Genomic DNA, 72,089 nt, shown 5'->3' with positions numbered 1-72,089 from the left:
ATCTTTTAATTACCAAATTAGAGATGATAATTAACCGGCCATCTCGGATTTGCTAGTTGTTTTGATACCCCCTAATTTTGTTCAGGGATTTGATCAACCCGTGTTCCGAAATTGGGGAATATCATAGTTGGTATCAGAGTACTCCAGGTTCAAGTGTCCCTAGGGTGTCTTTCGTTGTGTGACTTCCGCATTGTGTGCTCTTTTACTTAGAGCTTAAGTTTAGGATTCATTATATTCTATCTACGGTCCTTAGGATGTCAAATATATTCTGTAATTACAGAATGATTGACACTAGGAAAATGAGAAGGTCCGAGGCAAAATCAATGGAGGACCTAAGGAAGTAAGAGAATAAGTACTTGATTCGTATTCGAATTGTATTCGATTTCTCTGCTAAGAAAGAGCTCAGAATTTAGAATTAGGGATCAAAGATCCTAATAGATGAGATTATGTAGTATCCAAGAAAGAGGGTACCAAGTCTTGAAGATGAGTGGTCATGTGAAAGAGATATTATTTACTAGAAGTATAACGAATAATATTAGAAGAATGAGAGCTTTTCAACTTACCCATAGGTAGTTTGGTGATTATCTAAAAGAGATATGTGGGGAGTGCTCATCAGAAATTTGAAAATTTGATGAAGTTCTAATTAGAATGAACCCTTGGATTATATATATCTATAGTACTCACGAGAACAATGGTATTATAATGTAAAGTTTCCATTGTTGGCTTTATAAAGTCATGTTAGATAATTTACAATGCGAGTATAAAGAGGTTTAGGGATGAGATTTCATGTTTAATATGAGATAAGACTGTAGATCTTGATATTTTACTGGATCAATAAATTAACAACATGTGTATATTTCTGATATGTGTTGAAATATTTGGTTAAAGGATAAAATAACTTATAAGTTATTCTTGAGATGTATTAAATGATTAATTGCTGTAATAAATGCAATATTTCATATTATGATTATAATCATATTCATGAGTAGTATTATATGATCTTATACATAATCTGTTATTTATTTGATTGATTGGGGACCATTGTCAGGATATGGTTCCATTATACTCCATTGTCAGGATATTGTTATATATTAAGGATGAGCTAACTAATAAGTTTAGACTCATTCTATGTCATACCATTGCCAGAATATAGATGACATGCCATTGTTAGGATATGGCTTTGTTTTGTATTATGTGGATGAGCTGGCTAATAAGTTATGACTCAGTCTATGTCATGCCATTGTCAGGATATGGATGACATACCATTGTCAGGATATGGATGACATACCATTGTCAGGATATAGCTAATTTTTGTATTATGTGGATGAGCTGGCTAATAAGTTTATACTTATTCTATGTCAGGCCATTGTTAGGATATGGATGACATGTCGTTATTGGGATATGGCTATTTTCTATTTTTATAACTTCCATCCTATTGTCAGAATATGGGTATGGTTGTTATCAGTTAATTATTGTTAAGATATGGTTAATTATATTTATAATGATATTAGGTGTACCATGGTACGAGCTTGAGCTCTTGTGATCAGTGGTTAGGATGGAAGCGTATATTGCCGACTGAGATAGGTAACTGAATTTAAGGACGTGTGGGCCCTGGTAGAAGGAGGACTTGTGACTACCTTTGTGTGCATTTTTCATGAGATACGCACTATCTGGTTGAGATTGTCTTAGTCCAGTGAGAGTCTCTAGTGTGTACTTATATTTATCAAATATATAATTATGGAATGAGCTAACTAGAGATATACAAATATTGAGATATGTCGACTACAGGGTAAGGCGTACCAGAATATAGAATGTTGAGATGGAAAACAATAATGATACTGGCAATAGCCATCATTACTTCCGAAGTATCGGGTATGTTCGTTATTAGGTATAATCAATAGAATTCATTAGTGTTGGGTAGTCACTTTCCATATTAAAGTGGCTGAGCGGAGATACTTTTACGAATAATATTATAGGAGTACCCATGTGTGAGGGAAGTTTATTTCCATTGTGGTCGTCATTAGTTAGATGACAAGGTGGTTTATTCGTTATAGCAAGTACCTGTAGGGATGGAAAATTCCCCATCCCCACCGGGCCCCGCCACGCCCCGCCCCGTTTATAGCGGGGATGGGAATCCTTTTAGGTAAATGGGGATGGGGATGGGGATAAATAATGAAAACCCGTCGGGGTAGGGGCAGGAGGCGGGGGCGGGGGCGAGAATGGGGTAAACCCGCCCCGATTAAATATAAAATTACTAATTTACCCTTATATATAATAAATTATTACTAAATTAGATTTAGTATATATATGAACATTTTGTCTAACCCTAACCCTAGCCACTTTGTTTCATTCTCTCTAGTCTTAGAGAGAGAAACTGAGCAAACGACCACAGCGGCATAGCTTGACACCCACTCCGTCAATTTGTCATCCTCCCTCAAACACTGGCGTCATCAGATCATCACTCAAGTCACCGATTCACTTGCGTCTAATAAGTTATTTCGGTTGCTCTGTTAAGTGTTGAGATCTCCTTGTTTCTCGGATTTACTGGGTCTTATGTGCTTCTGCTATTGCTAATCTATATTTAACTGGTTATCTCCTACTTCCTCTTTAAGCCATAAGCTTTCTTTTTGGAGTTCCTAAGATTGGATTCATCGCGTGACTCGCGTCAATGATTTGCTCTCTACGGGATCTTCTGATTCTTCTTCTTGGATTTTCGCTGTAAGTACTTGCAATTTATTAATTTTTGTTTGTTTTGAACCTTTTGGACCTCAATTTTGTGGGGTTTTCTTTTTTGTTTTCAGTTGGTAATTACTTGTGTTGACTGTTGTTCTATAATATTATTGAAAGTTTTTCTGTACCCGCTGTTTGGTTGTTGAGAAAAATAGAGGAAGGAAAAAGTAAAAGGAAAATTTTAAGGGTCAACATCTATTATGGTTTGTTTTCTGAAAAAAAAAAAAAAACCCCTACTTAGCAAAATTTTTGTGTCAAATTTAATCGTTTTGATCACTTAAGTGAACCCAACCTAGCAAAATTGTTGTCTTTTACAAGTATTTTCTCATGATTTTCATTACTTAAAAACTTGGGTCATTTGCTCTTTCAAAAGTGTTTGTTAGCTTCATCTTTGGAATAAAAAAGTTAGATTGATTGTTGTTGTTGTTCCTTTTTTTATTTTTATTTTTATTTTTTATTTTTATTTTTTATCATCTTCAGCATAGTAACTTTAAAGATGTCAGTGGAGAATCCCAACCTCAAAATAATGTTGTAGATCTTACAGTTCCTACTTCACTAGGAACCCTTGATGAGACAATTATTTCTTCAGCGAGAAAAAGAAAAGTGACATCAGTAGTTTGGAATGATTTTTCAAAGAAAACAATTAATGGTGTGCAATATGGTATTTGCAACCATTGCAGGGCAAGGTTGAAAGCACCAAGTAATTATGGAACCAAGAGCTTGCATGACGATATGAAAATTTGCAAGAAATGGAAGAAAAATGGTGACATGAGACAATTTGTTTTGCAATCCAATATTATAAAGAATCAAGGCACTAGTGAAGCACAAGTGGAATATCGTAATTTTGTATTTGATCAAAATGTCTCACGACACGACCTTGCTTGCATGATCATAGTACATGACTATCCACTTTCCATGGTTAACCATTCTCGTTTTCGAAAGTTTGTTAATAGTCTTCAACCTTTGTTTAATATGGTTTCCCGAAACACAATCAAGTGTGACATTTTAAAGATATATGATTCTGAGAAGGCTAAAACAAACAAATTTATGGAGGAGCTTAACGGTAGAGTTTCCATTACTTCAGATATGTGGACTTGTAATCACTCAAAGAAAGGTTTTATGGAAGTAACAGCTCACTTTATTGACGAGTCATGGAAATTGCAACGAAGAATTTTGAGGTAAATTTACTGTATGCATTATTTCTATCTATTAGAAATATATTGTATACTTAGTTTATGTGCAAACAAATGCGAGTATGTATTATTTGTTTATTTTTTATTTTACTATGTTTAGGTTTACATATGTGCCTGCTCCACATAATAAGGAAATTCTTACTGAAGTGCTTATTAATACCATGTTAGATTGGAATATTGAGATAAAGTTGAGTACTATTACCTTGGAAATTGCACCACAAATGATGCCATGATTGGTAGTCTCTTAGACAAGATTGATTCAAGTACACTCTTACTTAAGAGGAAGGTTCTTCACATGAGATGTTGTGCACACATCTTGAATTTAATTGTGAAAATGGGTTAGAAGTAATGGGGGATGGGATTGAAAGAATCTGTGATAGTGTGTATTTTTGGACAACAACTCTGGGCAGGATTGAAAAAAATTTAGAATCGGCTCGCCAATTAAAGATTCCATGTAATAAAAAGCGATGCTTGGATTGTAAAACTCGTTGGAACTCTACATATCTTATGCGTCAAGTCATTTTAGTATATAAAGATGTGTTCCCAAGGTTGGAAATACGTGAGAGGCTTTATACTAAAGTGACAACTAATGAAGATTGGGAAAGCGGGAAATAAATTTATGCAAAGCTGAAATTATTTTATTCTACTACGGAGTTGTTTTCTGGATCTAATTATCCTACTTCAAATTGCTATTTTCAAAAAATTTGTGAAATTAGAGTTGCATTGTCTAGTTGGTTTGAAAGCCCACTTGAGATCATTAGAATGATGGCAGCAAAAATGATGGTGAAATTTTTGAAATATTGGGATGTTTGCCATGAGGTGATGGCAATGGCGGTGGTTTTAGATCCATGATACAAAATGAAATTGGTTGAATATTATTTTCCTAAAATTTATAGTGGTGAAGCATTAGATAAAATTGAAAAGGTTCGACAAAGTTGTTATGATTTAGTTTGTGAGTACCAAAGCAAGGCAAGCTCAAATGTAAATAGTGCAGGGAGTTCATATTCTAATATTCCTTCTTCAGCTGAAGATGTGAATTTTGAGGAAGATGATGATCTCTCAAAGTTTGATTTGTTTGTGAACATGAGTTCAAGTAATGTGCCAGCAAAGAGTGAGCTGGATTTTTACTTGGATGAAAATGTGTTGCCTAGAACAGCTACTTTTGTTGTCTTATGCTGGTGGAAGACAAATGGAATTAAGTTTCCTACTTTGCAAAAGATTGCTAGGGACATTTTAGCTATCGCCGTGTCTACAGTATCATCCGAGGCTACTTTTAGCACTAGTGGTAGATTGGTTAGTCCACATCGTAGCAGACTGCATTCTACTACTTTGGAGGCTTTGATGTGTGCCCAAAGTTGGTTATTGAGTGAAGAAGATGGTAATTAATTCTAAAAATTATGTTATTAATTTTTTTTTATTATTTAATAGCTATCTAAAATATTTTGCTTTGTTTTTTAGGAGCTCGTGCAGACTTAAACCCATCAAATGCCAATATATTTTGCGATTGTGATGATGAATGATGATTCTTCAAAATATGATATTTTGAACTAATGTATTACTTTATTTTTAAAATTTTTTTTTGTTAGCAATATATTTTATTCTTGCTGCTGGAACAATCAGTGCTTTAAACAAAAAAAAATTTATTTTTTGCATCTCAAGTAAATAACTGACAATAGACCTTGACTCTTTAGCTCTTAACAACTCAGGCCTGCAAACTTGCTTTTTTGAAGTGACTCTCTCCAGCTCTCAACAACTTAGGACATGCAAACTTGCTTTTTTGAAGTGACTCTCCAGCTCTTAAGAACTGAGGACATGCAAACTTGCTTTTTTGAAGTGACTATCCAGCTCTAACAACTCAGGTCATGCAAACTTGTTTTTTTGAAGTGATGCATGGATGGCTTAATATATTTGGAACTTTTTTTGTTTTAGCTCCTTTTGTTCCATTTAGTCAAGGTTAATGTTTGTTTGGAAAGATATATTTTTGTTTTTTTTGAAATTTGTAATTCTATTTAGCATCTTTAACCTTATTTAAACTCTAGTAATTTTGTTGCATTTAGTATCAGTTTATGCTTCCAGAATCTAGAGAAAAATGTGTAAAATGTTAACTTGGATGAATTGGATCAGTGTGAGTGCCTGCCATCTTAAGCTCATTTAAAAATGTATTGCTTGGTTTAGTTTTCTGGAACAACTTTCAAATAGAACTATAAAAATTGTTCTTTAAATTTTGTTCTTTTTCTAACTTAATGTTTTAGAAACATTAAATTTTGTGCAATAGCAACGGGTCCGGGGGCGGGACGGGGATAAGGTGTCGAGGGCGGGGGCGGGTATGGGGATTCTTGCAAAATTTTAAGCGGGGATCGGGGCGGGAATAGGGAATGAAAAATTCATCGGGGATAGGGATGGGGAATGGAATCCCCACCCTACCCCACCCCGCCCCATTGACATTCCTAAATACATGCAGTAAAAAGGAGTCCTGGATAATATAGACAATTGAGTCTTTACTCAAATTGTCTCCCATAAGGGGAGTAATGTTGATTAGAAAAGAAAGAAGGTTATTACATCACCATGTAAAGATTTATATTTATTTATTAGGCAATAACTTATAGTTGGCAATGATATAAATATGTATTTTACGCCATGTGTAAAAAAAGGGGGGTTTTGTGTATTTTGCTGCAAGAAAATACACAATAGGGACGTTGACCAACGCCTGTAAATTAGTGAGATTAAGTTGCAAAAAAATACGAGTATAGATTAGCTCAATATATTCTTAATAAATTACAAGATATGCCTGCTAATTATGAGTATTTGTGGATGGGTTAATTTCCACACGGATAAAGGGAACATGAAAATTTGAAATTAAATGATCAAAGTTTTCATTTCATGAATTCGTGAATTCTGAGGGCGGAATTCCATTTGTTAGGGTGGAAAAATGTAATATCCCAATATTTTAAAGGATTTATTAATTGAGATTAATTACTTTGATTTTATTTTAAAATGATTTGTTTTATTTAATTGGGATTAATTGCTTTTATTTTATTTTTAAATGATTTGTTTTATTTAATTGGGATTAATTACTTTTATTTTATTTTTAAATGATTTGTTTTATTTAATTGAGTGCTTAGATTAATTGTCTTATTTTAATTAAATTATATTTCGTAATTATATTTGTTGAATCGATATGGTGTTTGCTTTGTGAAATGCTTTGATTGAATTGTTTATTTGATAAATGTGTATTTATGCTTGTGTGAATTGGTTGTTAATTATTTATAATTATTAGATTTAATTTAATTATTTTATTTTAATTGGATTGGGCTTAAGAGGAGTGGGACCAATGGATGTGGTCTTGGGCTTGGATGAAGCCTTATTGGGTTAATTAATAACGGCTCAGGGTTATAAAGATATTTAAACAATTATCTTTGCATAATTATATATATATATTTAATTATATGTATATAAATATAATTAATTAATAATTATTATGGAAGGAAATACATATATATATATATATATATATGTATATATAATTTAATTAGTTAAGGATTAGTTTGGAAGGAAATATACATATATATATTACATAATATATGTGTATATATATTATTTAAGATAATTATTATTTTTATTATTTTATTTGGTAGTAACAGTAGGAATAGGATTAGGGTAATGTGTATAAATATACAGATAAGTTTTTATTGTTAAAATTTTACACGTTAAAAAAATAAAAGAGACAGAGAGAGAGAGAGAAGAGGAGAAGGCTGACAAAGAAAAGGCCAGATCAGAGAAAAAGGGCGTCGAATTTGGAAGAGACGATCAAAGCTTCGATTTTATTTCGAAACCTTCAGGCGAGTTTTCTCTATTTTTCCTCTTAGAACTAGTAAGGATTTCACCTTGAGTATCAGGCTTTAGATTTAATTTATTAATTTAAATCATAGTTAGAATTAATCAAAATCATTAAGTTAATTTTATTTGATTAAATCAGGATTAAATTGAAGTATTAAAAGCATGTTTTATTATTATTTTATTTTTGGAATTGTTGGATTTTAATTATATATATATAGGTTGTATATATTTAAAATCATCTGTTGTACTTGATCTGTGACCCAAGAGGATTATCTAGGGTTTATAGAATTTTCTAGAAATTTCTGTATTTTTTTGGATCTGTTTTATATTTTTATGTAATTTTTAGAAATTGTTTTATAATTGTTTTGGGCAAATATTACTACATTATAACTATTTGCATACATTAAAAGGCTTCTGTTTTTTGGCGTCAGCAAAGAGCGTTGGATTCGGTGTGGGCATGTACATGGGAAGATGGTGCACACGCCAATCAAGGCCATTAGATTTGTTAAGCTTATATGGATTAATATGGTGCATCGCGGCGCATGAAAGTATGGTGCGCGTGTGCATCTAGGCCATAGAAGTGGTTTGGTCAACTGTGGGTTAATCTGGTGTAGCGTAGACCATGAGAAGATGGTGCACTCGTTGATCTGGACTTTAGATTTATTTTGGTCAATAGAATAATGATCTAGTGCTTCGCGGCTTACAAAGACAGAGAGAAGAAGCCAACCAAAAGCTGTCACCTCACGTTGAGAGTGAATCAGGCGCGTGGACACACCTGCCAGGGCTGGGTGGCGCTTGGAAGCGCGTGTAGAAGGCTTGGGTGCATGTGGAAGTGCGTGGAGTTGCGTGCGGGGTCCCGAAAAGTTCCTAGTGGGTCCACTGAAGTCCCAGATTTGTTTTTAATCTTCTTAGGGTTGAAATCAACCATTAGAGAATGTATTCTTAGGGTTTTGAGAGCCATAGAGTGTTACTATAATATTTAGTAGCATTTAATTAGCATAAATATAATTAATTAACAATTGGTTATGGAATGAAATATGTATACCATATATATATATATATATATATATATATATATATTTGTGTGTGTATATGTGGGTTAATTAATTTATGATTTGTACAGAATGATGTATATTTATTAATTATTGATATATATGAATATATGATTTTAATTAATCAAGGATTATTAAGGAAGGAGTTATACATATATATTAAATAATATATATGTATAAGTATATGTATATGTTATTTAAGATGATTAATCTTATTATTTTTATTTAGTAAATCATAATAGGCTGATTATTAAATTAATGATATGCTTATAGTATGCATGGAATGCCTATGTATGATTTGTTTTATTGTTAAATTAGTTTTAAGATTTGGTACATGATTGAATTTTAGGCATGGATGAGATGCCAAAGGCTTAAATATATTGCCTTATTATTTGTATGAATAAAATACATACATGAAAAGTATGAATGAGTTGCTAATTAAAAATATAAATATATATACACTTAAGGAGGCATGATTGAATTGCCAATATATAAATAAATATATTTATAATGGCATGGTTAATTTACCAAAGCGTAATTAAATTGCCATATATATGTTAGATGATTAAAATTCCATCTATGGTTATTGCATGGATAGGTTGGATTATGATTAGATATTTTTCAATTAGAATAATCTAGTACTTACAGGTTAATGTATTATTTTATACATATTAATAAAATAATATTGGTGGAGACAAGGATGATTTGTCAAAGCTTAGATTTTGGATTTGATTTAAATAATTAAAATCATATTGGGTTTTGGGATTAAATATAATATTCCTTTATTATAATTTATTGTTCAAATAATTAAACAACTGACTAAGATGGGATTAAGGTTAAATGAGTTTCTTTTTAAAAGAAATGGTGGATTGGTCTATGTATGATTATTATTTTAATCATTGTTTAATAGGTTTAAAATTTTAATAAACCTATTAATGGATGTGATTAGTGTAGTATATATAATTATTTATATATATGTATATCATGCTATATTAAAGTTAAAAATTTATTAGTTTTGATTTTTATCAGAGATGGTCTGCTTACTGGTTTTCAGGGACTTGGTAGAGAAAACTTGCTCGTAGGTTTGACCCTCTTATTTTTATCTTTCAGGTTATTAGAGGTTCAAGTCTCAAGGTTGAGGATCCACAGATGGAGGACTTATCTATTCTTTCGGTTTATTCCAAAGTAGAATGAAAGACTTATTTTATTTATAGTTGACTGGATTATTGGACAATGTTTTTAGAGGTCCTTGCATTACGGGATCCCCAAGTTGTAATTTTGGAGAAGTATTATTAAAATTATTATTTATTAGTTTTCTTCAGCGAATTATTTATTCTTTTTAATTCTTTTTGTAATCTGTACTTATTTGAAATACTTTAATTGTTTTGATATATAATTTTGTGCATGAATTTGATCAACTCGTGTTTCAAAATTGGGGGATATCATAATGCCCACGTCCAAAACCGCCAATAACCGCCCCAAGAAAAATCTGTATAAACATATAAATAAGAGATCAATGATAGGGGAAAGGGATCAATTCCAATTGTCTGATTTTCTTCTGCTTAGTTGGTTTCAATTCAGTGATATCTTCTTGTTTACAATTTTTTTCGTATTTTCTTAAGTGTTGTAAAATCTACACCTACAGATGTATTGATTATTGGTTCTCTGATCGGGTCGTAGTAAAGGGAACTTGTTTGTGGGTCTGACCTACTATTTATTTTTTAGGTCCCAGCAGTACTAGTCTTAGAGTTGTTCGTGCAGATAAGAGATTACTCACCTTCACTCTTCCGTATCATCAATGATGTAGGATATTATTTCAAATATTCTGTTATTAGTAGTTATTTATTATTTCAGTAGACGTTATTTCTTTTATAGGATTTTATTAGGTATCCTTAATATATGGATTCCCGATGTGTATTTTGGAGATTTATAATCTATTGGATTGATTTGGAGTAGTGGTATCAGAGGATTTATTAATTATTTATTATTTAGTTTCGCTTTTAGCTTTATTATTTATTTTATTATATTACTATTATATTCTGTGTTCGTTTATTATCGGATTGTTTTGATATCCTAGAATCTTCAAACATGAGCCTAACCAACTCACAAATACTTATCGAATTCAGATCGAATTAGGCCTGATTCGGTCCAAATTCAATTTCTACTTGGTGGCTTCCTTTGTATCAAATTAGTCATTTATTTAGTGGAGAAATGACCAAACATTCCACTAAAACTATTGGCCCAATACCACTCACATTGTTCATTTGGCGGAGAAATTATTACATTTTAAGCGGGTCATTCACTCTATGACTGTTCCACATAGAAAAGTCACGCGTTAATTAATTGTGGAGGGAGGCATACGTTACCTGTTCTAGTTTTGCTGATTATGGTATTCTTAAACTTTGTAAGTCAACTCACTGTTAATGTGGTCTTCCGAGATGCATTTTAATTTCGTCACTTTTTCTCTTTTTAATTGCACAAAAATTAATTTTATATTAGATCAAGTTAAAGAGTACAAATTCTTGAACGGAGAAACTCCAATATAACCATGGGTATTGCATAATTTTAGTAAAATATTTTCCTTGAAATTCATTTTACATAAATTTGTTTTTATTAAATTATTTTCTGGTGTTTGGTTAGAATTAAAAAAGAAGAAAAAAAAAAAAAATTATTTGTTCCAAACAGTGTTTGGTACGGGTGTAAAATTGGGCATGTATTAGGAGAACCTGCCACGTATTCCCCAAAGACAAGTGTTACAAGTGAAACTTGTCCCACATCGGATTTGGATGGGGGTTGAAGTGTGTATAAATGAGTGGGTATGCAGCATTACTCAGTAGTTTGAGTTTTTGGGTAAATGGGCAAGCGCCCACCCGTTACAGTTGGTATCATACCAGACTCAGTCCTTAATCCGGTGTCACGCCAAGCGCCCGGCCCGGAAGGCGTCCGGGTCTGCCTCCGGGTAGGCAGGGTGGTCCGACCACAACGAGGGGGTTGCGTGGGTTCGGGTGGGGGAGAATGTTACAAGTGAAACTTGTCTCATATTGGATTTGGATGGGGGTTGAAGTGTGTATAAATGGGTGGGTATGCAGCATTATCCAATAGTTCAAGCTTTTGAGTAAATGGGCAAACGCCCACCCATTACAATATGCCACTACCATATAGACCCTAAACTAATCACTGTATATATTCATCTTCAAACCGGTCCGAACCGTTCATATCACCACTGCAAATCAAACCATGTCGAAGCAATTCAAATGCTATATTGTCGCAAGCCCCATTCCTCAAGCCATCTGTTCATTTTGCGCGTCTTGCGGAAGCTGAGGAAAATGACTTATGTAGAATATTTTACTTGGAAAAATATTTTCCTACTTTAAAGTGTTGCCAAACACGTACTCTACCAACTATGCTGCTACTAAGTAACGTCCAAAGTGATTTATTTTAAAATTTTATTTTATAATTGTTGAATTAAATAAAATAATTATATATACATTGACAATCATTGTTCTATGTACAAAATGCTCTCCAAATTTTTATTTCAAAATGCCAAATTATTTTTCTAAAAGCAAGTAACTCCGGCAATCTTTTATAACTACTCATCTTGAAGCATCTACAAAATGTAATGTACGTCCTCTAGATAAAGATATGCAACAGTGCTTAATTTATATTGGGAAGAGCAATTAATTAAGCACCAAACTTTTGATTGATTTTCCAAATTATTGCCAGAGAGACTTTAGCATTGTTGTGTGAAATCTTGACTTGAGACATTCATCATAAAGCAAACGGTGAGTGGTGCAAATTGAAAGAGAAAGGAGTTGAAATCAGGACACATTCCACAATTTCCACAAGAAACAAAATTTTCCAATATAATGGAAATATGCGAAGACTTAGAATGAAGGCAAGGCCCCATGATCACTAAAACAGAGTTAGATGATTAATCAGTGATTAATGAATTTGGGGATGAGCAATGAAGCACGAAATTTTTGATTGATTTTCCAAACGTACTATTGTGTGGAATCTTGACTTGGAGACATTCATTATACAGAAATTAAAAGGTGGGTGTCCAAATTGAAAGAGAAAAGGATAGAAGTGAACTAATCTTCTTGTCCAAAAGCGAAGACTGAATTTAAGGCATAAAACAAAATGCATGAATGATCACTATGGAGTCATTTTGCGTGAACCCGGGGATAGCTTTCGATTGTGGAAATATGCGAAGACTTAAAAGACTTGAGGCAAGGCCACATATATCACATCAGAATTGCTAATCAAAGCGAAAGAGACAACTATACTAAATTCATCATATTAATACAACACTTGCCCTTCCTCTTCTGATTCACCTCGACCAGCTGTGTCACCTTTTCATGATGGATAAAACTAGCTCCCTTGTTTCTGTTACATTTCTAATATTGTTGGTGCACTACTACAACTACTCTCTCATGGCTTGCTTGGCTGTGACGGTGAGTACTAGTAGGAGGACTGCAACCAATATCACCACTGATCAATCGGCTCTTCTTGCCCTGAAATCCCACATCACTAGCGACCCTCAAAACATTTTGGCCAACAATTGGACCACCTCAACCTCCCATTGCAACTGGATTGGTGTCCATTGCAGCACTCGCCACCACAGAGTTGCTGTCTTGAACCTTTCTTACATGGGCCTAAGGGGCACCATCCCTCCACACATTGGAAACCTCTCCTTTCTAGCCTTACTAGACATCAGAAACAACAGTTTCTATGGTAATATCCCTACAGAGATTGGTCATTTGCGTAGACTAGAATCCATCAATTTCTTTTCCAATGACTTTACAGGAAACCTTCCTAAAGAAATCGGCAAGCTTGCTAGTCTAGAGTTTCTGGGTATGTCGTTGAACCAACTTTCGGGCTCCATGCCTGCCCCCATCTTCAACATCTCCAAACTTCAAATCTTGTTATTGGCATATAACAAATTTAGTGGAGCAATACCAAGAGAAATTGGAAACCTGACCTTCCTGAAAGAGTTATATCTTGGTGCAAACATTTTAAAAGGTACCATAAATTCTGCTTTTGTTCTCCTTAATTACTATATCCATATGTGCTTTCATATGGGCAACGACTTTCTTATACAGTGACAATTTTGCATGACAGGATGGTTTGGGAATTTGTGCTTTATTAATGATGTATATTAATTAATTACTAGGATGAATATTAAATACATAACCTCTCCATCCTGCTATTCCTCAACATTAAAAAGTTAATTAGAAACAATAATTTCTATTATGATATCCCTAAGGAGATATAGGTAATTTGTGTTGACTAGAAGTCGATCATGATTTTCATTCTCAATGACTTTACAGGAAACATTCCTACAGAAATTGGCAAGCTTGCTAATCTGAAGGTTTTGGAAATGGGGTGGAACCAGCTTTCGGGCCCCATACCAGCCTCCATCTTCAACATCTCCTCACTCGAAAGTATTCGTTTGTCCAATAATAGCCTGTCGGGTAGTCTTTCAACAGATATGTGCTACAGTCTTCCAAAACTCTACCGGCTTAGTTTGTCCTATAACCAATTCAATGGCCAAATTCCAAGAGAGATTGGGAACTTAACTTCCCTAAAAGTGTTACTTCTTAGCGGAAACAACTGGAAAGGTAAGATAAATTCTGTTTTCGTTCTCACTTACTATGCCCATGCTTGCTTTCATATTCACAAAGACTTTATGTTATAAAATGATTATGAGCAAAGTTTTGCATACCAGTAAAGTTTGGAAATTTGTGCTATATTAATGTTGTAAATTATTTACTTAGAGGAATATATGTATGAAATATACATTCAAATATATAAATAAATAATTTGCCAGCAATTTTTTTTCTTTATACTAAAAAATTATTTTGTTCCAGAAATATATTTTAATTAATTATTTGCAAAACCAGATAGATTAATTTAGAACTTATGTGGACTCACTCTCCCGAAGGGCATTCTGATTGAGTTTTGGTTTAGAGTATAAAAGCAACGAGAACATGACATGACATGATGAAGTTAGATTAAAAAATGGACATCTGTGACCAAAATATTAAAGATTAATTAATCTTATGGCTTCCAGAAAATGTGAACAATAAGCGAAAGAAAGTTACTTTTTTAAAACTTTGATCGAAAGGCCTATCTCAGATTAAAATAATTCTATACATATAGTGACCATGATTTACTTACCAAAAAAACACAAACCACAAGGTAGGTTTTGCGAAGAGATTAGCTATGTTTCATTGCAATCTTTTAGTTTTAAATAAAATGTACAAATTAGCTGTGTTTAAGTTTCACATACTTGGTTGTAGACATTTCAATTAAATCACAACCTTAAGTTGCTCAATAAAGGATGATAATGGTTCTTCGCTGTAATATATGTGTGTAACCGTACCAGCGTGGTGTGGCCTCAAGTTACATGCTATTTGGGAAATCAGCTTTGTTTAAATAGAAAGCCTATAATATACTTGAAAAAGAGGTTAATTTGTTGGTAATTTTGTAATACCCGTGTAGGTAAAATTCCACAACAACTGGGAAATCTTCATAATTTGGAGATACTAGCAATTGAGGAAGCTGGCCTCACTGGTACCATACCATCTTTTGTCTTTAACATTTCTTCTTTGATAGGGATTTCTTTCTCTAGAAATCACTTTACTGGTAGTCTCCCACATGGTATGAGCTGGCATCTTCCTATGCTCGAGAAAGTTTATCTTCATAGAAATGAACTGTATGGAAGCATTCCAAGAGAAATTGGAAACTCTACTTCATTGATTCAAATATATCTCGATGAGAACAGTTTCACAGGTACCCTCTTAACTATCAAGCATATCCAACTTTCTTTAAAATAACTTCTTCCTTCCCTTTTTTTATTTTTTATTTTTTATTTTTTTTTCTCAATGGATGGGAGCTTATTAGAACATCTTCTCATAAACTTTACTGTGTAAGATCACCAACACAAAGAAAGATGTAGTACTTCCTAAAATGTACATAAGAGAACAGGTAATCATTGCATTCAGCATATGCCAACAATTTACTTGTTTTTGTGTTATAATATATACATTTTAATTTGCAGGTGCAATACCAAAAGAGATTGGAAACCTTCACGATCTGGAGTTTTTAGGTTTAAGTTTGAATAGGTTAAAAGACCCGATTCCGGAAACAATTTTCAACATGTCGAAACTACAAAGCCTTTCATCTATTAACAATTATCATCTTTCAGGCAAACTTCCGTCAAATATTAGGTTACCCAATCTTGAAGGATTATACCTTGGTGGAAATAGCCTCAACGGAATCATCCCTCACTCTATCTCAAATCTTTCCAAACTCACTGATTTAGTCCTTTCCAGCAACAATTTCAGTCATTCAATTCCCAACTCACTTGGTAACTTGAGACAACTTGAATTTCTAGAACTATCAGGGAACAATTTCAACAGCGAATCTCCAAACCAAGAATTAAGCTTCATCACTGCCTTGACAAAATGCAAACACTTGAGAACATTGTGGATAAATAACAATCCTTTGAATGGAATCCTTCCAGTTTCCATTGGGAATTTTTCCACTTCGCTCCAAGATATCTGGGCAAGTTATTGTGAAATTAAGGGCAGCATTCCCAACCATATTGGTAACTTGACCAATTTAGCTTTCTTAAGGCTAAGTGGCAATGGCTTCACTGGATCTATTCCAACGACAATGAAAGGGTTGCAAAAGCTTCAAGTTTTACATCTTGAAATTAACAGGATACAAGGTCCCATTCCAAATAATCTTTGCCACTTACACAACTTAGGTTTATTAGCTCTGAATGAAAATGAACTTTTTGGTCCGATTCCAACTTGTTTAGGGAATATTACATCTCTAAGACGACTCTTTCTAGGTTCCAACAAATTAACCTCCACGTTACCCATTAATTTGTTCAGACTCAAAGATATTTTGCATTTGGACTTGCACTCAAATTCTTTAAGTGGCAATCTTCCCTCAGAGATTGGAGCTCTAAAGGTTGCAATAAATATAGATCTGTCACTGAATAGATTCTCTGGTGATATCCCTAGCACAATTGGAGGTTTGCAAAGCTTACTCATTCTTTCTTTGGCACACAATGAACTACAGGGACCTATCCCTCAGTCATTTGGCAACTTGATAAGCTTGCAATCCTTGGATCTATCTTACAACAATCTCTCAGGCGAAATTCCAAAGTCAATGGAATCACTGCTGCTTCTTCAGTATTTCAATGCATCCTTCAATAGGCTAAGAGGAGAAATTCCCAGTGGAGGACCATTTGTAAACTTCACAAATCAATCCTTTAAGTCAAATGAAGCACTCTGTGGTGCCCCACAGTTCCGAGTCCCACCATGTCGCTCAAGCTCTCTTCACGGATCAAGTACAAAAAAAGTTCTTCTAGTTGTTTACATTTTGTTGCCAATTGTTCTAATTGCCTTGACCTTCGCGTTTGTCTCAATAAAATGTCGAAAGAGAAACAAAACTCCAACTGAAACAGAGTTGTCACCCACTTTAGCACACGGGAGAATTTCATACCTAGAACTTCTACGTGCTACTAATGGTTTTAGTGACAGCAATTTGCTTGGAACAGGAAGTTTTGGTTCTGTTTACAGAGGGATAATTGCAGATGGGACCATTCTAGCAATCAAGGTATTCAATTTGCAACTAGAAGCTGCATCCAAGAGTTTTGACACAGAATGTGAAATATTGCGCAACATTCGTCACAGAAATCTCACCAAAGTTATCAGCAGTTGCTCCAACCTAGATTTTAGAGCCTTGGTACTCCAATACATGCCTAATGGGAGTCTTGAAAAGTGGTTGTATTCTCATAACTATTTTTTGAATTTCGTTCAGAGATTAGATATAATGATAGATGTGGCATGTGCGTTGAGTTATCTCCACCATGGTTATTCAATACCATTGGTTCACTGTGATTTGAAGCCTAGTAATGTCCTGCTAGATGAAGATATGGTCGCACATGTCAGTGACTTCGGAATTTCAAAGCTCTTGGATGAAGGGGAAAGTATTGCGCACACCAAAACTCTCGCTACTTTGGGATATATAGCACCAGGTAAAGCTTTTAACTTCATTTTTCATTCAAATCTTACTTTAAATTTTCTTTCTTTTTTTCCTATAAGTATTTTAAGTTTTCCTTTTATTGTAACATAATTTTTAATTGGTGTTTTAATATCCTTCTACATGTGAATTCTTTTGATTAATTCTGATGTTGGACATAGAGTATGGATTGGAAGGGCTAGTATCCATAAGGTCCGATGTTTATAGTTATGGTATTATGTTAATGGAGACGTTTACAAGGATTAAGCCCAGTGATGATATGTTTGCTGGAGATTTAAGCTTGAAGCTATGGGTAAGTGAGTCACTACCTAATGCGATAATTCAGGTTATAGATCCCAACTTGCTCATGCCAGAAGAAGGACAAATCAGTGCAAAGGTGTTGTGTATATCATCCATCATGCAATTGGCTCTGAATTGTTGCACAGAACAACCACGGGAGAGAAACAATATGGAAGAAGCCCTGGTAACACTAAAGAGGATCAAACATAAGTTTCTTGCAGACAGGAAAAGGCGAGAAACATGAAGGTATTTATTTTATATTACTTATAATTGTGAATATAATTTAGTAAGGCTTTTTTAGAACTTAACCTGGCATTTCTTTTCAAATATTTCTTTAATAAATTAATTTATACAATTAACTTCCAAACCATAGGAAGATATTGTAATTTTGCCTTAGTATGTGCCACTTGTACTAAGTTTCTAACTTCTATTTGTCCAAGAATGCATATATCAAGGATAATAAGTAAAACAAAACCAAAAATCAGATATAACATGCTGATAGCGTAATTTTATGGCAACAGATTGCATTACTTTGAGAGGGAAAATTGTTGGTAGCTCCTCTCCTCCAAGATATGAGAACTAGTCACAAAGGAAGTTTCCTCAAATTGAAATCAAGGTGGATTGCTTGTCACCTATAGAGACACTTATATGTTGTTTATTTTTCATTTCCAAAAAAATAAAAAATAAAAATGGATATATATGGTGTTGTCTTTCAAATTGTTTTTTGTTTTGTTTTCTTTTTTTTTTTTAATCTTTTCTACCTAGCAAGGGGGGATGGATTGAGTTGAATCTGGCTCCCACACAACACGGGAAGTGCTTCTACCAACTGGACTACCTAACTCATCCCAATTTTCAATTAGATTGTAAAGTTCATTCAATAATTATCTTTGGGATCTAGTGATATTGTTTCGCCGTTTATATTCTATATTTTCTAGAATCATGTATGCTCTTAAGTTTCTTGGTACCTATAAATAATATTTTTTTTATTTATTATGACTTGCTTATCTTTTGTAAGTTGTAACTACATCAAAAAGTAAAATAAAATATGTGAAAACGGATTAAATAAAATACTGATTAATGCGGTGTCGAATCACATATCATGTTTGTAATAACCCTTGTAGTTTTATGTTAACTCATAAATACACATTATTATAGCTGCTCGAAGTTTTATTGTGTGATTTAGTTCTTATTATAATTTAAAAACTTTGACTGAATTTCCAAAGGAAAACAAAATCTAGTGGCCTAAATTTTATAGAAAAATTTCATTTGTTGCCACTTTACTGACAAAAATGTTGCAATGCATCTCATTGGAAATGCGTCCAGTGGACAATTCTCTTTTTGCACAAATCAATGGATTTGAAATTATGGGCATTGGGCTTGATCGAAAACATGATAATTGACATTGGAATATTAAAAACAAAAGTCATATGATATTTTGTTTATGAATATGGAACTAATATATTTTTTTGACTTTTTTGTTTTTTTTAAAGAGATTTAAATTTTCAACCTTGTACTTTAAAAGTCGAGAAAGTATTACTAGATTACATACTATGGTGATTAGAATCACATTTAAAGTCCATGCATATAATCCTCTCAAGTCAAATGTATAACATGAAAACTTAAATCTTAATCATTAAATCTAATTTCAAGGTATATTACTCAAATAATTGAACTTAAAATTCATTCATTTCATGTACTTTATTTAAAATGGAGCGTAGCTGATCCATAGATTTGTCCTGTTCAGTGTACAATTATAAGGGGCATTTAGGAAATTTAAATTGGAATGCGAAATTATGTGCACATGCATCGAGGGAATCTGAGTAAGATTATTATTATATTTTTAATTCCAATGTCAAAGCCTTCTCAATTTTGTTTTTTTTTTTTTAGTAAATTACTCTGACTTCCTTTGAAATTCAATCAGGTTACACTGTCATCTCCTTTTGTTTGTTAAATAATAATAAACTCTGTCGAGATTTATATACGTATAACAAATACCTCTCGTTACTAGCCAAAAATGATAATGATGTGATCAAATTTTTATTTTCAAATTTCCATTCTACCCCTAAAATATATGTAATTAATTAACGAAAATGTCTAAAATCTCCTTTTCTCTCTCAGCAAACCCCTTTCTCTCTCAAAACTCTCCCTTTCTCTCACCGAAAACCCATTTCCCTTGACCAAACCATTAATTTTCTCTTCCAGAACTCTAATTTTCCACCACACAAAGCCACACACATACAGATCTATATATATAACAAATAATTTTAAGGAAATAAAAAATAATAATCTCAAGTTCTCAACAACTTACCCACAAATACACATATACATATTACATACGTATTCCCCCTCCTCTCCATTTCCTCCGGACACCACCACCTCCACCATCCTCAACCACCATCTTTTCCGGCGAGCAACCATCACCACATAAAGCCACACACACACATATACATACATATATATATATATATAACAAAAAAACGGGGTTCAAATAGTGATTTGCAAAAAGAAAATTATTTTGGCAGCCACCACTACCGCCCTTAACCACCATCATTTCCCTGTCTAACCTTTCTTCTGTCTACCCAACACCACCGACGGCCGCCACCGCTCACCCCATCTTTCTTTCTCTCTCTTCACTCACCACCGCAACCACCACCCCCACAACCACCACCCTTTCTCTTAATATGGGTTGCTATATATATATATATATTATTTATCCATATACATACATACATATATATATATATATATAAACATATATAAACCTCTTCTCTCAATCTGGGTGTATACGAATTAGAATTTTCTGTTTAACGATGTGGGATCTATTCCCCAATTCACACTCAATCTGATCTAATTCGTCAATTTCACTGGCATCAATTCGAATATTCACGATGATTACCATCAAATTGGTGGGAATTCTGAGTTCGATTTTGTGGACGAGCTTGTTCGAGCCTCCGATTGCATCGAAGATCAAGGCCTGGAAAAATCCCCAGTCCGATCAAGCCCTCACTCGAATCTGTCGCCATCACCACTGGAAAATCAGTGCTCCGTCCGCCTTCTGTGCCGCCGCCGTCGCTTATAAACCATAGAAGTTATAGAACCCTTATTTTGGGTCTGCTTAGGTGAAGGATGAGAATTGATTTGAGAGATGGGCTTTTTTGTCTTTTTAAAATTTGTCATTTTTGTAATAAAATACCAATAAATATAATGTGGGCAATTTCGGAATTTCATTCCATTAGTTAACCCCGTGTGCGCGCATTCAACCCCTTTAACAGGTCATTGTTATTTGACAAACAAAAACGAATGTCTTCATATATTGAAGAAATCTCAAGAGAGGTTAGTGTAATTTACCTTTTTTTTTTTTTCCAGATAATTAAGTGATGCATCGATAACTCAGAATAATTACATATATATATACAAGGGGCATACCCCACGAGCCCCGATCCAGATAAGCAAGAAAATTAAAACCTTAAGGGTCCGTTTACTAACGCTTTCACTTTTTTACTTTTACTTTTTTTCAAAAATAAAATCATAATTTTCATTTCTAAAGATGAAATATAAAGTAATATTATGTTTACTAACTTTTTATGCTTTTAATATTTTCTGAGTAAAAAATTAGAAAGTAAGTTTAATAATTATAATTTTGATTTTGCTTTCTATTTCACAAAGTCTTTTATATACTATATATATATATATATATATATATCATCAGTCTCCTCATCGCTCCACCCATCACCCGTCACAGACCCACCTCACCCCAACCACATCTCAGTCTCTCTCATCGCCCTCCACTTCGTCTCTCTCTCTCTCACCTCACCCCACCCCACCCCACAAGACACCAAAATTCGGTTCTCTCTCTCTCTCACCTCCCCCTTAATTTTAATTTTGCTTTCCCTGCTATTTCTCTCTCATTTTATTTTATTTTTTCCCGGATCTCTACAACTTTCGGCGAGTTTCTGCAGATTTCGGCGAGCCCTCCGATCACCACTTCCGGCCACGGTTTAGCTGAAATTCTCTGGAGTTCATCCCAAAGTCTCTCTCTCTCATTTTATTTTATTTTTTTTCCCCGGATCTCTGCAACTTCCGGCGAGTTTCTGCAGATTCTGGCGAGCCCTCCGATCACCACTTCCGGCCACGGTTTAGCTGGAATTCTCTGGAGTTCATCCCAAAGTCTCTCTCTCTCATTTTATTTTATTTATTTATTTATTTTTTCCGGATCTCTGCAACTTTCGGCGAGTTTCTGCAGATTTCGGCGAGCCCTCCGATCACCACTTCCGACCACGGTTTAGCTGGAATTCTCTGGAGTTCATCCCAAAGTCTCTCTCACTTCATTCCGGGGTTTCAAGATGTGACCTCGCAAAACTTATGAAAGAGGAGAGAGATTGTTGTGACGGTGGCTATGGTGGGGAGGAGGTGAACAGTAGAGAAAACACTTCTTGTGAACAGTGTCAAAGGTAGGAAAAGTAACAAATTCTCACTTTCTCTTTCCTTCGTTAAATATTGGGGTTTCAAGATGTGAGCAAAACTTATGAGAGAGGAGAGAGATTGTTGTGACAGTGGCTGGTGGGGAGGAGGTGATGGTGGCGGCGATAGGCCGGCGGCCATGGTCGGGGGAGGTAGCGTGGACCGATTGGTGTTTTTTTTTTTTTTTTAACACTACAGTAGAGAAAACACTTCTTGTGAACAGTGTAGAAGGTAGGAAAAGTAACAAATTCTCACTTTCTCTTTCCTTCGTTAAATCTGAAAGTACTTTCTAACAGGTAAAAAGTAAAACTATATTACTAAACATAATTTTCACTTTTACTTCACAATTTTAGAAATTGGCAGTAGAAATCAGAAAGTAGAAGTGTTACTAAACATGCCCTAAAAAAAACCAAACATAAAGCCTAAAAGAAAATTACAATTATAATCCATATTGTCCAAAGTTTGACCCAATGTGGATATTAGTTAGTCCTCAAGCCCAATTCATAAACATAGACTGGATTCCATCAACAAACTCATAAAAATTCTTTATATTGGTGGTGGTGGTTTGGTTTGGTGGATGCAATTGAGGAGATGGTGGTGGTGGTGGTGGTGGTGGTGGTGGTGGTGATGAACTGATGATTCATTTGGAAAGGTGAAGAAAGAGTGTTTTTTTTTTTTTGAAAAAAAGAGTTAGCAAATTGAATTAAGAAATAGATTTAATAATGGACAACATAGGAATTTGGAGTTTATTATTTAAAAAAGTATTTCACTTGCAGGAGGGCTTCCAAATACTTATCATTATTGACAAAGAACTTTTTGAGCCTAAAAGAAGCCCATCCAAACAGGTAGTTTCCACGTTTCCAACATATGCATGGTTGCCTAAAGGGGTTGATGTCATCACCATCTATTACTATCAAATAAAGTTAAAATCAAGGTTCTGAAACCAATTGATGAACGAAAGAAATAAATGTTTAAAATTGGAAAGAAAACTTTGAATCCATAAAATATTAGGCAAAGAGAATTTTGAAACGTTATAGCTGATTGAATAAATGTTCTATCTTGTTATAAATAAATAAATACTCTACTACGAAATGTATTAATAATAAAGAAAACATAATCCCCCAGCCCCCAATAAAGGTTCTGATACCGGCTAAGGCTACGTTTGGTGTGCAGGAATGGATACTGCGATAGAAAAAAATAAAGAAAACCCTTAAAATAAAATAAAATATTATTTTTGACTCTAGACAATTGTTAATTTTTATTTTATATCATTGCTCCATATATAAATGTTCGAAGAGAAAAATCATACAAATGTTTCAACACAAAGATATATATAAAAAAAAAAAGAAAAAAAAAAGAAAAGAAAAAAATGATATACTCAGAAGATAAAGAGATTAATACTTGCAATTTGGTTGAAGGTCAGGCCTGCGTATATTTAAAAGAGAGGGAAGGTGAAAGACCTTTATCAGGCCTAACAAAGAAGCTCAAGAAACGTGAAAAATGGAATCTGAAAGATTTTTTTGTTTATGCGAAATATTTTTTCCTTATTAGAATATGGTAAAGAACTAATTGGGAATATTACAAAAATATTTAATCTTACTGCCAATTCCATAGGTTTAGTAATGGAATGATGATAGCATAAATGTTTAAAGTTAGAAAGAACAACTTTGAATCCATAAAATATTAGGCAAAGAGAATTCTAAAACATTATTGTTCGTAAGGTATGCAACAAAGTTAAAGAAGAAAAATTGCAATTACTAAAAATATGACCAAAGCCCATTTCAGAAAGTTAAAGATGAATTATTTTCAATTAATAAAAGAAAATTCCATACAAAACCTTTGTGGAAAGAAATCTGAAAAATCAAACTAAGAGAAAGATACAGTTTTTTCTATGTCATGTGCTAAACTTTTTAGTCAACTATCAATGAGAGAGACCTACAATCTTTAACTTAAAATAATTGGTTCAGACTCAAGCCCAAGTCTTCACCCTAATGCATGTGCGGGAACTTAGGAGGCCTTGAAAAAATGAGCATTGACTAGACTACAGCCTTTGGTACAGAGTCTCTATTTATTGAGATGATATCAAATAAAATCATGATGACATTTTATGTTGTAGATTATGAAAAGATTTTACTCGTAATTCATCTTTCTTTCCTTCTTGAACTTGAAATAACATATCATCGTACTAAGCTGAATTTTATTGAAATTTCTCATCACGACAACAGCTATTATATATTTGGCAAGCCATTGCATTTCCTTTCTACCTCTATTAATTCATCCAAAACTGTGATTTCTCACTTCATATACCTCCGTCCAGCCACACACTGCATAATTAAGATCCAGTACTCATGAAGAAAACTTGCACATTCAATTCTTCATTTATTATGTTAAAAGCAGTGGTGTTTTGGTGCAGTACTACTCGCTCATTCCTTGCTTGACTATGAGTGCTTCTGTGCTACGACCCTCGCAACATCTTGGCCAGCTGGACCATCTCAACCTCCCCTTGAGCTGGATTGGTGTCCATTGCAGCACTTGCCACCACAGAGTAGTAGCCTTAAACCTTTCTTACATGGGCCAAAGAGGCACCATCCCTCCTCACATAGAAAACCTCTCCTTCCTACTATCCCTCGACATTACAAACAATAGTTTCCATGGCAATATCCCTAGAGAGATAGGTCTGTTGAGTAGAGTTGAGGCTATCATTTTCCTTTTCAACGACTTTACAGGAAACCTTCCTAAAGACATTAGAAAGCTTGCTAGTCTGGAGTTTTTGGATCTGAGGTGGAACCGACTTTCGGGCTCCATACCTGCCTCCATCTTCAACATCTCCTCGCTGGAGAGTATTAGACTCAACCATAATAGCCTATCGGGTAACCTTCCAATGGATATATGTTACCGTGTTCCAAAACTTTACAGACTTGGTCTGCCAAATAACCACTTCCATGGCCAAATTCCTTCCACTTTATATAAATGCTCCCAACTTCAATCTTGTCATTATCAAATAACAAATTCAATGGAGCAATTCCAAGAGAGATCAGGAATTTAACCATTCTAAAAGAGTTATATCTTGGCGGAAACAACTTGAAAGGTGTGTACTTAGATACTGCGCTTTTTTTTTTCTCCTTAATTACTATATCCATGCATGTGTGCTTCCATATATGCAATGACTTCATCTTTCTTACACAGTGATTCTGCCATGGAAGTTTGGAAAATTGTGGTATATTAATGTTGTATATTAATTGTGGTATATTTTTTGAATGGAATTGTGAAAGACCATGAAGCAGAGACTGCTCTTAAAAATAGACATGACAGTACCTCCGCTTGTGTTTCATTGCATTCTTTTAGTAATTGTGTTCCAGTTTTGTTGGCCTCAAGTTACATGCTAGAATATTTTCTAACGGTTTAATCTTATTATTACCCCGTATATGCTTGAAATAGAGATTTGCTGGTAATTTTGTATTAATGTGTAGGTAAAATTCCACAAGAGTTGGGAAATTTTCATATTTTGGAGATGCTAGCAATTGATGATGCTGGCCTCACTGGTACCATCCCATCTTCTGTCTTTAACATTTCTTCTTTGAAAAAGCTTTATATGGATAGGAATAAATTAACTGGTACTCTGCCGCGGGGTATGAGCTGGCATCTTCCTATGCTTGAAGTAGTTTATCTTGGCAGCAATGAACTGTATGGAAGCATTCCAAGAGAAATTGGAAACTCTACTTCACTCATCGAATTACATCTTCGATATAATAGTTTGACTGGTATATATCCTCTTCATTACCTATTTTTTATATGTTCGATTTTCAGAAGTGGGTTAGTCTTTGTTGAATAGCAAGCATTTCTAACTTTCTTTAGGTTGTGTCTGATTGCATGGGATTGGAGCTTTGAAATTGAAATTAGTGGAATTGGAGAAAATTTCAGTTTAATTTTCTGAGTTCCTTTTCTCTAATTCCAATTCCAAGACTCCAATTTCAGGCAATTGAACACAGTAGAACATGCTGTCATAAACTTCACATTTTTAATTGCAGGTTGATGAGTGCTCAAATGTGACACATTTTAGCACCTAAGCGATGGTATTTTAGTCCATTATTCTACCTTATTTTTCCATTTTAGTCTAATTTCATGTTTTTGTCTATTTCAGGTCAATAAGATTAAAACGGACTAATTTTGGTCCATTAGGCCTTTTTGGAGTCAAACTAAGTCTTGGTGAGAATCTGGAGCAAAGGGAGGTTGATCTGGAGCAAAAAAGAGGCTGATGCTGAAAACTGTCAAGTTAGATCGATCGAAGAAAAGTTGGATCGATCGAGCCCTGATCGATCATACCATACCTCTGATCGATCACATTGTTGGTTGGATCGATCGAACTGTTCGCAGAAGTTATTAAAAAGTAGATCTAAAGCTCATTTAGAACCAACTCGGGCTGTGCTTGAAAGGGGAAATCCTAAGGCCGAGTTCTCACATTTTTGGGCTCTAAAAGCCTTGTATATAAGAGGGATAGAACCATTTTTGTAGGGAGATCTATATTTTTACATTGTAATTTCTATATTTTTATTAGTTTCTCTCTCTAGAAAGTTAGAGATTAGGGTTAGAAGAAAAAAGGGAAGTGGAGGCATATTTCAAGAACACATCTTCATATCCACATACTCTCTATCTCTAGAGCTTCAATGAAGAAGAAGAAAAAGAGGAAGAAGAAAATGGAGCCATGTTTGGAACTTGCTCTTCAGGGTTCATGACCACATCCACCTCCTCCATGATTGGTTAGATCTACACTTAGGGCTTGGATGAGCCCTAAGTCTTGTGTAATCTAAACCCTTATATTTCTATTTTTGGGGATTTATATATATATTGTTGTGATTAGTGGTTAACCTTGTGATTGTTGATTAATTCTTCGTTATGATTCTCTATTTTAATTACATATTGTCTTATGTGTGATTATTTGGGAATTGATCTCTACACTAGATTCTCTATGTTGGTTGCATGTCTATGTGTGATTAATTAAAGATTTAGTGATGGTTAAACATGATTTTCATTGAATGGGTTTGTAAATTAATTTGATGGATTATTCTTATGCTTGATGGGTTGTTCTACAATTTAATTCATGTTTGTAGGTAAGTAGACAATCTATTCTTGATTTGATACTTCACACTTATTATTGCAAATTCCATGATTCTCTAGATTGATGTGTACCCTCATTAGACCCATTTGTTAACTAATTGATGGATTATGTCTTTGTCTTGGTGGGTTGTTGTACACTTAGTTTACTTGTAGGTTAGGTAGGCAATTCACTTTTGCATTAGATAGTTCACACTTTTACATACAAATTGTGTTTATGTTTGTGGCCACATCTTGATTGCAATAATGTATTCCCCATTAATGGAAAGCAAGTGGTTAATTACATGAGCTTAGTGGTGATTCCAACACCCTAAAACCTCTCTTCATATCTCTTAAATCCCTATCTTTCACTAGTTTACTTTACTTGCATTTTAATTTTATTGCACCTTAGTGTAATCAACCAAACAAACCCTCCTTTGCAATCTTTTGATAAGCTAGAGTCAAAGTTAAATTCTAACACGTATAATATCTGCGGACGATCCCTACTCGCTATACTTCATTAGTTGTAGTAGTGGTTTTTATAAATGTAAATTTGACTAGAAAGGCTTCCGAAACCACAATCATATTTTGACCTTGCGAAGCGACCTCTCGCATTAAAAAGTCCGTTTTCTAAACATATAGAAAGGGGCATCGTCACAGGTGCAATACCACAAGAGATTGAAAATATTTCCGATCTGGAGAGTTTAAAATTAAGTTTGAATAGCTTAAAAGGTCCAATTATGGAAAAATTATTCAACATGTCAAAACTACAAAGCATTGCATTGGCAGCCAATTATCATCTTTCAGGCAAACTTCCATTGAGTATTAAGTTAGCCAATCTTAAAGAATTGTAACTTGGTTTGAATAACCTCGACGGAATTATCCCTCCCTCTATCTCAAATGCTTCCAAACTCATTCATTTAGACCTTTCCTCTAACAACTTCAACCATTTCATTCCCAACTCACTTGGTAACTTAGAACTGCTCGAATTTCTAAACCTAGCAGGAAACAACTTCATGAGCGAATCTTCGAACCAAAAATTGGGATTTATTACTGCCTTGACAAATTGCAAGCGTTTAAGAATATTGTGGATGGAAAGAAATCCTCTGAATGGCATCCTTCCAGTATCCATTGGGAATCTGTCCACTTTACTTCAAGATATTTGGGCAGTTGATTGTGAAATTAAGGGCAACATTCTTAACCATATTGGTAACTTGACCAATTTGTTTTTACGTCTACATGGTAATGGCTTCACTGGATCTATTCCAACCACGATAAAGAAGTTGCCAAGGCTTCAAATTTTAGATCTTTGGTATAACAAGATACAAGGGCCCATTCCAAATGGTCTCTGCCATTTAAAGAACTTGGCTTCATTGGATCTGAGTGAAAATGAACTTGTTGGACCAATTCCAACTTGCTTAGGGGATGTTGTTACATTTCTAAGAGAACTCTTTCTGGGCGCCAACAAATTAACCTCCACAATACCCATAAATCTATTTAGCCTCAAACATAGTTGTTAAAGGCTCAAGGCGCACAAAAGAACAAATGCCTCCTGGAGCCTGAGGCGCAAGGCGCAAGGCGAGGCGCGCGCCCGACTGAAGCAAGGTGCACGTTGGAAAAAAAAAAAAACAAAACTCACCCAATAAGTATTAAAGATGCAATAGTATATACAAAGATATAAAAGTCAACTAAATGAATTATTTAAGTTAAATATTCAACATAAAGATGCCAAAACTAATTAAATCAAGTACTTGAGTTCAAAACAGTGAATAATCAAACATATTAACATAAAGATGCGAAAGTCAACTAAGGAGAAGTATAAAATAAAACTAAAACAAACATAAACATCATTTCTTCCTAAGAAGACAACACCAATGAATCTAAATATCATCCTCGTCATCAATAAGCATAACATCATTTTGATCGTCACTAAATGATTCATAATTCTCAGGATCCTCTTCTATCTCATCTGAATCATCCTCATCCTCATCCTCATCCACAAGTCGAACTGAAGAACTTCCTGCTCCCTTTGTTGGTAACCGTGAACTAGAACTAGATTTTGATCTAGTAGACCGTTGCGGCCTGCTAGCCTCTCCAATACCAGCAAAATTAGCAACATCACCCCATGTCAAGGAATCATCTTCATAGACTAGATCATGTTCTGCATCAGAATCATCCATCCTCCCCGTTAACCACTCGTTGCTCTCATCAATGTCATCGAGTAAAATGGGATCAAGAGTGTCACACATATTATATCGACGCTTCAATGCTCTATTATATTTGATGAACACTAAATCATTCAAAGTTGTTTAAGCGAGCCTATTTCTTTTCTTGTTATGAAGCTGCAATAAATTCAACCTTAACTAGTAAGTATAAAAAATTAAAATTTTAACTTTCAACAATTAAATTACAAACCTAGTTAGTAGATAGTATATACTTACATGCTCAAACACGCTCCAATTTCGTTCACAACCAGAAGAACTGCAAGTAAGGCTTAAAACCTTTATAGCAAACTTTTGGAGAAGTTTTGTTGACTTGCCATAAGCTTCCCACCAATTAGCTATTAAAAAAAATTAATAATGATGTTTAGCAACTTTAGCTTCATCTTTCTATCGACTCTATTGTCAAAATAATTTTAACACTTAGCTATACTAACTTAATATACTTTACCACTTTACCTGGTCCTCGTGTATTTCTCTGTCTAATAGCAAAGGGATTACCAAAGAGGCCCTCAGCTTTAGAATATAAGGACAGCTCCTCAGTAATTTTGTCTTGGTCTTTGATATCTGGGATTAACCTTGCAATGCATGCATACAAACCCTTTGCAATCTCTTCATCTTCTTCAATTTTCGGATTTGAATAAAAGTATTCTGGGTTCAAATAATAACCTGCTGCATGCAAAGGGCGATGAAGTTGAACATTCCACCTCTTATCAATTATTTCAAAGATATCCTTGTATTTGTCTTCTACTTCCCCAAATGATTTTGCAATGGCTTCTTTAGCCCTATCCATAGCCGCATAAATGTATCCCATGGGAGGCTTTTTCTCGCCATCAACTAATCTCAAAACCGGAATAAGAGGACCGGAAACCTTAAGGCTAAAGACAATGTTGTTCCAAAAGGAAGGCATCAAAACATAAGAAGCAACTCTTTTACCAGCTTCCTCTTTCGCCCATTTACTACGATTCCATTCTTCTGAAGTAAACATCTTCCTCAAGTTATTCTTTTGCTTGTGAATACTTGATAATGTGATGAAACATGTAACAAATCGAGTCTTAGCGGGCCTAAGCAACTCCTTTTTAGAAGTAAAGTTCCTCATAATGTTCAACAACTTTGGACGCATATAGATATAACTATTCAACTCCACCGCCCTCTGCATTGTTCTGGAGATGGACGGTATTTTCCCAATGTCTTCTAACATCAAGTCTAAGCAATGAGCAGCACATGGTGTCCAATACAAATGTGGGTGTTCTTTCTCTAACATCCTCCCTATTTGAAACCAAACGGAAAAAAGAAAAAATGATATAAATTATATATTAATCAAAAAAGATTTAAATTATATATGTAAAGAATTTACATACTCTTGAAGTTATAAACATTGAACATTCTTACCGGCAGACTTATTGCTTGATTCACTATCTGTGACGACTTGAACGACATATGCTACTCCAATGCGGTTCACAAATTTATTAAGTCAGTCAAACATCTTTGCACCATCCTTTGAAAAAGAAGAAGTATCTATCGATTCAATAAACATGGTTCCCCTTGGACTATTTACTAGGAAATTAAGCAATGTTCTCCCTCTCTTGTCTGTCCACCCATCTGCCATTAATGAGCATCCAAATTTTGACCACTCCTCTCTGTGGTCATTCATCAAAGCATTGGTATTATCCAATTCCTTCCTAAGCAAAGGAACTCTCACCTCGTGATAACTAGGTGGTTTCATGCCGGGACCATATTGTCCAATAGCTTCAACAACCTCGGCAAAGCTATCATACTTAACAGCATTGAATGCAATTCCTGCATCATACATCCACCTTGCAAAACCAGCACACGCTCTTCCTCTCAACTCTTTCTTGCATGCATCATTAATGGTTGTCTGTTTTCCCCCCTCCTTTCTTTTTTGTACCACAATTTCTGGTCTGGGAATGAAATATAAATCAATCGGTCCTTTTTGCTTTTGCATCTTTGAGGAATTGACACTAGCACTGCCACTACCCGCACTAGCTACCCTTTTTCCCCGATTATTAGCTTCCATAACATCATCCTCATCCTCTCCATCAAGGAAATTAATTTCATCACTAGGTAATAAATTCATTTGCTCTTTTTCTTCCTTTTTCTTACTCATGTACTCTTTGATTTCTTCTCTAACACTAGATGGGCATCTTGTGCATGCACTCACATTTCTATACCCTCCAGCTATGTGTTGCTTAGCCCGATAAATACCTCCTTTTGTAACTTTTGCACAAAAGTTACAAGTGACGGCATTTGTATCTTTCGGATTCTCCAAATGTGAGTAATTCCATGCCGGATCCTTTCTTGAACCATCACTAGGCATCTTTTAAAGTACAAACTACAATCAAATTCAAGATAACAAAATAATAACATGATTAGCATCATGTAATCAGTGTCTACAACAACTCTGACAAAAAAAAAAAAAAATTACAGAGCTTCAAAGAATCAAAGGCATATATGGACACTGCATGATAAATTCTATATGAGATTTATCAACTATATGAGATGTAATATATATGCATATATGGACTGCATGATACCATATAGGCATATACCAACTGATATGTATACTACAATTTATTCCAGCAGCACAGAATTGTAAAGTTGTAAACTACAATTTATTCCAGCTCAGAATTGTAAAGTTGTGAACTACAATTTATTCTAGCAGCAGAGAATTGTAAAGTTGTAAACTACAATTTATTCCAGCACAAAATTGTAAAGTTGTAAACTACAATTTATTCCAGCAACTCAGATTATAAAAAAATAAAAACAAAAATAAAAGAAGAGGTTGAAGAGCAGAAGGCTAGAAGCAGAGAGAGCCGAGAAGAAGAATAGAAAGAAAAAAAAAAAATTTTAAAAAGGCTTGGTGAGAGAGAGCCGAGAAGAAGAATAGAAAGAAAAAAAAAATTAAAAAAAAAATAAGAAAAAAAAAATCAGAGAGAGGGTGAGAGCCGAGAGAAGAAGAATAGAGGGCAAAAAAAAAAAAAAAAAAAAAAAAAAAAAAAGCTGAAAAAAAAATAATAAAAAAAAAAAAGAAAAGGAAAGGAAAAAAAAAAATAAAAAGAGCCGAGAAGAAAAAAAAAAAAAAAAAAAGAAAAAAAAGAAAAAAGAGCCGAGACTCGGCTCAAAGAAAAGAAATAAAAAAAAAAATTAAAATAAAAAAGCAAGACTGAGAGCCGAGAGAAGAGACGAGAGAAGAGAACTGAAGAAAAGAAGAAGAAGAAAAAAAAAAAGAAAAAAAAAAAAAAAAAAAAACAGAGGAGAAGAAGAAGCAAGAAGGAGAGAAGAAGAAGCAAGGAGAAGAACTTACAGGCGCTTTGCAGATCCGGGCTTCGCAGACAGCAGATCCGATCATCCGACGAGCTTCCGGCTTGTACTTCTCTCTCTCTTCTCTGTCTCTTACTCTCTTCTTCCCTTTTCCTTCTGCTTTTTGCTTCCGGCTTTTTTTTTTTTTTTTTTTGACAACTGATAAAAGCTTAAAGTGACTGTGACATATCTGAGATTCTGAATATATCACGTGGCTCTGTTACAATTCACAAGACTTGCAAGTTGCAACCAAAATAATAAAAAAAAAATCAAAAAAAAAAACTTTTCAAACAGGCGCGCCTGTGCCGCGCTTGTAGCCCTGCGCCTAAGCCCCAAAAGCGCACGCCTATTACAAGGCCCTCGCCCTAAGCCTTTCAAGGCGCCAAGGTGGCGCCTCAGGCGCGCGCCTTCGGCGCCTTTAACAACTATGGCCTCAAAGATATCTTGAAATTGAACTTGTCCTCAAATTCTTTGAGGGGCTTTCTTCCCTCACATATTGGAAGTCTAAGGGCCGCAATACAAATAGATCTATCACAAAATATATTTTCAGGGGATATCCCTAGCACAATTGGAGGTCTACAGAGCTTAATCAATCTTTCTTTGGCACATAATGGACCACAAGGCCTATTCTCGAGTCATTTGGAAACTTGATAAGCTTGGAATTCTTGGATCTATCTTACAACAATCTCACAAGCATAATTCCAAAGCCAATGGAGTCACTTTTGCATCTTCAACATTTTAATGCATCTTTCAATAGGCTAAGAGGAGAAATCCCCTCCGGAGGACCATTTGCAAACTTCAAGAATCAATTCTTTATGGCGAATGAAGCATTATGTGGTACCCCACAGTTGCAAGTCCAACCATGCAATTTGAGCTCTCTTCACAAATCACGAACAAAAAGAGTGCTTCTAGTTCTATACATTTTGTTGCCAATTGCTTTAACTACCTTAACCTTCTCATTTGTATTTATAAGATGCCAAAAGAGAAACAAAACTCCAACACAAAAGGAGTTTTTACCCACATTAGCACATGGAAGAATTACATATCAAGAACTTCTACATGCTACTAATGGTTTCAGTGATAGCAACTTGCTTGGAACGGGAAGTTTTAGTTCTGTTTACAGAGGGACATTTAAGGATCGATGGAACCATTTTGGTGCATCCAAGAGTTTTGATACTACATGTGAAATGATGTGCAACCTTTGTCATAGAAATCTCACCAAATTTATCAGTAGTTGCTCCAACCTACATTTCAAAGCCTTGGTACTCCAATACATGCCTAATGGGAGTCTCGAAAAGTGGTTGTATTCTCATAACTATTTCCTGGATATCTTACAAAGATTAGACATAATGATAGATTTGGCATATGCGCTGGACTATCTCCACCATGGTTATTCAATACCGGTGGTTCATTGTGATTTGAAGCCCAACAATGTCCTACTAGATGAAGATATGGTTGCACATCTCTGTGATTTTGGCATTTCAAAGTTCTTAGGTGAGGGGGAGAGTATTGGGCACACCACGACTCTAGCTACATTGGGATATATTGCACCAGGTGAAGGTTTTAACTTTAATTTTCATTCAAATCTTAATTTAGGTTTTCTTTCTTACTATAACAAAATTGGAGCCTTACTTTCCTTCCACATGTTAATTCATTTGATTAATTCTGATGCGGGATCTAGAGTATGGATTGGAAGGACTAGTATCCACAAGGTCTGATGTTTATAGTTATGGTATTCTGTTAATGGAAATGTTTACAAAAACTAACCCCGCTGATGATATGTTTGCTGGAGATTTGAGCTTGAAGCTATGGGTAAGTGAGTCACTACCTAGTGTGATAATTCAAATTATAGATGCCAACTTGGTCACATCAGAGGACGGACAACTCGGTGCTAAGGTGCAGTGTGTATCATTCGTCATGCAATTGGCTTTGAATTGTTGTGCAGAATCACCACATGATAGGATAAACATGGTAGAAGTCTTGGCAACACTAAAGAAGATAGACAAAAATTTCTAGCAAGCCGAGAAAAGCAATAAACATAAAGGTATCTATTTTATCTTACTTTCAATTGTAAATATAATTTAGCAAGGCAAATTTAGAACTTAACATCATCTTAACAGGCATTTCTTTCCAAATAGTTCTTTAATAAATTAGTTATGCAATTAACTTCCAAACCGGAGGAATATATTGTAATTTTACCTTAGTATGTGCCACTTGTATTAAGTTTCTAACTTCATGTCAATGAATGCATATACCAAGGATAAAAAGTACAACAGAACAAAAAATCACATATAATGTGTTGATAGCATAATTTTATTGCAACAGGTTGCATTGCTTTGAGAGGTGAAACTATTTGTAGCTCTATGATATTGGAACTAGGCCTCAAAGGAAGGAAGTATGCTCTGTGAATGGTGGAGGCACATCTATCCCTATGCAAGTGAGATTGGAATTGAACCTAAAACCTTAGAATTAATTCCAGAGTAAGGCAAAAAAAAAATTTGGTTTTTTGGTAGTACACTAATATTAGTTGATTCTCTTCTAATAGTTGATTAATTAGCAACACTATTGACAAATTGAAAACAGCGATTTTAGGTATATACCTCCCAAAGCCATCACTGGAAAGCCAAATGCCCTCTCAAGAACGCAACAACAGGGTGTTCAGGAATCGATCATCCTCGCAATCCACAGTCTTGAAAGAAATCATCTCCTCTGTTTCAGAAACCCTAGCTTCAAGAAAATCTCACCATTGCGATCTCTCTTCCTTACTGAATGCTTGGGCTTCGCCTTCGGGTCACCGTCCTCCACCAAGACCTCACTTTGCCAAACTGGAAGTGCATCGAATCTCCATTGTTAACGGGCTCATCCTCCATCCGTTACCAACGGCTATTCCTCTGATTTCAACTGTTATGGGCCTTGGTCTCGTTTGGTTAATTGTTTTTGGCGAATGTTGGTCCCTTTGTTTTGAGCCAATAGGCCTTGTAAGACCTCAGGACAATACCTTAGCCCATGGGCTATTCCATGTAAATACTTAACACATATATATTTTCCCATCTCTACTACACTTTTGTGGCCTCTGTACAGTTTACTTCTAGTACTACATTTTAACCTTCAGAAAAAATAAATAAATAAATTAGAATTTCCATATAAAGATTATGGCTCAGGGAAAAAGAAAAATGGCAAATCATACTTTATTTATTTATTTATTATTATTTCCATATAAAGATAAAGAAAAAAGAAATGGACAAATCATTAATTATTTTTATTTTTTATTTTTTTTTATTTTTTGTCATTGACAAAAAAATTCACATATATTATTCAAAATACAACTACATTGATTTTTTAGAGACTTAAATCCTCATCATTCACTTTGAGAAGATGGTAGAGGAGATACCATCGGGCACAAGGTCCTTGGTGACAGAGCATACTTAAATGACATCAAATGAATTATCCCTCCCCAAATAACTTTAAATTAAACCATTGAAAACAAAATATATATCTCACGTAATCTTATCTAATCCAAGTTCTGCTTTTAAGTAGAATTTTTTTTTTTTTGGTTTTAAGTAAGATGTGGAGCCTAATATTCTGTACACTTTAGCCAACTTCGCAGATTACCAAATTCCACTTCCTATGTTGCCCTACTAGTTGGGTATATATCATCCTGAGAAATTTGTTAAAGGTTGCACTACACAATCAACTGGATTTGATACCAGTTGTTGTGGCGGAAACGCAAAATAAATAACACTGTTCAAGGAATAAAGAAGCAATCACGCAGAATAATAATAAATAAAAAAAAAAAAATCACACACAAGAACACAAGATATACATGGTTCACCCAAATCTTAGGGTTACGTTCATGGAGCACACCAAACAAAATCACTATGAAAAAGATTAAGAATTACAAGGAGAATTCTCTCTCAATCTCTCTCAATTGCTCTCTCTTGTATTGACACACAATTATCTCTAACTTTCACTCCTATTTATAGAGTCCCAAACTTGTCCTACAAGAACTTGCCTTTTGTAGAATCCAAAACTAATAAGGAAATTAAATCAAATCAGAAAACTGAATTTTCCTTAAACCAATAAGGAAGTCAAATTAGATTAGGAAATTGAATTTTCCCTAACAGATGAATTTTTCCTAAAATTCAGTACTCTTGAAGTTTCCATATAATTAAATCATCCTAAAAATCTTCCACCTAATCAGACTCCACAAAACTACAACAATCTCCCACTTGGAGTCTGGAGCTCTTGTAAACCAATTCCATCTTCTTCTCATGCATGTCCCATATATGTCGGTGCGCTTCTTTCTATCTTCAAGCTAGAAGACCAACTGAAGTTGCGCACAACTTCAGTTTCTCCATGGTCACTGTCTTGGTCAATATGTCAGCCGGATTCTTGGTGCCAAGTATTTTCTCAAGTGTTAACACCCTATCTTCTAACAAAGATCTGATAAAGTGATACCGAAGTCCTATATGCTTGGTCCTTGAATGAAATACTGAATTCTTTGCCAGATGTATCGCACTTTGACTATCACTGTGCAAAACATTCTTCTCTTGTTCGAATCCCAACTCTGTCAACAAACCTTGTAACCAAATCATCTCTTTACTAGCCTCTATCATCGCCATATACTCTGCCTCTATAGTAGATAACGCTACAATCCTCTGTATTTGTGAAACCCAACTAACTACAGTTGTACCCACCATGAACACATACCCGGTAGTACTTCTTATGTGGTCTATCTCGCTAACAAAGTCTGAATCTACATATCCATGTAGTTTCACTTCGCCCCTTTTGAAACATAGGCATCTGTCTATGGTACCCCGTAGATATCTCAATATCCACTTTACTGCTTCCTAGTGTAGCTTGCCTGGATCCTTCATGAACCTACTTACTACTCCCATTGTATATGCAATGTTTGGTCTTGTGCACACCATGGCATACATCAAACTTCCAATGGCTGAGGCATATGAAATTTTAGCCATAAAGTTTTTCTCATCTTCTGTCTTCGGACACTGATCTTAAGATAATCGGAAGTGATTAGCTAAAGGAGTACTCACCGCCTTAGCATTATTCATGTTAAACCTTTTCAGAACCCGTTCAACGTACTCAGCCTAAGACAACTGCAAAGTACCTTTCTGTTTGTCTCTGCTAATCCTCATCCCAAGAATCTACTTCGCTGCACCAAAATCCTTCATCTCGAATTCACTAGACAACTGCTTCTTCAATTTGCTGATTTCTTCAAAATCAGAACCTGCCACTGACATGTCATCAATATAAAGTAGAAGGATAATGAAACTTGACTTAAACCTCTTGAAGTTGCAGCAATGGTCAGCATTGCACTTGTTGTAGCCATGTCGCTTCATAAAACCATCAAACTTCTTATACCACTACCTCGGGGCTTGCTTCAAACCATATAAGTTTTTCTTCAACTTGCACACTAGTTTTTCTTTCCTTTTGACTGAGAAACCCTCCGGTTGTTGCATGTAAATCTCCTCCTCAAGGTCACCATGGAGGAAAGCAGTTTTAACATCTAACTGCTCAAGGTGCAACCCCTCTACTGCAACAATGCTAAGAACTGAGCGAATGGTACTCAGTTTCACAACCGGGGAAAAAATGTCTGTGCAGTCAATGCTTTACTTTTGCTGAAAACCTTTGACCACCAATCTTGCCTTGTATCTCTTGTAAACATCGTGTTCCTCTTTTACCCTATACACCCATTTGTTGTGAAAAACTTTCTTCCCCATGGGCAACTTGGATAGTTCCTATGTTTTGTTAGAGATAAGGGACTTCATCTCATCTTCCATTGCAAGCTCCCACTTGCTAGCATCTTCAACTTGATATGTTTTATCATAGCATTTAGGCTCACCATCATATGTGAGCAACATATAATCCAAATATTTCCTATTCTGTACATGAGGTCGCGTGGACCTTTTGGGTGCAGGCATAGGAGTTGAAATCTGCAGTGAACTATGCTCTGTGAGTTCTAGCCAAGAACTCTCATCTGTTTGCTTCGCATCAATGCTCTCTGGATCATCATCCAACTCAACAAACTCAAGCTTACTCTGTATAGGACTAGTTAACTGTGCTGCATTTCTATCCTTGTACATCACTTCTCGTTGAAAATTACATCTCTACTTCTGATGATTTTCTTGTTCTAATTATCCCAGAGTCGATAACCAAACTCATCTCCGCCATACCCAACGAAGATGCATTTTAGTGACTTGGGATCGAGCTTTCCCCTAGCATGGTCACTAATATGCGTATATGCAATACAATAAAAAACTTTCAACCATAAAAGATTTACCTCTTTGCCACTCCATACCTCCTCTGGTATTCAATGCTTCAAAGGCACCAATGATTTACGATTTATTAGGTAGGATGCTGTATTGACTGCTTCTGCCCAAAACTGTTTGGGTAGACCCGAATGTATGCGCATGCTTCTGGCTCTTTCTGTCAATGTTCGGTTCATCCGTTCTGCCACCCTATTCTGCTATAGGGTTCCTTACACAGTCCTCTCTAATCTGATCCCATTATCAAAACAGAACTTCTTGAACCCAGTGTCTTCATACTCACCACCATTGTCTGATCTCAACCTTTTGATCTTCAAACCTGTATCATTCTCCACTATAGCCTTCCACTTCTTGAACATATCAAATACCTCAGATTTGTGTTTCAAAAAATAAACCCATACTTTCCTCGTGTGATCATCAATGAAAGTCACGAAGTAGGATTTTCCGCCAATGGATAAAACAGTGGTTGGCCCCCAAACGTCTGTGTGAACTAACTCAAGTTTCTCCTTTCTGAGATCTCTGCCACTCTTCTTGAAACTGACCCTCTTCTGCTTGCCCATCACGCAACTCTCACAGAAGTCAATATCAATTGCCCGTATGCCTAGTAGTTTCCCCTTTGAGTACATAATCTTGAGCCCCCTTTCACTCATGTGACCTAGTCTCTAGTGTCAAAGGTTGTGATCTTCTCTGTTTTCTGTAACTGCTATAGACCCACAAACACTGGTAGTTGTGTAGAGAGTGCCAGATTTCTTACCACGTGCAATGGTCATAGCGCCTTTGGAAACTTTCCATGAGTCTCCATTGAAGGTTGTAACAAAACCTTCATCTGACAATTGTCCCACCAAAATCAGATTCTTCCTCAAGTCAGGGATATGTCTCACATCCTTTAACTTCCAAGCGGACCCATTCAACTTGATTTGTACTTCACCCTTGCCAATGACGCTGCAAGGCTGGTCATCACCAAGATACACCTTACCAAGGTTACTCGGTTCATAGCTATTAAATAGCTTTTTGTTTGAGGTGCCATGGAATGATGCGCCGGAATCTAAAACCCATGATTCCGCCTTACTTTCCAAAGAGCATATCAATGCATCATCTGATTCTTCTGAGACAAAGTTTGCTTCAGTTTTTCTTTCGGTTCCCTTCTTTGGAAGTCTGCAATCAACACGGTAATGTCCATTCTTTCCACAATTCTAACACTCAACGTCACTGAGATCTATGGAATTCCTGAAATTTTGAGACTGTGTCCTTCCATTCCTTGACTTGGATCTACCTCTGTTTCTATTACTGTTGCCCTTCTTCTTGTTTGAACCTTTACCTCTGCTTTCAACATTCAACGCCGAACCACTGGTAGAAACCCCTATTGTTTGCTTTCTAATTTCTTCAGTCAGAATCATGCTCACAACTTCATCAAACTTCAACTTGGTTTTCCCTGTAGAGCTACTGATCGTTGTAACTGTGCCACTCCAACTCTCGGATAACTGCCTTAGAATTAGCAGTGCTCGGATCTCGTCTTTGAAGTCGATATCAACAGGCTCTAATTGCCCAACTATCTTGTTGAACGCATTTAGATGTTCGTTGAACTTACAACCTTCGACCATCTTTATGTTGAACAACTTCTTAATCAAGTGCACCTTGTTCACTGTAAAAGGCTGTTCATATATACTAGAAAGGGGTGCCATGAGAGACTTCGTCGTCTTCTCGTTCTTGATATTAAAGGCTTGACTTTGACAACGTCAATCTGATGGTGCCAAGAGCCTTCCTATCAAGTAATTCCCATTCTGCATCCTTTGTATCCTCTGACTTCTTTCCCAAAGGTTGGTACAGATTTTTCTAAAACAAGAGGTCTTCAATTTTCATCTTCCAGAAACTGAAGTTTGTGCCATCGAACTTCTTTATCATGGATGTGGATGTCTTGTCTTTTAATTCCATTACTCCCACTCGAACGGACAGATCTGATCGAAAGACTTTCGGAATTTCGTCAAACACCTTATGTGCCCTAGGTTCTCAACCAAAGGCTCTGATACTAGTTATTAGAGTTGCACTACATAATCAACCAGATTTGATACGAGTTGTTGTTGCGGAAACGCAAAATAAACAACACTGTTCAAGGAATAAACAAGCAATCAGGAAGAATAATAAAAAAAAATCACACACAAGAACACAAGATATACATGGTTCACCCAAATCTTGGGGTTATGTCCATGGAGCACACCGAACAAAATCACTATGAAAAAAATGAAGAATTACAAGGAGAATTCTCTCTCAATCTCTCTCAATTGCTCTCTCTTGTATTGGCACACAATTATCTCTAACTTTCACCCCTATTTATAGAGTCCCAAACTTGTCAAACAAGAACTTGTCTTTTGTAGAATCCAAAACTAATAAGGAAATTAAATCAAATCAGGAAACTGAATTTTCCTTAAACCAATAAGGAAGTCAAATCAGATTAGGAAACTAAATTTTCCCTGACAGATTAGGAAACTGAATTTTTCCTAAAATTCAGTACTCTTGAAGTATCCATATAATAAAATCTTCCTAAAAATCTTCCACCTAATCAGACTCCACAAAACCACAACAAAATCCTGCAACCTTTACCCTAGCTTGAGTGAACCAGTAGTGTGTTATTGTGTCTGTTTGGCCTTTTTTTTTTTTTTTTTTTTTTTTTTTTTTTTTTCTCTGTTTAATTTCCCAACAATCCCAACTGTTTGGTATGAAGTTGGTTAGAAAAGGCCCGCGAAATCACTTGTATTTTATCCGTTTGTTTCTTTCTAAATACATAACAGCACCCTCTCGTAGCCGGTTAAAAGGGGTCTCTCTCTCATTCCGTCTGTTCCACTCACTTACGATTGGAAAATGTTCTAATACCAACTCTCATTGAGTTGGGTAAGAATTAGTTGTTGGAGATGTGATTCATTTCCTGTACTAATTTGGGGTTGGATGGTTTCATTTCAACCAATTTCTTTCACTAGTCGCTGCCACTAACCTCAAAAGTCAAATCTTCTCATACCATCTAATGGGTTGCCAAGTCTGTAGTAGGAAGATACATTGTTTGTTTTATAGACTCAAACCTACATAGGAATAGACACCATGCCAGTTCATTTGGACTCTATTGTAATCACTATTTTGTAAGTAAGTTTTTATGTTTTGGGAGTTAATAAATTGAAATTTCTTGGTCATAATAAGGGCCGGTGGTGGTGGTGGTGGTGGTGGTGAGAGATATGCTACTATATATGATTTAATGGGAAAGCAAGGGTCTCCGAGAAGTCCACGTCCTGAACACCCGAATGTTGATGTATCATTTGGGGCAAAAGATTATCAGTATAGATGTTGGGAAACATAACAAGGCTGTGATAAAAAAAAAAAAAAAAACCTTGAGGATTAGCTGCAAACAGAGTTAAAAAGATGAACCTCCCTCCTTTCCCCCTCCATCCCTTCCTACCTTCCACCACACCTTCCAGCTACCTTGTGTGCCATGGTTTCTGGTAAAGAATCATGGCTCGTTCAGGTTCCTCCTCCCCCCACCCTCCCAACCCCTACTCTGACCCACCAACTCTTCCCCCCACCACTCCAGCCACTCCACCGAACCAGAATCCTCCAAATGGGGTTCCACTGTCAGGTGTAATGTACTCTGCAACTGATGAGGAAAAGATAAACCTTGCTTTAGCTTAGCAGAAGCTTAAGGAAGCCCCATCTTGTCACTTAGCAGAGGCAAGGAAGAAGTTCCACCATACTCGAGGGAGGATTGTTATTCTTGAATCATCTCTTAATAGCCTGCAGAAGGATAAAGGTGGTGTCACAGAAGGTGAGGGGCATAAACAACAGTAGCTGCGCAATCTTAGATCCATAATCCACCAACCTTCCCTTAGGGGTAAAGGTAGATGTATGGGTGGATCAACCAGAGGAAGAGGTAGACATAGTTTCTACCAAGCAAGCTACCAAGGCGAGTCAAGCCACGCACCTAAGGCAACTGGGCATCACATTACCCAGTCTGAGGACACAGCTATGCCAAATTGTGCTGGGGATAAGTCCAAGGCTAGCCCAATGTCTGATATGCAACATTTTCACCAAAATAGTATCACCAACCCTGCAAACAAACCACTGCACACAGAAACTACCACTCTAAGCAAAGGAAATTTTTTGACCAACAGGCCTAGCTGGGTTGCAGTGGTGGTTAAACCTCTTGATGACTCTCCTAAAATGGAATTGGAGTTCATACCTCTTACCTCTTCTGATGGTCCAATTAAAATCTCACCCCCAAAGTGCATTGCAGAGGAGGGATCAAAGGAATGGGAAAGCTGTCTTATTGGGTACTTTATCCAAAAGAAACTCCCCTTTCTCGCTTATGAAAGACTCAGTTACAAAAATGTGGCAACACCAAGGACTGAATGAGGTTTTGGCTGATGACAAGGGGTTCTTTGTTTTTAAGTTTGCCTCAGAAATGGAGTGTAATAAAATCTTGGCCAATGGCCCCTGCCTGGTCATGCGGAAACCCATGTTTTTGAAAAAATGGAAGAAAGGCATGGTACTCAATCAGGATTCCTGTAGATTTATTCCCCTATGGATCAAGTTCTATAATATTCCATTTGAGTTTTGGACAGCAAAGGGCTTAAATCATGTTATCAGTGCTGTGAGGAGTCCCTTATTTGCTGATAAACTCACTGAAACTAAGAAGAGATTAAGCTATGTAAGGCTGTGTGTGGAAGTGGATGCCACAAAACCCTTTGTTGAGGACTTCTTGCTCGAAGCTGAGGATAGGGTATGGATTGACATCAAGGCTGAGTTCCAGTGGAAGCCTATGGTGTGCTCTTCATGTCAGTGTTTTGGCCACCTTGACTCCAGATGCCCTGTCAAGAAAATTATAACCAAGTTGGTGAATGTTGAGGCTCCTGCGACCATAGAAGGGTCTATTGTGTAGGAAGATAAAGATTTTACCACTACCAAGGTAACAACACCTCCAATTAGTAATGCAGGTACTGCAATGGCACCTACTATTGGCCAGGAAAAGGAAACTCACTACACTGCTAAGAAAGGGAAGAGTGGGGGTTCCATGATCATTCCTCACAACACTGAGGAAAAGAATTGTGTAACCAAAAATTGCACAAACCCTGAACAAAGTCCTGATAAAACTATTATAGAGGGATATACAACGCCTATCCCCATCCCATCCACTTATGCAACAGATGAGGTGGAAGGAAATATTGCCACAAGGTCAAAACCTAAATGCTCCCCCAATGGTGATAAGGATCTCCATGGATGTTCCTCACTTGAATCTTCCACAAGCACTACTGAGTGTGAGGTGACTTTTGACACTAATGCCATTGACAGCAAAGGGAAAAAGAAGAAGAAGAAAAAGAAGAAAAACAAGGGTGAAGATGGCCCATGTCTTCCTGTGCTGGGCTTTCCAGGGTTGATCCTTAATACCCTGGTTTAATGTTTATTGTAGGTTGGAATATCAGGGGTCTCAATTCCCCTGAAAAATAAAAAGAAATAAGGCAGTGTATTAAGGACTCTAAGCTTCATTTAATTGTTGTTCTTGAAAGAAAAATTTCAGGAAGCAGACATCAGCCCTATCCACAGAGCAATTGCTCCCTCTTGGAAGCTTATTTACAATTATTCATACTCCACTTTGGGAAGAATCTGGATTTTCTTTAACCCTAACATCCTTAAGGTCCATATGCTGTCTTCTACTGCTCAGGTTATCCATTACAGTGTTACAACATTAGAAGACCAGCACCACTTCTTTGTCTCTACAGTCTATGCTTACAACTCTGCTACTCTAAGAGAATGTCTGTGGAGCAACATTACAGCTCAAGCAACAAGCTTCTCCCATTTTCTATGGGCCATCCTTGGTGATTTCAATATTATCAGGCACCCTAATAAGAATGTGGGAGGTTCTAGCAGGTGGAACTCAGGTATTACAGATTTCAATAATTGTATTAACTTGGCTGAATTGACTGAGCTTAACTACTGTGGTATTTTTCTTACCTGGACCAATAAAAGTCTAGGTGATACTAATATATCTAGAAAGCTAGATAGGGTTCTTGTCAATGACAGATGGATATCTGAGCTTCAATTTTCTACTTGTGAGTTCTTGCCCCAAGGGATTTCTGACCACTCTCCCATGGTTATCAACATTGGGTGTACACTACCAAGAAGAGGATTCCATTCAGATTTTTCAACTTTATTGGGAACCATGATGACTTCCTTGCAACTGTGGCTAGTGTGTGGGAGATGGATGTTCAAGGTACTCCTACGTTCTAGGTGGTTAGGAAGCTAAAAATTCTTAAACACAAGCTGAAGGCTTTAAACAGAAAGCATCACAGTGAGATTTCCATTAAAGTTGTTGAAGCTAGAGAGAATCTCAATACTTGCCAAGTTCTTCTTGATGTTAATCCTACAAATGTGCAACTTAGGACTGATGAAAATGCTCTCTTTCAAAAGTTTCATGACCTTTCACTGGCTGAAGAACAATTCTTCGTGCAGAAATCTAGGATTAAATGGCTTGAGGAGGGGGATAAAAACACAAGTTACTTTATGAAATCATTCAATGCCAGGTGCAATAGGAAGAAGATTATAAAGCTACAATTGGCAAATGGGGAAACCAATGAGTCTCTTCCAGCTATCAAGAGTAAGGCTGTTAACCATTTCCAAAATATTCTTGGAGGCCAAACCCACACTTATCTTGGTATTGACAATCTCAGAGAGGTGTTTAACAAGGTTTTACCTACAAATATCATTGATAATCTCACTGGTATTCCTTCCCTTGAGGAAATTAGAGAGTGTTTTTTTGCTCTAAGTAATATAAAAGCTCCTGGTCCTGATAGGTATAATGCCCACTTCTTCAAGAAGACCTGGTCTGTGATTGGCAATGACATTTCCTTAGCTATCAGAGATTTTTTTGTGAATGGGCAACTCCTAAGAGACATCAACTCTACTTGTATCACTTTGGTGCCCAAGATTCCTAACCCAACATCCATGCAGACTTTAGACCAATCTCTTGTTGTAACACCATATATAAAGTCATCTCAAAAATTATTGCAGAAAAGTTACAGCTTATTCTTCCCCACATTGTTGGTAAATACCAAACAACTTTTATAAAGCATAGGAAGATTGGAGATGGAGTTTTTATTGTCCAGGAACTCATGAAAGGGTACAACTCCAATACCTCTACTCCTAGGTGTACTCTTAAGATTAACCTTCATAAGGCTTATGACACTGTTTGTTGGGAGTTCTTAATTGATTGCCTAAGGATTTTATGTTTTCCACCAAATTTCATTCAGTGGGTTTATGCCTGCATCACTTCCACTGCTTTCTCAGTTTCCATCAATGCGGAACTTGAGGGTTTCTTCAAAGGTTTTAAGGGCCTTAGACAAGGGGATCCACTATCACCCTTCCTCTTTGTGATTGTGATGGATGTCCTCTCATCTATTATCAACAAAGCCATTGCTGAAGACCCCCAATTCAAGTACCATTGGAGATGTAAAAGTAATAAGATTTCTCACTTATGTTTTGCTGATGATCTTATGTTTTTCTGTAATGGAGACCCACACTCCCTTGAGATTCTACTTAATAGTATTCATAAGTTCTCTAGCCTATCTGGCCTTAAGCCTAACCTGAACAAGAGCAACATTTTTACAGCTGGCATTCCTTTGGAGACAGTGAGTGGTATGATCATAGCTTCTGGGTTCGAGATTGGGCACTTCCCTTTTAGATATCTTAGTGTTCCCCTCTCTGCATCTAGGTTTCTTGCAAATGATTGTATCTTGGTTGAGAAGATCACTTCTAGAATCTCTAGCTGGACCTCCAGATTTCTTTCTTATGCAGGAAGATTATAACTTATTCGATCAATTCTCATCAACATCCATGCCTATTGGGGCAACATTTTTGTGCTTCCTCTTCAGGTGACTAAGCAAATCAATTATGTTTTAAAGAACTTCCTTTGGACTGGCTAAGAGATAAAGGACATTGGAGCAAAGATTAACTGGTATGCAGTGTGCAAGCCTAAAAACTATGGTGGTCTTGGCCTTCCTAACATTGCTGCCCTTAATAGGATCTCAATTCTCAAGCACATTTGGAATCTGTTTTGTGATAATGGCCAATCCCTCTGGTATGATTGGGTTTTCTCTAACTTAATCAAGGATGGTAGCTTTTGGAAGATTAAGGCTAGCCAACTTAGCTCTTGTAACTGGAGAAGGTTGCTCAAGCTTAGGGGCATGGCTAGGCCTTTTATCAAACACCATGTAGGGGATGGCATGGACACTTCCCTATGGTTTGATTAATGGCTCCCCTCAGGACCTATTGAGAATAGAGTGGATTTTGCAACCATCTCTAATCACCTTTGGGATATTAAATCCAAGGTCAGCTGTTTGATCAGGCATGGACAATGGAGAATCCCAAACCACTTCAGGAATATTATTGGTGCTAATTAAACCATTCCCCCTATTAATGGTGGCAACAAGGATAGGACAGTGTGGACTCTCTCTCCTACAGGGGGGTTCAGTTTGAAGCACACCTACAATGCCTTCATACCACCAGCTCCTCTCTCTAGGTGGAACCATATTATCTGATTTCCCAAACATATCCCTAGGCATGCCTTCATTACATGGCTTGCTTTAAACTGCAGACTCTATACTAGAGATAGGTCCTTCTGGTTGACATCGGATAACCATAACCTCTGCTCTCTCTGTATGGAAGAGATGGAGACCCATGAACCCTTATTCTTTAAATGTAGGTTTTCCTCCTCTATTTGGGATTATGTTCAGCACAAGTGTGGTGTGTATTGTGGTGATCGAAGCTTCCTCTTCATTGGGCAATGGATTGGAACAGTTTGGAATGCTAAATGTAAATCGATTAAGGCCATCACAGTCAAATTATGTTTCTCTGCTACAATATATTTTATATGGAAAGAAAGGAACAATCGTACCTGTGTTGGGGCTCAAAAACCCCCTCAAGCTATTTGGAAGATCATCGAGGACTGTATTCGTTCTCGTCTCCTCTCTATCAAGGCTAAGGACTCCACCAGCTCGAGAGTTGTCGCTACCGAATGGGGAATCCCTAGTCTGATCAATGGCGATGAGGTTTCATCTGAGTGATGTTGATCTCTTGTTGTCTTCCTTCTCTGTTTTGATCTTTTGTTCATGAGCGTGAGAGAGGGAAGATGTTTCTTTGGTTGGCTTCAGGCTGCTTGGGCTGGGCCTGTTTTTGCTTTGTTGCCTTCGGGCTGTTTTTGCCTTCTTGGGCTTGTTGGGTAGCCCTGTACATCTTTCTTTTTGGTTATATATACTGACATAACCAAAAAAAAATACTAATAAAAAATAAAAAATAAAAATATGCTGTGATCCTTCTAAAGGGAGGAGTATATCCAGGGGGAGACTACAACCGCTGGAATAAGACCTTTCTTCTTCACAACTTGAAGAATGAGTCTGCCAAATTTAGTGCTTGTAAAGGAGTTTATGTTGGGAAAAGGCATATTTGGTTACGTAAACACGTGAGGTCCATTGTTTTCACTTTTGGGTTTATGGGTTTTCTTTTTCTTTTCGATTATATTCCCTTTTGTTCTCCATTTTGGATCCCCACTATTCTGCACAATGGTTCAACTCCTGTAATATCAACTGCTACAGAGGTTTGACTTCTTTTTCTTTGTCTTTTTTGTATATTGTTCTTAGGGATGCATTTTCATATGCTGCTGTTCTCAATTAAATTTTAGATTATCGTCCTATTGAACTCTAAACTTCAAAGTGGGATTGGCCAGAATGTACTGGCATTTCCCTAGGCATTGAATGATTATGTTGAAAACATGAAAATTTAAAACAAATGAACTTGAGTAAATTCTTTGACTATTGCTTCATAATAAGATAGGAGCTTGTAAAATTGATGGTAGTTGTAGGGAGTGTTCTTGGAATTCGGTAGAGAAGGCCATTGATGGTAATTGTAGGGAGTGTTCTTGTGATTGGTTAAGTTCTTAAACAAGGATTGGCGGCCATAAGGATTTTTGTTGGGGGACTAAGAAAGGACTTAAGTGGTAATACTTGAGCAGCATTTGTGGTCTGACAAGGAAGTCCTTGAATAGAAGAACTTGGATTCTGATTATGGTGATCTGACAAACTCTACTGAACAGTTTTGTTCAACCTAGGATTTTACTCATCAAATAGTTGTTAATTATTTATTATAAATTTTAAGTATTTTTTTCTCAAATAATACCACTGCTTGTGTTCCCGAAGGAGAGGAAAACAACTTCAATTAATGAAGGAAAATCGGCAGTACAGATGTATGATCGCCTACTGAATCTGGCTTCAAGTGCTCTTGCACGGGTTTGATTCTCGACCTGGTTTAATGTGCATCACACGCACATTATATGCACAAAATCATGAAGAGCGTATGATTTAGGCATATTTAGTTTGTTTGACTTGTTCTTTTTTATTAATTTAATTATTGTACCTCTCTGAAACCTTAATGGTGCAAAAAGAATTTAAGCAAGATGCATCAAAATTCTGGGAGGAACCATATCCTCAAGCGTCTATGTGGAAACCTTGGGCAGATAAAAAGAGTTCAACAAATATAGGTACTCTTCAGTTATATATGATTGATCCTTGGTTCTTGCATGTAACATTGATATGTTTGCATTAAAACAGGATGTAGTGTTGTGAAACTTAAGCTTCAGCTTTCCCCAACTACTAAATTTCTGTTTTCTATTTCTGTTGAAATAGTAGTGCATCTCTTTAATTTGATGCTGGATCAAATTAAAATAAATAGAAATGGTTCATCTGTGATTTCCTGATATATTAAAATTAACTTAAAATTCCATTTACCGGAAAAACAACACCTTACATTCGAGTTTGAGCTGTCGTAGTTTTAAAGCAAGTATTTTCAGTGATTGTGTTGGTCCTGCATGCATCGATTTCAAGGTCCTTCCTTCAGTTACCATTATTTGTTAGTGTTTAGAGCAATACATCAAGGAGCGTTGATTTAGGCGAACAATATGTTAGAAACTAAAATAGAAAAGTCATTTGAACGGTGGTATATTAAATACAAACATTATAAATTCAAACTCGGAGAGAGTAAATTTATTTTGTTTTTAGAGGTACGAATGAAACTCAAAAAGTTGGAATAAAGGATTGTTAAGTTTAATGAAACATATTTTTAGCTAAAAGTATAGTAGAAATGTAAACCACTCAAGCAAACACTGTCATTGCTTCAACTATACTAGTGATCACATCAGATTGCTTGCAAAAAAAAAATTGATCCAAATTTTTGGGTAACCTATAACGCCAAATATTGGGTTCGGTATGAGGGTGCAGACAATGTGCCACTGCAAAAGCTTTACAGATTCTATGTTCTAATAAACTTTCAATGAGGGATGCAAGTAATTGTGGATTGCTTCAAGCTTAACAACGTGCGATAAAATATATTACCTGAACTTGGGTACGTGTATATTCATGCATCGGATATGCCAAATCCCCAAACAAGCCACATGGATATTACTAAATATTAATATAATTTTATAACTTATTTTAGTTTCTAAAGTAAAACAATGTCATTATGTAACACAGTGTCTTATATAATCAATTCATTTATTTTGAAGCAATAATATGATAACAATGAATTATTGCATCTGTTTTTTAGGCACATGTCCAACCAAAGGTTTCGGATACACATACCCATGTCCGAGTATTGTGTGTCCAACATGAGTACCTTACCTACTTTTGAAGAATCCGGGTAACATAGGTGATAACCATACTACATGATCTTGGGGTTGAGAAGTCAAATTCGAATGAACCTTCTTTTTTTGTTTCCCTGGGTGAATTCAACTCAATAAATCCCCTAGTTTTCAACCTTTGATGCATACAGCCCAACTGTGAAGTCTGTCATGCAAAAGCATGCTGCAAAAGGTACAGTGTTCCATGTGGCAAACTATTTTCATTAATTAAATAAAATTTCATTACATTCCTCCACGAAGCCGCTGCCATGTTTCATTGACGTAGAGCATGAACTTGAGGATTACCAATGCAAAACACACCCTGCCTTGGGCTCAGGATAGCTTTAAGAAGTAAATGTTTCTTGGGGGTAAGATGGAGCGGAGGTTCCCTATCCAGAGCTTGCCCCATTGCGATCCATACTTTCTAATAGATGGTGAAGTTTTGGTGTGCAGGCTTTGAGGAGTCATTAATCTTGACAAAATGACCTTGCATGCTAATTAACAACCTTTTTTGCTAAGTAACCGGGATCATTAAGCATTGAATTCTAGCATCAAAAAGGCGAAGGGTCCAGATAAAGTAATGAATGCTCTCACCAACAGAGGTGAAGAGTTAGGAAATGAGAAGTGAGAGTTGTCTTAATTTGTAACCTAGTTGATTTGAGCTATTAAGTCATTAGGAGTGTCTTCACACCTAATGCCCTAAAGCTGTCCGGTTTGAGAGCTATTGATCCAACGTTCGTTACATAAGTCTTCTAGAGAACTTAAGAGATCTTTACATTACACTATGCTTTCATTTTCGATTCCATTCAAAAAAAAAAAAATTGAATAAAAAGTTCATTTATAGTTTTGATGATTGGTATTTGAGATGTGTGTTAGTTTGAGGCCGGATTGTGATCTTTACATTGACTATGCTAAGATAACAACATATGTATATGTCGGTTCACTAAAAAATGATGCTAGAATTGATTTTGATAGCCATGGTTGACTTGCTTGATGTGTGGGGACCATATTTGCTTCTATGATGTTGAAATATTGAGAATAGCTTAGAAATGGCTGAAATTTACATACTTGAGGTAGTCTTTTCTTGATAATTGTGGAAATATGCTTTAATGCTTCTTTAGTGAAGATGAACCTTTGATGTTTATGAGTATCATTTCTGAAAACCCTCACATGAGTCCACTCATCCTCTAGGGATAACCTAGGGGTAAAAGGCTTATTGCATATGCTAAATGCAACCGTGATCCTTACGAAAATAGCACTATATTTTTATTATTTTTATTTAGTTGGTTATTGCATTTATTTTATTTTCTTTACTCATTGCCGACTAGCAATATTTAAGTTTGGGGGTGTGATAAGTGTTGAAATATGTACATTTCAACCCTTAACCTTGGATATATTAGAACCTTGATCTATCTTTATTTTTCCGTTTTAGTCTTAATTTGTTTTACTTTCGATTTCAGGTTCATAAGGCTTAAACGAGCTAAATCTAATGCCTTGAAGCCCTTGGGAAGGTCAAACAGAGTCTTGGCGAGGAATGGGAGCAAAAGAACGCTGAAGTGCATAATTCATTGTTCAGCTCAATCGACCGAGCACTATTTGAGGCTCAATCGATCGAGCCTTAAACTCAATCAATCGAGCCTTAAGCTCGAACAATCGAGTTCAACGCAGAAGCTATACAAAATCAGATCTGAAGCTCTTTTCGAACCAACGTCAGCTGGGCATCAAATGTAAGATCCTTGGGCCAAGTTCTAACCATCCTAGAACCACAAATCTGAGCATATGTAGAGGATGAAGCCTCCTTTGGAGGAGGATGCGGATTAGAGTTGATGAGAGGCCAACTTTTGAAGACTTTGTCTCTTTAGAAACCCTCTCTCAACCATTGAAGATCTTGGGTTGTGCTTGGAGATGGAGACTGGAGTTTTAATGTTCATCTTTGTCATCTCTATAGCTAGCGATTTCTTCTCTTAGGGCTTGGATGAAGCCCTAAGCCGAGTATTGTATTATTTGTCTTCAATTTGGGGTTTAATTGTGTAAATTGTTTAACCTTGCGAATTATAGTTGGTTGTACCAAGATTAGTTGTGTGTTTAATTGTTCAATTAATCTCCTTATCATCTTTACATTGTCTTATGCATTGATTGTGGTTTATTGATCTCAACATCTTCACTACTTGTAGTTGTATGGTTAATGGTTAAACAATGGTGCTTAATTGATGTATTTGCACTTGATTTGATAGTTCATACTTAGATTTGATGGGTTGAGCTACAACACTAGTGTAGAAGTAGGCAGGTAGACAATTCATGCTTAGCTTTGATGAGTTATGCTTATTGATGCAATTTACATATTCTCTTAACCATGATTGTGTGCTTATAGCCACAATTCTGTAATTGCACAATTATTTTCCCCAATTTGATTACAATGGTACAATTACATGGCCAAAGGTGAAGTCTATGACCTAAGTATCTCTATCTCCATTCCGTTATCCATTTATCTTTTCTTTTATTTGCATTTGTTATTTTGTTTAGTTTAATTAGAATTTTAAACATACTATCTTTTCTATTAAATTAATTATTCACTAATTATAAAATGAATCAAGCCATTGGTCCCTGTAAAATTGACTTTCCAAAACTTCCAAAACCACATTCATATTGACCTTGTGAATCGACCTCTCGCAAAGGCCAGGCAGTCATAGTAGATTTACACAAAAAATTTAGACTACTCATCTTTAGCTCCAGCTATTATTTTATATCGTTTGTGTAAAAATGTATCCGCCAATAATAATCAATCACGTGTCATGCCAGGACCCACATAAATTTTACAAACCTACTTAATATATGGTTGATTCGTTAATGGAATGAAAAAGAGGGAGGAGAAAGAAAATATACTAATGTGACAGTGTAAAATGGTCGTGTAAAATATATACAACCATTTGACACATTAGTGACGTGGCAGTTGGAGATAAAAATAATTTTCACATAATACGTGGCAGTTTATATTTTATACAAAAGGATGTTTTAATAGACTGCTGGAGATGCTCTAATAGATTTCACTTGACAGGGCCTCCACCAACCGCGGCTATAGATAAATTCATCCATCTCTTCTTCTCCGGTGAATTCCAGAAAGTTATAGAAGTTTCGTTAGAACGACGGCTCTGTGAATGGCTTATGTCTATAGAAGAAGGTGGGCTGGGCTTGGAATAAATAACAGAGACTAAGATTTTATTATTGGGCCCCGTAAAACCTCTCTCTTCAAATTGCTATGTGGGCTAGGCTTGTTTTGAAAGGAAACAGGCCCCCGTTGAGCAGCCCTCTTAATCTCCTGTGGGCCGTGATGAACAAGCGGCCCACTTGTTATGTTAAGCCCATAGACCTTTGTAGATCCACGCTTAGGCCCAAAAGAATCCACAACATAAGAATCATCTTTAATGCCACGATCGTGGCCACGTGGTTGGTATCTGTTAGCACGATATTACGAGGGAACGGAAGGCGATGACTGAGGGCATGATTGACTTTGTCTCGTCTACGCGCTTCTGGCGCATGAGAAGGCAGTCGTCTCTTACCTTCGAGGCCATGGTGGTTCTGTGGTTTTCGGCGACTGCATTCAGTTGCAGCCAGGATGTGTGGGCTCTCCCCTAGACCATAGTAGGATTTCGGAAGGATGCGAGGTGTGATTTCCTCTATCAGATTAACCCTGAAAGCCACACATTGGTCCTCAACAAAAACATACTCAGGTATCACTTTTTCGACGGAAACATAGAGGAGGATTCTCTGTCTATTCGCTGAAACGTCTACCTCGACACCTAGAAATCCACCACATAAGTTCCCAATTGCTTCAAATAGCTTGTTACACCATAGATGGAGGGGTTAACCAAACAGGATCACCCTTCGTATTATTCTCTCTTTTACAGCAGAACAACCAGCCGCGAAGTACCAAATGTTTGGATAATAAAGCTTCGCCCCATCTCTTCCTCCCTTCATCCAAAACCCTTAAGGCCTCAGCTTCCGATGGAAACCGGAATAAAAGCAGATCATTGGGCAGAGGAGAAACTTTCACCCCACTTGATACCTTCCAGTTTTCGACGCCCACGCTTCAATCCCGTCAATACTCCCTACGTCTCTATCAAAGCAACCTACTAGACATGATCGCAAGGTAAATTCTCGCTCCTTGATGATTTGATGATCAACCCTAAAAACCAGATCGTTTCCTATAGAGCAGTTTTTGATTTCTCCATGAAGGTTGAGACGTGGTAAAGTCGCAACACTGAGATAGGATCGATGCATATCACGGTTCCCTACTAACCTATTCGCCCCCTCTAGGTCAAGATTGCCCCCTTGCGCTAACTCTACATTAGAGTCTAGGATTACGGTCCTTAGATTTCACCTATACTAATAGCCAGACAGCATGAGACTACAGCCTTAGACAGACAGCATGAGACTACAGCCTTAGACAGACTAGATGGCGAATCAGATTTGCATTGAATCTTGCCCTAAAAGAAAAAAGTCATTTATTTTCAACATATGTAAAATTATAATATTAAGTGTTATCACTATTTTCGGCTCCCATATCTCAATGCAACAAAGTCAGTTACATATCTTTCATGCTATAAATTGTCCCATCAATGCATATTTCATACATGTATCTAATGAGTGTGTATATGACACAAGATGCCTCACACTTTTTTGCTACTAAATATCATGCTCATGGGTAATAAGTCCGAACCTACCTAATGACATGATTTTGTTACACGATATTTTAAGTTCATTTGACCTAAACACTGTTAAATATATATTTTACAATACAAATAAAGATGCAGCCTATGTATTATGGTCCTTCTCTTTGTATTATTAATTTATTATCTTATTTTAATTTATGATGGTTTGTATGCCAATTATAAGTTTTAATTATAAGTTTTAACGTTATATTATACCTGTTCATTCGATGAATACATTGACTTGCCACACTTGCAAACCATCGAGTGCCCCAAAGCCTTGAAACACTCGAACGATCTAACTCTTCAAACACAGTCCATCGAGCACCCCAAAGCTACGAAACACTCGAACAATCTAATTCTTCAAACACAGTCCATCGAGCGCGTCCCGGAGCCTCAATCTGACTCCCACAACCTGGACATCGACAGCCCCAAAGCCTCGAATGTGCCAACGTCATTCAGTTGATCAAGCGCCCCAGAGCCTCGATCCGACTCCTGCAACCTAGACATCAATAGCCCCAAAGCCTCGAATGTGACAAGGTCATGCAATCGATCGAGCGCCCTAGAGCCTCGATTCGACTCCCACAACCTGGACATCGACTGCCCAGAGCCTCGAATGTGCCAAGGTCATTCGGTGAGCGCCACAGAGCCTCAATCCGACTCCCACAACATGGACATCAAACGCCCAAAGCCTCGAATGTGCCAAGGTCATTTAGTCGATCAGCTAATCAAAGGACCCAAAGCCTTGATCTTACTCCCACAACCTGGTCATCGAGCAAACCAAAGTCTCGAATGAACTAAATCACAATAGCCGATCGAAGGACCTAGAGCCTCGATCAGCAAAACGTTGGGACACTTTTCATCATCAGATCCCTCAACGTTAGGAATCTCAAAAGATTCCTCTTCTGGCTTATACAATCACAAAATATCATTTTATGCATGACTAACCTTCTAATTTATACGAAGCTCACCCGCGTAGGGGGACTACCTACTGTAGGTACCTGTATATTTGTGGTCCACATAGCAACATCAACAAATGGCCCACAAACTTGACCAGAGCCTCAAATCAGACTTGAAATCATCGAGCGACCTAGAGCCTCGAATGAACTATCATAACAGTCAATAGAGTGACCCAGAGCATGACCAAACTTCACCAATGAAGTCATCGAGTGACCTAAAGCCTCAAATGAACCAAGTCCTACTAGTGTTTTTTTTTTTTTAATTCAAGTCCTAATAGTTTATCGAGTAACCTGGCACAACACGCTTCATTCTTGTTGCAGTGTCTCGAGCCTTTCATTTGGCGTGCTCTTACCCTCGATATGCCTTTTTCAGAGATGCCCCACTATAGAAGGTCCCACATAGGGATGCGTCGTACGTAGGTTTCCTCCAAGAAAACTTCTACGAGATGTCTCACCACCTCGACGAGCTCTTAGCCTTGAGTCCTGCCTCGACGAGCACTTCGGTCAAGTCACGCATGATATCTCATTGCTAATTTTTTGTTGAGAAATCTCCACGAGATGACCCTTTCTGAGATACCTCATCTAGGGACACCTCGTTGCTTAAACTTTTTCTCATAAATCTTTTTCCTTTAGGAATCTTGAAAGATTCCTCCTTTGCTTATAAAAGCACAAAACATCATTTTATGCCAAACTAACCTTCTACTTTCTACGAAGCACACTCGCACAGGAGGACTAAATGTGGGTGTCAATATGCTCGAGTCCACTTGGCAAATGCCACATCATCAACAATGGCCTACATAACTTGGTCAAACGGTTAACGACTACGCCACAACAGCAACAATGGCCCACATTTGATGATTAACGATCAAAGTTACTACATCATCAACATATCTCGAACAGAAGATCAAAGACCTTAGTTAGGAGCAGGACTTAGAATTACCTGGGATTCGAGGAAGTACTTGGTTTGGTTGCTGAAGCCCAGGGTCCGTCGAGTTGACCAGACTTGTAGAGAGAGAAATACCATTTTGACTCGCGTACAAATTAACCCCATCTTAATTAACATTGCTTCTTAATTATTTGAGAAATTAATCTCTTTTCATTATTGTATTAATGGACCACACGTGATGTCATCAATGACATCACCCACTCTAACTTGACTTATAAAAGGAGATGACCTAAGGCCAAGGAAAATAGGCAGAACCATATGACAAGATGGAGCTTTAGACATAGAAAGCTCTTATGCTCTCACACCCATATTTTCCCTACACTTCACACCTTCACCAAGGGAGTTAATGGTGTTTTTGAACACTGTCATCCTATTATGTTTTATCTGATGCCTCACCATTGGTTATTTTATGTTTGACAAATTGACAGTGAACCTAGTACCTACAAATAGTAACAAACCTAAGTGTGGTTTAGAATAAATGGAATTGTAGAATTTGTAATATCTAGCTAGTCAATGTATTTGATCTGCTTAGACTAAGTTTCGTGATTTTTCCCTGCTGGAGTTTTCGAAAAATCTTGTGTTCATTCTCTATCCTTAATGGGATTCATATTGTGGCATTTCAAATATAATTGTGATAATTTTAAATTCAGTTATTGTTAGTTAAAATTGAACAAGATCTAGTCACCCCCTTAAGATTTATTTGAAGCATTGTGCCTACTCTCGATTTATTTAAGCATTGTGCCTACTCTCGATTTATTTTAAGCATTGTGCCTACTCTCTACAATAGAGCCTAGGGTTTCCGGTCCTGTACTTCACTACTACATTTTTTTCTTTTTTCTTTTTTTGATAAATAATAACTTTGATACTTCTCATATCCTATTCTTAAATAATTTTAGTTTCTCCCTCTGAAATTCCACCACCTAGTTCTTGGATTTGTAATTCTATTTCTCGTATACACTAAAACTAGTATCCTATGCTGTGATGTCAAAATTTCTCCTAGGGTAACTTTACAATCTTTGCATGTTAAATTGGTCTGCCTTTTAAATTAGAAAGAAGTTGAATTCACTCATATTTAATCCACTTTTAAAGGTCATTAAGCGTTAATCTCTATTTTTAAAATATGTATTCTTTAGTTAAAATATGCTTACCAATTGAAGGTGTTCTAAAAACTGCAAGAGCAGTTGTATCATTAACCCAGCGAATCACAACTCCGCGATCTTGGAAACTTTTCAAGAGCTTTTCCAGGTCAATTGTCCACGTACTTGGTGGTAAGTCATCCAGAGCAAGAACATGAACTGTACCATATTTTGCTGAAATCACAAAGACAAAATTCCAGATCTTGGTTACTATTTGACCAATAGCTCATGCAAAAACTTGGCTTAGTTGATAGGACATTCGGAAAAAAAAATTAATGGGAAAATTTCCAACATTATTCCAGATCGTGCATCACCCATACATTACAAATTGCAAGATTATAAAATGAGATAGTTAACAAACAGGTTGAAGTTGAAAAAACCGTTCTTGCCTAGCAAAAGAAAAGAGGGGAACAGGAGGGTGAGGAGGAGGGTCTCTATCCTTATTTAAGAGTCTAATCTTAAAACATAACTTAATTATCAGTGATAGTTGCATCTATCGCGATGATGTCCAACAATTAGTACAACCTTTATTATGCTTACTATTTCTTTCTTATCTGTTTATTATTTTTTTCTTTTTGTACTTAAAAGAAAATCATTATGAAAGTTCATATTAGACACATACACACACCTTGAATTATTCTACATGAGCTAGGATCATTGATTCCTTTTACTCAATTCAGACAAGAAGAATGCTAAGGACAGTCGCTAAAGCGACTGCCCATTCATAGTCGTTGTTCTCATTGGTTCTAAGAGTTGTTATTAATGCATTCATTAATTGCAAGTTTCCTACTTTTATGGAATGTTAAAACTACTTTTTTTTGGTACAAAACAGCCCTTTTAAGCCTTTCATCCGTCTCCTTAGTTCTCACTTGATGGCATTTACATATATAAATTGTGTGTGTGTGTGTATATATATATATATATATATATGAAGCGTTACCTTCTTTTTTTTCTTCCCTTGTTAGATCCGTATGTGTTACTTTCCTTTAAATATATATATATATATTATAATAAATGCAATCCTCATCTCTTGAACCATGAATTCATAAGGAGAAAATATTTATATAAATATATATATATATATACAAAGGTTAAAAGACAATTAAAAATAAAAAAGAAGAAAGAATCCACTCACAAATTGTTAGTGATTTATATATATATATATATAAACAAACCCATAGGTGAATGGAGGGAAGAATGGGAAAAAGGTAAATGAAAGAGATAAGGGTAGTTTTGTCCACAAAAATATATATTTTAATATCTCATAAAAATAGGAAATATCTAATTAATGAAGGCATTAGTTATAATTATACTCACCAATAAGAACAACGACTGTGAATGAATGGGCAGTCGCCTTGGCAACTGTCCTTAGCATTTCTCTTCTGACAATTTGCATAAAATGTTTTATGAAGGGTTGTTAGACACTCAAATCAGTTCCATCATCAAATCAAAATCTCTAGATGAGCGACTTTTTTTTACAGTGAGCAGTGTGAGCTACTCGAATTTGCATTCAGTTGCAATAATTGTCCAAAAAATAAATAATGAGTAAATGTGGGAAATTCAAATAACATAATAAGACATAGCAATTCTTACTGAAGTACATCTTACAAAATGACAAATGTATCCGCTCCATCACAGAGAATATGCAATTTCAGATTCTAGCATGACTTTGTAATTTAAATCATGAATTTATTAAATTCTCCAAATGCCTTTCATATCAAAAGAGGTAAACATCCAGAATTACTTCATGCAGCTCAATTTGTGCTTATAGCAAACTTACAAGTTTATTTATTATAAATCATAACAATAATAATATATTATTGATAATTATAGCAAAATAAAAAATGATATATATAAAAACTAAGACGTAAAAATGTCAAATAGACACTTGATAGAAAAACCAACTTTTTCTTTCTAGAATGGTCTAGTATTCCACTCTTGCCTATAGGTTTAATTTGATCTTTCACTCTTTAACGGTCAACTCAATCTTAACCATAACTACCACCAAGAATGGTATATCTTAATCATGTAGGAAAAGATTGCTTGTGTTGTATATAAGGAAAGGTAACCTAGGAAATGGTCAAATAAAATGTGTGGGCATTTAAGCCATCTAACAGAAATTCAATCCTCACGCATATTATTTGCATTCGGTGCAGATGAACTTAACCAGCATTTAGTGAAAAGATATTTTTTCTGTGCAGTATTGTAGTAATAATATGTCCATAAAAAACAGTAAAACTTCTTCACAGGTGAATGAAAGTTGTCTGGCCCACACCCCACCCACCCCCCCCCAAACAACATTTTCAAATTGAAGTAACTGTATGAAAGGAAACTGACAATTTCAACTGTGAGAGGATTAAATCACTCCAATATAATAACATTTCACACCTTTATATCACATCAGTATTTCCTATAAAATGCCAAGTTCAACAAAAGGGTCAAGTCAATGAGAAGAGAAAAAATAAATAAATAAATAAAAACTGAACTACCAACACACTTTCAGGAGTAAAAGCTTGAAGTGAAGCACAGCAATACGCATGAATAACGTACCTTTTCTAATTTCTGTGTCTCCTTCATAACTATGGCACAAAATTCCATTTTCTCAGTCATCAACATTAGACTCATCAGTCTGCTGGTCACTATACAAGCCATGTTTCCTATATGAGAATGTTCCCCTTCCACGCCTTTTATGTGTTTTAACTTTGGTCTCCTCCAGTGAGAGTTTTGAAACTCCTGGCAAGCATTCAGGAGGAAGTAATTCATCTGGAGCACGAACAGCGATAGCTTCCCAATCTGCAGTCGTCCATAGCATCATTTGAATAAAATCATAAATAATATTAGTTAAATATGATCCGCGACATTATTTCAGGGAAAATAAACTGAGATTAGAATGGCAATGTAATTGATGTCCACACAATGAAGCATAGCATGTAAGCATCTCACTAAGGAGCCAAGAGCTGAACTGTCACTACTCACTTTATACCTAACTTACGTTAAAACTAAACTCACGTGATTCGAAACAGTCAAAATTACAAAGCATCGTCCTTGGCAAAGGTTAGTCTCATGTCGGTATGGGGAAGACATTGGCGGTTGGTCTACCCGTCCGGTTTCTCTTGTGGGAGGAATTGGGGTGTGGAAATCCATTCGGAAAGGATGGGATGCCTTTTCTTCTCATACCAGATTCAAAGTTTGTGACGGCAGTTGTGTTCGTTTTTGGGAGGATCTTTAGTGTGGTGATTAGCCATTATTTCGTAAATTTCCCATATTATACAGTATTGCAGTTGATAAACATGCCTACGTAGCTGACTGTTATCGGCTTGATAGTAGTGGAATTACGTGGGACGTGCATTTTCGATGTTCATTTCAGGATTAGGAGTTGGATGAGGTAAGTGTGTTCCTGGATCTATTGTATCGACAACAAGGAGTTGGCAAGGGTTTTGACAATTTGACATGAATTCCCTCTTCTCATGGTCGTTTTGAAGTAAGATCTTTGTTCTTTTGCCTATCTAATTTTGATAGCCTTGACTTCCCGTGGAAAACCATTTGGCGTTCTATGGCTCAAACTAGGGTGGCATTCTTTGTATGGACCGTTGTTTGGGGTAAGATATTGACGATTGATGGAAGAGGGGAAATTGTTTTGTTAACTGGTGTTGCCTTTGCAAGCAAGACGGGGAGTCAGTTGATCATCTCCTAATGCATTGCCCCGTGGTGCACGACTGTTGGAATCTTATTCTTGGGTTGTTTGGTATGTGTTGAGTAATGCCACGTTCTTCTAAGGATTTGATTTATGCTTGGAGAGGATGTCGTGTGAGTAAGGATGTACGCGATTATTGGAGAATTGTCCCACATTGCGTTTGGTGGTGCATCTGGAAGGAGAGAAATAGTAGAATGTTCAAAGGGAATGAGTCGTCTACGGCGACGCTGAAACTTTTTATTATTCGTTCTCTCTTGAGTTATGTGAAGAGGAGTTCTTGGCATCTTGCTCCTCTTCTGATGATTTAATTTCTTTTTTGGATTCTTTGGGGCCTTAGCCCTCAGTTCCACTATTGTTTAAGGGACGTGTTCCCCTCTTGAACGGCTTTTTTAATTCATTATTACATATCAAAAAAAAAAAAATTACAAAAAAAGTGGTTCTTATATATATAACAGATTCATGGAGAAGTCTCAACATCATATATGCAAATATAACAATTTCAAAAGCAGGTATAAACTCTGAGGAATCTTGTGGAACTATTTTGAGTTAAGTAGTTGACTTAATCATGTCATGTACAATGAAGACCAATGATGTCACCAGTAACAACTAATAGGTGATAAAGTTCAAGGTCTAGGTGCTAAAAGAATCCATGGAAGACCAAGAAGACCAAATGGTTATTGGATATATCAAGACACACAATACCTATGATCAGCAATATATGTGACCTAAATAGAACTAAACATGACTAAACGCATGATATTTCCACATATAAAATAGACATGTGGAAATTAAGCCCAATGTCAAAAACTTACATGGCTTTATTGAGTTGCATTGAGTTTTATAATGAGGATTAGCCAACACCCAATTTAAAATGTCACCTAAAATGATGAATGTAGAAGAATAAGGTAAGTACCATCGTCGGAACAACTTTCATGAGGCAAATCATCTGGAGGCATTTTTGAAGGTTTCCCAATATATCCTTCAAGACAGAAGCCACAACCCGTTCCTTCTTGGAAAATAATCAATGAATGACAACAAAAACATTTGTGCAGCCAACCCAGATAGTTCGGATAAAGCTTAGTTAAATTTAGTGAACAACATCATTGGTAATATATATATATACACACACAATTCCGATAGAAATGTAAAGCTAAGAACAGAGAACAAACCATCATCTGTAGACCCATTACTAGCCGAAACCCTAGAAGCTGCAATGCCTTCTTCCTCTGACTTTTTATTCAAAAATTTTAAATCACTGAACAGAAAACAACATCAAAAACCCAAGAAATTAAAACCCAATTGGCAGCCAAGAAATGAAAGAAAAAGGTAAATGAATCTCAATTAGTTCTCAAAATGGCACATAAGCAAGAAAAAAAACATGCACATAACACAAACATTTCAAAATTCAATCCTCTTGCATTTTCCTCGATTTTCTAAGCAACCAAACAGAAAAAAAGAAAAGAAAAAAAGAAAAATAAAAAAGAGCATGTAAAAGTAAAAAAGAAGAATTGGGTCTGACCCTTGAGGATTTGGAGTCTGCTGAGACCGTTGTCTGATGAGAAGTGCGCGAGAGTGAGCCTCGTCGGCTTGCCTTTGGAGTGGTAGAGTTTGGACAAGTCGAAGAGAGCAGAGGACAATTGAAGATCCGAATGCGATGAATTCGATACCACCCGTTCAAGAAGAGAGATGGCCTCATCAACATCTCCTCTGTGAACGAGGTCGTCCACCGATTCGCTCCTTTCTTCTTCCATTTTGTTGCCCTTTACAAACTGGGTTTGTTGGGACTTTTGCTGGGTCAGTGTTGTTTAAGCAATTAAGCACGAATTGGTGTCAAAACGTTCTGTTTCTTGTTAGGAATTAGGAATTTATATAGTTAGCGGTGCTGACCCGGTTCGGTCGTGGAAGGGGCGGTGTGTGTACCGGACTCAGAATCTGTATTGATCGTTATTTTTTTTAACCTCTCGTGGTAAAAAAAAATAAAAAATTTAACCTCTTATGTGAATTTGATACACTGCCTTTTACAAATTTTGTAATTCCAATTACGGTTAAGTGTCCCAAAAAAAAAAAAAACATATGCAAAATGTGCAATTATTTCCATATTGCTTGGAAAACTTCTTACTATTTTTTATTTGTACAAATGTGAAATTTTGAAGAAATTGAACCATGAACTGATTAATGTACCCTTACAATAAAATAAAATATTATATAATATAGGAAATATATATATTTGTATCAGTGTATGTTATATATATATATATATATATATATATATATATATATGTCAATGAGAGACCGTGATTAGATAACCCTGATCTACATCAGAAATTTAAGGGAGCCACGGCTGGAATTCCTAGAGGTGAAGTTTGTAAAGTTCTTGGTGGTAGTGGCACTGGTGGTTGTTGGAGAAGAGAGGGGGTACGGGGGTTGTCGGTGCAGTCAGGGATGGACTTAGAAACTCAAGAGAGGAGGGTAATGCTGAATTTTTTAAAAATTTTCAAAAGGGACAAAGATAATATTTATGTTAAACTTTGTGGTTCAAAATTTGACAGCTCAACTCTAAGTAATGCATCACCCATGACGTCATCTTCTTGGCCTCCAAGTTTTCGTGATTAGCAATTTGTGGAGTTGTTTTTTGTCAGCCCATGTGCTTGATCAGCAAGCATAAGATGCTTTTGTTTGGTTATAAATAGCCTATGCCCATATGGTGTGGAATCATCCAAATCATCAGTTGGGTGTTTGAAATATCAGTTGGAGAGTGAGAGATTTTGGATGTATTTGGGTTTTGGGTGTGAGCCACTTTTGCCTTGTATATCTTTATTTTCATAGTGAAATATTGTTCTGTCTTCTCCCTGTAGACGTAGGTATAGCCGAACCACATAAATCCTTATCTCATTTTTGTGTGTGTCATTTTAATTTCTTGTCATTAATTTTTCTCTTTTGTTCTCAAAACTCCTATTCGATCCTTTTTTCATAACAAACTGGTATCAGAGCTCGGTTTGTGTATTGTGTACAGATACTATTCAAGTACTATTCACAAATACGGTACTATTCATCGAAAAAAAATTTAAAGAGTTTTTTTAGATGTCGACTAGATATGAGATTGAGAAATTTGATGGCAAGATTAGCTTCAGTCTTTGGCGCATTAAGATGCAGGCCCTGCTGACTCAGTAAGGTTTAAAGAAGGTGTTGTTCAGGAAGGACAAATTGTCAGAAACTATGTCCAATGAAGACAAGGATAAGGTCGATGAAAAGGCGCGCAGTGCGATTATTTTGAATTTAGTTGATGAGGTGCTGCGTGAAGTTATTGATGAAGACATGGCGGCAAAGCTATGGCTAAAATTGGAGAGTCTGTATATGACGAAGTCTCTCACTAACAGACTTTACCTAAAACTAAGACTCTACACCTTTCGTATGAAGGAAGGTATGCCTCTTAAGGAGTATATTGATAACTTCAATTCTATTATTATGGATTTAAAAAATGCAGATATTAAAATTGATGACGAGGATCAAGCCCTTATTTTGTTGTGTTCTTAGCCTCCATCTTATGAGCATTTTGTTACTACATTGCTCTATGGAAAAGACACTATTAGTATGGGGGATATCAAATCCTCATTGAACTCTCAGGAGTTAAGGAAAAATGTGTTTAGGAATTTTGGAGATGAACAGGCCGAGGGTCTATTTGTAAAAGGCAAAAGTGAGACAAAGGGTTCTGGTAGTAAGGGCAAATCTAGATCTCATAAAACTATGGAATGTTACTACTGTCACGAGATATGGCACATCATCAAGCGTTGTCCTAAACTAAATGTAAAGAATGGGAATGGCAAAGAGAAGGTTCAGGAAGCAGCTTCTGTGACAACTGCTACAACCAGTGATTCGAAAAGTGACGAATATATTATCATGACAACCTTATGTTCAGGTATGCCATTTAATGACAGTTGGATTCTTGATTCTGGTTGTTCGGTTCATATGTGTCCCAGTAGGGATTCTTTCTCTTCCTATAAAGAGATGAAAGGTGGTTCGATTTTGACGGCGAACAGGAAAGCTTTCAAAATTTTGGGAATTGGAACAGTCAAGATCAAGATGCACAATGGGTTGGTAAGAACATTGTCAGATGTGCGACATGTACCGGATCTGAAGATGAATCTTATTTCAGTAGGTGTGCTAGACTCCAAAGGTTACAAGGTTGTAACAGAAGGTGGAGTAATGATGATCGTGATGGATTCTCTTGTGGTGCTACAGGGCACCAAGGTGAAAAATTTGTATCTTCTTCAAGGGAATACAGTAACAGGTGGAGCTTCTACAGGGTCTCCTACAGTTAGCAGAAATCTACGTTCGGGTCTTGGCAAAAAAAGAGTTAGAAAGAGGAGTTACGATCCTAGTTCTTAAAAGGGTTATGAAGGGACTACACAACATGGTGGGAGAATGAAATCCGTTTTCAGATGGCAACCGAAATTACAGCAGTCCTTACAGGGAGGCAAACCTATGAAGACAGGTGTGATATTAACTTGCAATAATCTTGGTGGCAATGAGATAGTCCATTCGAGTGCCATTAAGATGCGGGGGAGGCAAGTAGTTGGTTACAACAGAGATGCGAGAAAAAGTCAAGGACATCCTATTCTCCACAAGGGTGAGAAGATGACTTTTTATTACCAGTCGGTGGTTTGTGAGCGGTTGGAGAAGGTTGCTGAAGGAGATATCAAACTTTGAATTTTTAAGGGTGTTTTTGGTAAGCGTTTACAGTTTGACAAAAATATTGGAGGTATGCTTGTGGCTGCGTAAGACATGCATGGATTGAAGAATGAGAGCCCGAGGGTTAAGTTTGAGCATGACTCAAGCTTAACTAAAATTCTCAATTAATTTGTTTTGTGGAGAAGACAGGTTGTTTGGCAAAGATACAGTGACTTATTCGGAATTTTTTTGGCCAAGGTGGAGATTTGTTAAACTTTGTGGCTCAAAATTTGACAGCTCAACTCCAAGTAATGCATCTCCCGTGACATCATCTTCTTGGCCTCCAAGTTTTCGTGATTAGCAAGTTGTTTTTTGTCAGCCCATGTGCTTGATCAGCAAGCACAAGATGATTTTGTTTGGCTATAAATAGCCTATGCCTATATGGTGTGGAATCATCCAAATCATCAGTTGGGTGTTTGAAATATCACTTGGAGAGTGAGAGATTTTGGGTGTAATTGAGTTTTGGGTGTGAGCCACTTTTGCCTTGTATCTCTTTATTTCCATAGTGAAATAGACGTAGGCATAGCCGAACCACATAAATCCTTGTCTCATTTGTGTGTGTGTCATTTTAATTTCTTGTCATTAATTTTTCTCTTTTGTTCTCAAAACTCTTATTCCATCCTTTTTTCATAACAATTTCATTACTATATATATCAAAATGATAATAATAATAATATAATAGTAAAAAAAAAAAAAAAAATTGCCCCCTCAGTACAACATAATTTCGTTCCTCATGCGGTGGTGTGTGTGGGTTTAATAGGTGATTTTATTTTTTCAAAGCAACCATACAAATTTTCAATGATAGCAAAAATTTAGTTACAAAAATATGGCAGCTAATAAATGAAAAGGAAAAAAACACATTTCTTGCCTTAAAACTTGACAAGAGTAAGCGTATGATCGTATTGAATGGTCTTTTTTGAAAGTCATGATGAGTTTTATGCTCACTGGATTAACTTTATTATGAATGTGTTTCAACTCTGTTAATGTCAATTGTCTTTAATGGTAATCTTGTGGGTTTCTTTAAACCATCCCGAGGCTTGCGACAAGGTAATCCTCTTTCTCCATACTTATTTATTCTTTGTGCTATAGTATTATCATGTTCTTTGCGGGTTACTTGTCAAAACCGAGTTATTTCAGGTATTAAAATTTGCAGACAGGCTCTAGAAATTTTCCATCTCTTTCTTGCAGATGACTCAAAATCATTTTCTGCAAAGCTTCCAAGTATGAAGTTACATCCATAAAAAATATTCTTTATAGATATAAGCATGCATCATACATCAGGTCAGCAAGTTAATTTCATAAAATCATCCATTTTCTTTTCTAAAAATATTACTCATGAGGGGAAAAAAGAAATATGCAATATTCTGGGCATTCATGAAGAAGGTCTGAAGAAAAAATATTTAGGCATGCCAGCGATCATTGGGAGATCTAAATGGGATATGTTTCATTTTGTCTATCAATGAGTGGTCGATCGTTTGGCAAGCTGGAAATCATGCTTTCTCTCTTCAGCAGGACGAGAGGTTCTTATCAAAGCTATGTTAAGTGCTCTCACGACCTATGTTCTGTCATGCTTTAAACTTTCATTTAAGCTTTGTTTATCTTTAACATCTATTATCCGTCGATTTTGGTGGGTTCCCAGAATTTTTCTAAGAAAGTATGTTGGGTGAAGTGGGAAGATCTTTGTACAAGCAATGGAGTTGGTGGTTTGGGTTTTCGTAATTTTGAAAGTTATAATGTGACACTTCTCGCTAAACATGGGTGGAATTTTCAGGTGTAGAAACAAGGGTTCGCTTTCCACCTTTTCAAAGCTAAATACTTTAAGAATTGTTCTTTTCTCCAAGCCTCCTTTGGGTCCAATATATCATGGGCATGGAGACGCATTTGGTCTACGTAGAGCCTAATAAAATAAGGAACCCACTGGATCATTGGGAATGGTCAATCTATTGATATATGGTTAGATAAATGGGTCCCTAATTTTTTAGGTACGCTTCCAAAGCTATCATCCCCAGATTGTCCCCAAAAGGTTTATGAGCTTATTGATCCTTATTCAAACAAGTGTAACATGCCTAAGGTGGTTAAATGGCTGCCCACTTCGGTTGTTAATCATATTTAGAACTGCCATTTTAGTCTCTTCAATATGGAAGATAAACAATTTTGGGCTCCGAACTCGAAAGGAAGTTTTCGGTTAAATCCGCGTATTATCTTGCTGTTAAAACCTTGAGCTTGGGTAGTTTTGTGCCTACTCCATCAAATGATGGTGGTCATTTACTAGGATCTTCCAAATATGTGTGGCGTGGAATTTGGCGTTGCAAAGCTAAAGAGAAAATAAAGCTTTTTGTTTGGAAATGCTGCAAAAATGTTCTTTCCGTTTGTGCTAACCTTGTTTCCTAAGGCATTGGTGAGGACCCTATATGTCAATGATTTGGTCTTGTAGATGAAACTTTAATTCATCTCTTTTCTCATGCCCCAAGTCTGTTAGTGTTTGGAAATTGTCGCCGTTTTGTTTTGATTTTGCTTCCAATCAGCCCTATTCTTTTCAAGTTTGGTGGGGGGACTTAATTTCTTTGTGGGGTCTTAAAGAGGAAAGGCTTAAAGCTCTTGGTCTTGTTGCCAATATTTGTTGGCAAATTTGAAAAGCTTGAAACTCTGTCATTTTCAATAATAAATGTTGGGATGATCTTCGGATTGTGAACTCAGCTTACTCTCTTTATTTGGAATTTTTGGAAGTTTTGGAGTTTGGACTCTCTTCCTCAACGGTTATTGCCATGGGAAAAAGCAATCATTTTCCCTCATCCTCTAACTAGGCCCTCCCACGTGCTGGAAAGATCAAATGTAATGTTGATCCCTCGTTCTCTTCTATTTCCTATCTGGGTGGTAGAGGGGCTGTGTTTCGTGATGACAATGGGTTCATTCTTCATGCAGTTGTGTTTTATTCATTCAAAGCTCAGGATGCTACTATGGCTGAAGTTGTTTGTCTTCGCAATACAATCCTATAAGCTCATCAACTTTCATTTTCTTGTTGTTGGTTCGAGACTGACTCTTTGATTGTTTGCAAGGCTGTTTTTGATGTTGATGTTTGCCCTGCAGATATTACAGCTGTTATTCATGATATTCAGAATGGGCTTTAGAGAGTTCCCTTGTTTCGGCTTAACCATGTGCGTAGACATGGCAACGAGGTGGAAAATATGATTGCTAACCTCGTCCTAATCGGATCTTTTTTTTGTACCCAATGTTGGATTTTCTTTTCCCTATCCAGTGTTAGAATTTGTGTGCACATGATATATACAGCTTTGTTTTTCACTAATTGTTAGAATAATATTATTTATGGGTTTTGCTCAGTCTTAATAATCAATCCAATATATATTCCATACATCATTTTTGCATAGAATGGACACCATTAAGCTTTTGTATTTCTTAAGAGTATGTGTTACGAAATAAGAATCGAATAGGAGTTTATGAGAATAAGAAAAAAAATAAATGACAAGAAAAGTAAAATAGTGCACACACAAACAAGACAAGGATTTACATGGTTTGGCTATACCTACATCCACGGGGAGAAGACAGAACAATATTTCACTATGAAAATAAAAAGATACAATGCTTAAGTGGCTCACACCCAAAACCCAATTACACCCAAATTTCTCTCACACTTTGCTTTTCTTTACTCAGCAAACTCGCTCAATTGTTGGATGCTTTGAACCATGGAGATCAAGGTTATTTATAGCCAAAATGTCATCACTGTTTGTGGACTTGGAGACCAAGCATAATGCTTGTTGAACACATATACTTGGAGGGCAAGTTGAATGATGTCATGGGTGAGCTATTGTATGATGATGCAAGTGATGAGCTATTGCATGGTGAGTTGGCATAATTTGAGCCACAACTATCAACAAATCTATACCTTGGCGAAAATTCAAATGAGCCACTGTATCTATGCCAAACAAACTGTCTTCTCCACTAAGCCCCTAAGGGTAATTTCAACATTTGAGAATACCAACCAAGTCCAAGCAATGCTTGAACTTGAGAGTCGGAATGGACTTTGTCATCATATCTGCCGGATTTTCAGTTGTGCCAATTTTCTTCAATGTAGTAATTCCTTCTGATATGACATCCCGAATAAAATGATATCTGACATCAATATGTTTGGTTCTCTCATGATACATTTGATTTTTGGTCAAATATATCGCACTCTGACTGTCACAATAAATAGCAGTTAAGCTCTACTACAAACCCAAAATACTAACCAAACCTTTCAACCAAATGGCTTCCTTCACTGCTTCAGTGGCCACCATATATTCTGAGAGCAACTGTAGATTGCAAGGTTGCTTTCCAACTAACTGCATAACCTGAAAGAGTAAAAACGTATCCTATCGGAGATCTTCTTCTATCTAGATCACCAGCATAATCGGAGCCCACAAAACCAACAACATTGCCAAAATCATCACTGCTCTTCTGATAAACTAAGCCAATATCTGCAGTACCTTTCAAATACCAAAGAACCCATTTCATGGCTAGCCAATGCTCTTTTCCTGGATTATCCATATATTTGCTAACTACACTGACTGCATGTGAAATATCAGGGCGATTGCAAACCATTGCATATATCAAGCTACCAACTACACTAACATAAGGAACACGTGACATGTGCTCCTTTTCTTCTTTGGATTGTGGTGATAAAGCTGAAAGACGAAA

The 72,089-nt window shown here is 36.2% G+C and overlaps 3 protein-coding genes and 1 pseudogene across 10 annotated transcripts; 2 read left to right on the top strand and 2 right to left on the bottom strand.

Annotated features, from left to right (window-relative positions):
- Positions 1-13,126: 13,126 nt before the first annotated feature.
- On the top strand, positions 13,127-21,398 carry LOC132306330 (probable LRR receptor-like serine/threonine-protein kinase At3g47570). The gene is made up of 6 exons (XM_059803680.1): positions 13,127-13,834; positions 14,143-14,433; positions 15,317-15,607; positions 15,876-17,867; positions 18,034-18,397; positions 18,673-21,398. The coding sequence occupies exons 1-5, from the start codon at positions 13,171-13,173 to the stop codon at positions 18,393-18,395; spliced, it is 3,600 nt and encodes a 1,199-aa protein (XP_059659663.1). The 5' UTR covers positions 13,127-13,170; the 3' UTR covers positions 18,396-18,397; positions 18,673-21,398.
- A 3,783-nt stretch (positions 21,399-25,181) lies between these two features.
- On the top strand, positions 25,182-26,761 carry LOC132309184 (LRR receptor-like serine/threonine-protein kinase RGI5). Its single transcript, XM_059807516.1, has 3 exons — positions 25,182-25,533; positions 26,083-26,373; positions 26,754-26,761. Exons 1-3 carry the CDS (start codon positions 25,182-25,184, stop codon positions 26,759-26,761), a joined length of 651 nt encoding a protein of 216 aa, XP_059663499.1.
- Positions 26,762-29,416: 2,655 nt separating this feature from the next.
- LOC132306328 (uncharacterized) lies at positions 29,417-31,356 on the bottom strand (annotated as a pseudogene).
- A 19,301-nt stretch (positions 31,357-50,657) lies between these two features.
- LOC132306327 (uncharacterized) lies at positions 50,658-65,138 on the bottom strand. Of its 8 annotated transcripts, none has more exons than XR_009481934.1 (5): positions 64,189-65,135; positions 63,839-63,924; positions 63,583-63,648; positions 61,526-61,768; positions 50,658-59,149 (listed from the first exon to the last, which is right to left on the bottom strand). XR_009481934.1 is itself a non-coding variant. In XM_059803676.1 (5 exons), exons 1-5 carry the CDS (start codon positions 64,369-64,371, stop codon positions 59,069-59,071), a joined length of 660 nt encoding a protein of 219 aa, XP_059659659.1. In that variant the 5' UTR covers positions 64,372-65,138; the 3' UTR covers positions 50,658-59,068. The 8 variants fall into 8 exon arrangements, 4 of the variants coding, with proteins under 4 accessions (XP_059659659.1, XP_059659661.1, XP_059659660.1 ...); XM_059803676.1 differs by having other exon boundaries at positions 63,583-63,678; positions 63,839-63,895; positions 64,189-65,138; XM_059803678.1 differs by having other exon boundaries at positions 63,839-63,895; positions 64,189-65,138.
- Between the last annotated feature and the right edge of the window lie 6,951 nt (positions 65,139-72,089).

The sequence above is a fragment of the Cornus florida genome, unplaced genomic scaffold (genome assembly GCF_030987335.1).
Source record: "Cornus florida cultivar Cherokee Brave unplaced genomic scaffold, ASM3098733v1 CherokeeBrave_3.0.0_Hap2_Chr05, whole genome shotgun sequence".
NCBI lineage: Eukaryota > Viridiplantae > Streptophyta > Magnoliopsida > Cornales > Cornaceae > Cornus > Cornus florida.
Note: the sequence above shows the minus strand (reverse complement) of the source record. Positions and strands in the feature narration are given on the sequence as shown.

Excerpts from the sequence above, each read along its gene's own strand:
- LOC132306330 (XM_059803680.1), top strand. The coding sequence starts at position 13,171 with ATGATGGATAAAACTAGCTCCCTTGTTTCTGTTACATTTCTAATATTG. Across the intron at positions 13,835-14,142 it reads TGGTGCAAACATTTTAAAAG|GAAACATTCCTACAGAAATT; the intron begins GTACCATAAATT and ends ATGACTTTACAG. Across the intron at positions 14,434-15,316 it reads TAGCGGAAACAACTGGAAAG|GTAAAATTCCACAACAACTG; the intron begins GTAAGATAAATT and ends ATACCCGTGTAG.
- LOC132309184 (XM_059807516.1), top strand. The coding sequence starts at position 25,182 with ATGGGCCAAAGAGGCACCATCCCTCCTCACATAGAAAACCTCTCCTTC. Across the intron at positions 25,534-26,082 it reads TCCAAAACTTTACAGACTTG|GTAAAATTCCACAAGAGTTG; the intron begins GTCTGCCAAATA and ends ATTAATGTGTAG.
- LOC132306327 (XM_059803676.1), bottom strand. The coding sequence starts at position 64,371 with ATGTTGATGAGGCCATCTCTCTTCTTGAACGGGTGGTATCGAATTCAT. Across the intron at positions 63,896-64,188 it reads CAGACTCCAAATCCTCAAGG|AGGAAGAAGGCATTGCAGCT; the intron begins GTCAGACCCAAT and ends ATAAAAAGTCAG. Across the intron at positions 63,679-63,838 it reads TAATGGGTCTACAGATGATG|AAGGAACGGGTTGTGGCTTC; the intron begins GTTTGTTCTCTG and ends TTATTTTCCAAG.